This window comes from Adiantum capillus-veneris, chromosome 17, assembly GCF_014529385.1.
Source record: "Adiantum capillus-veneris isolate H3 chromosome 17, ASM1452938v2, whole genome shotgun sequence".
NCBI classification, from domain to species: Eukaryota; Viridiplantae; Streptophyta; class Polypodiopsida; order Polypodiales; family Pteridaceae; genus Adiantum; species Adiantum capillus-veneris.
This window is the reverse complement of record NC_140947.1, coordinates 13,045,786-13,117,874: the sequence shown is the minus strand read 5'-3', so window position 1 is coordinate 13,117,874 and position 72,089 is coordinate 13,045,786. Positions and strand designations below refer to the sequence as shown.

General features: G+C 42.7%; 1 protein-coding gene across 3 annotated transcripts; it reads left to right on the top strand.

Moving 5' to 3' along the window:
* Nucleotides 1-15,803: 15,803 nt before the first annotated feature.
* Nucleotides 15,804-27,505, top strand: LOC147436824 (putative chlorophyll(ide) b reductase NYC1, chloroplastic). Of its 3 annotated transcripts, XM_086486230.1 has the most exons (11): nt 15,808-15,998; nt 16,131-16,648; nt 16,878-16,956; nt 17,043-17,178; nt 25,502-25,576; nt 25,688-25,907; nt 26,071-26,139; nt 26,233-26,372; nt 26,495-26,617; nt 26,739-26,931; nt 27,066-27,505. In XM_086486230.1, exons 1-11 carry the CDS (start codon nt 15,911-15,913, stop codon nt 27,240-27,242), a joined length of 1,818 nt encoding a protein of 605 aa, XP_086342356.1. In that variant the 5' UTR covers nt 15,808-15,910; the 3' UTR covers nt 27,243-27,505. The 3 variants fall into 3 exon arrangements, with proteins under 3 accessions (XP_086342357.1, XP_086342356.1, XP_086342355.1); XM_086486229.1 differs by having other exon boundaries at nt 15,813-16,648; XM_086486231.1 differs by lacking the exons at nt 26,739-26,931; nt 27,066-27,505 and having other exon boundaries at nt 15,804-16,648; nt 26,233-26,392.
* Nucleotides 27,506-72,089: the final 44,584 nt, after the last annotated feature.

The following is a 72,089-nucleotide window of genomic DNA, read 5'->3' as shown; positions in this document are numbered from 1 at the left end:
GTATAGCTTCCAGCAGCAACAACGCGATCGACCTTACCATCCCATGGTTGAAATGAAGTCTTTGTCCTAGACCATTGTAGCGTGAAAGCGTACTGCTCAATGCACAAACCTCGCACCTAAAAAAAAAACCCATTGTGCACCTGATCCACCACCTGGCAGCCTCATGCTTGTAGTTGCCCACTACCATTGTCATCTATATAAAGCATTTCTCGCCCTCTCCTCCTTCGTGCAATGCTATGCCACTTGCCTCCCTCGCCATGCCCGCCATTGGATCTCCCGTCCTTGCCCGCCACCTAGAACTTCTTGCCTTGCCTTTTCCCTTCTAAACTCCATGGCATCCCGGGGAGATTCCACTTAGTGAAGACAAAAAAAAAAAAGTTTGCCCCAATACATGCTGTATATGCATATAGTTGCATTGTCTATTGATTCCAAGTTAGTGGCCCATTGGTATGGGGAGATCACACAATAGTATAGACCAAATAATCGATTCTTTTAGGGGTTTAACTTATCGTAGAAAAAGGAAGCGAAGTTCAAAATAATTTTTTCACCTATTTGGCTTTCTTGTTCTTTAAAACATTCATTTGTAGAGTCCTTTACACTATGTCTATTAATCATAGTTGATAACTACAGCTTTAAGACATATAAATTCCTTTGAAACAAATAGAGACAGAAAGGCAAGATCACGCCTAGAAATTGAAGGGTGCCCTTGTCCTTCCTAGGGAAGGGGAATTCCCTTAGTTGGCCTTCGGAAAAGAAGGGCCATCATACACTTTGCCCGTCATCATGCAAGGCAAAAATGCACCAACCCAACCCGTCACTTGAAACCCCTTAATTTTCTTGCTCCTATGAAATATTCACTTGCTTTTGGTGTATCTTTTATTGTTCCATACTTAAGAGGAGCTAGCATTAGGTATTCTTTAATTAAATTCTATGGTTAGTAAATTTTTAGTATATTGGTATATTATATTTTAGCTCTGTTTGCTCCTCTTCCCCCCAAAAGCATCACCATTAGTTTTCACGTCTCTCTCTCTCTCTCTCTCTCTCTCTCCCACTCACACACACACACACACACACACACACACACACACATCTTGAGAGCACTCACTTTAGCTGCCACAAGAAGAGTATGCAAGAGTGTGCAAGTTTGAGGGACATTTGTGAGGTGAGGCCCTCTGAGAAAAGGAAGAGGAGGGAGGCAATTCAACGAGGTAAGGCCCTCTAAGAGGAATGTGTCTTGGTCGATGCCTATTGCAACAAAGGCATGGATGACATGATCCAAGAGTTTGTGCAAGGGTAGAGGGGCTAAGATGTGGTTCGAGATTCTCTTGGCATATAGTGGCCCACGGGCATGCTCCTACTTGCATGCTATAACTGCAAGTAGGAGAGAGGGCAGTGCATGGCGCAAACAGAGAAAGAATTGTACATAGAAAGTGTTCATCTCTCATGTGAAGCCATGAAGAGGCCAGAAATGCATAGAGAGAGAGAGAGAGAGGTCGTGACTTGTTTCCTTGAACTTCAATGCTATCTCCTCATTTCCTTTAAAAGATTCATGCCCAAACTCAACCATAGTCACACATGCACTAGAGGCTAAGACATTAGAGGAGGAGCTTAGAGGTCGCTAGATTCTAGAATCATCATGCACGTTGCACACATCACAAGTCTGGTTGCATCAGACTTTGCATTGCAAAGCATCTACATCCGTATAAAAAGCATAACTAGTGAGATACCACTCTAAAATTTTGTCACATTTTGATTTTTTGAAGGTCTTCATTAAAAATAACATATTAAAAGTGTTATCTCTTCTTTGATTTAGGTGGTGGGATTCAAATCTTAATAAATTTGAATTTATATTTTACCACCTTAGAGCTTAGGCTTTATTTTTTTTTCTAATATATAAGCAATGCTCAATAGGAGCTATTTATATTAAAGAAGAAAAACACTACAAGTGTCTTGGCTTTTATATGGACCCGCAACCCACCAGTATAGACCATGAAAACCCCATGTGCATCACATGTCACAAGGAGCATAAACACCATAAAGACTAGGATCTTACAAACAATATATTTGGACACAGATCTTGAGCAGTGGATGCCACCACATTGAGGTCCTTGCCACCCAAACCCAACATGTCCAATGGATAGGAAGACAAACCGACACATGGCAGCAAATTATAATCTATCGGAGAAACTTCCTACCACCACAAAGCTCAAACTAAAACGAGTCAATCCTGAATGCAGCACATCCGAGCTACACCTTAGAACTTAGGCTCATGTTTTAACTAAGCAACCTTCTACTTTGAATTTTTTTGGGATATTCTATAGAATTTATCTTTGAAGGGCATTTTCAAAACTTGCCCTTCCTAGTGAAGGCTTATTTTCAAAGGACCCGTCTATTGGGAAGGGGCCTCTAAACAGCATGCTCTTCATCGGGAAGGCCTATCACAAAAGTGCCATGCATGTGCAGGGCTAGACCCCTAAGGAAGGGTGGGAAGGGTTGCAATTTCCAGCAGTGGGCAAGACCAAGGTAGAGGGACTTTCAAACGGGACAATGGAACTTTAAAAGCGTTTGGAAGTGAATCAATTAATTAGTTGTGGGAGGCAAAGAAAGGAAAAGGGAAGGGTGAAGGGAAAAGGAAAGGGGTGCGTCATTAGAGGTAGGTCATGCCAATTTTGAAAGCGGGAAAAGGGGGTGGGGAGGCACGTGGAGAGAGAGAGAGAGAGAGAGAGAGAGAGAGAGAAGAAGAAGAAGAAGAAGAAGAAGAAGAAGAGAGTTTTAACGTTGCAGGAAACTATCCCAAGAGACCTTAAAGATCTTGTCGTCGAGGAGTTGAAATCAAGACCTCTTATTCAAGGGGAAATGGCATAACCAATCTATTACGCTTGGGTGATAAATTTATGAGGATCGAAGAGATTTTTTTCATTGATGTCAGATCTGCTGCACGCGACCGAGCATAGGGTCTCTCTCTCTCTCTCTCTCTCTCTCTCTCTCTCTCTCTCTCTCCAGTTTGGTGCAGGAAAGGCAATAGTAGAAGAGGTGTCTTGAGCTTGTTGGGGTCTCCCTGAGCGTTGTCCTCTCGTTGTGCGACTAGCAGGTGGTTGCATGTGTCAGACATGCAAGTAGGGTGTGTGTGCTGCAGAGAACAGGATTGGGGATCATTTTTGAGTTTGATTAAAAAGAATCAAAGAAGATGCTACTTTGGGGATTGAAGAGGAAAGGGAGAGGATAAGACACGTTGTCAATAGTGTTAAGTATGGAGCCTGATTTACCCCTGTAATTTTCTGTGGTAAAAGCGCACACCCCCCACTATGAGGAGAAGCCATCGTGCGTGAAGGAAAATCACTCGCCAGAAACCAAAATTTTCACGGCCAAAAATTAGGGGCAACTTTAGGGAATATTCATGTTTGCCGGAATATTCCTTTTTTGCCGGAATATTATGGCCGGCCGGCGGCCGGAAAGTGATCGGAAAATAACATGTCGGTTGGCCGGTGGCTGGTAGTCAATGGTCGATGGCCGGTGGTCGGAAGTCAATGGTCGGTGGCCGGTGGCCGAATTCAAAAGCGGACTTGTCTTCTCAAGGGCGGCCACACATGGGCGGATTGAAGGGTCCGATTTGGACTTATCTACACAAGGGCGGCTACACATGGCTGCCTCTCATGAGAGAGGGCAGCCCTTTTGGCCTATAAAAGGAGGCCATTTCTACACACATTTCATAGTGTGCAGTTGATGCAACAAGGTGAGTGTGAGGTGGTGAGAGTGAAGCAAGGCGGGAGCTCCATTAAGGGTATAATCCCTTTGTAAACTACTTCTTGTTTTGAAGTACTAAAGCCATTGAGTGGCTGCTTTCCCGTGGACGTAGCCCACATTGGGTGAACCACGTATATCGTGTGTACTCTCTCTCTCTCTACTCTATAATCTCTTGTGTGTGAAATCTGTCTCTCTCCATTAAGTAATCTACTCAAATATCTATTTAGCTACGTCATATTTCCTAACAACTGGTATAAGAGCAAGGTTTGCTCGTAGCTAAGTTATCTCAAGGAAAGGATTCCTTGAATTGAGTGGGAGTTATGGCGGAGGAAGGGAAGCTCAAGATTGAGAAGTTCAACGGCAAAAACTACCAACATTGGAAGATGCAGATTGAAGACTATCTCTACCAGAAGGACCTCTATCTGCCACTAGGCGTTCTTGCAAAGAAGTCCGCAATGATGGCAGATGAAGCATGGATTGTCCTTGATCGAAAGGCACTGGGAACAATCTGGTTAAGCTTGGCGTCAACGGTGGCCTTCAATGTTTCGGAGATGTAGACCACAGAGGACTTGATGAAGTCACTTGACGACTTCTACGAGAAACCATCGGCATCCAATAAGGTATTTCTTATGAAGCGCTTGTTCAATCTAAAGATGGCAGAGAATGGTTCAGTTGCAAAACACCGAAATGACTTTAACACAAACATAAGTCAACTTCAATCGGTGAAAATCAATTTCGATGATGAAGTGCGAGCTCTCCTTATACTATCATCTCTACCGGATAGTTGGGACAGCCTTGTGATGGCTGTAAGTAATTCTATTTCTGGCACAAATACTCTTAAGTTTGATGATGTTGTGGGTGTTCTCCTAAGCGAGGAAATACGAAGGAGAAGCACAGGAGAATCATCAAGTGTTGCATTGTCAGTGAAAACAAGAGGAAGGCCTAAGAAGAGGTTCAAAAACCAAAAGGGTCGTGATCGCTCAAGACGGAGCAAGGTACGCACAAAGCCAGTTCTTGAATGGTGGAACTGAGGCAAGAAGGGCCACGTCAAGAAGGATTGATGGTCCAAGAAGAAGAAGGACACTGAGTCTCAAGAAAACAAGCCAACATCGGAGTCCAATGTGGCAGGTAAAGTAGAGCAAGATGCTCTAATTCTCTCATTAAACAATGTATCTAATTCATGGATAGTAGATTCCAGGGCTTCATTCCATGCGACACCACACAAGCAACATTTCCAAGATTACACCAAAGGTAATTTTGGGTATGTATATTTGGGAGATGATGAAGCTTGTGAGATTGTCGACAAAGGTACAGTTTCTGTCAAAACTGCTAACGGAAATGAATGGAAGCTTAAAGATGTTAGGCATGTTCCTTATCTTTGCAAAAATTTGATCTCTACAGGACAATTGGACGATGAAGGTCACAACATTGCATCCGGAAACAAACGATGGAAGATCTCAAAAGGATCTTTGGTGGTTGCCAAGGGAGAAAAGGTCGGTACACTTTACTTGTGTACTGTTAACACGCAACCTTCAGCTTGTGCAGCAACTACAGAAGTTGATAGTGCGGTGTGGCACTATCGGCTTGGACATATGAGTACCAAAGGAATGCAAATCCTTCAAACAAAGAAGCTTCTACCAGGTTTGAAAGAAGTGGACTTAGAGTTCTATGAAGATTGTGTTTATGGTAAACAAAGAGGGTAAAATTTCAAAAATCAGGAAATGAAAGAAAAAATTAAAAAACTTGACTTGGTTCATTCTGATGTTTGGGGTCTTGCAAGTACACCATCAGTTGGTGGCTCATTGTACTATGTAACATTCATAGACGATGCGACTAGAAAAACATGGATTTATGTCATGAAGAATAAATCCGATGTATTTTCCATAATTCAAAGGTGGAAAGCCTTTGTGGAGAATGAAACAGGTACCAAGGTTAAATGCCTCAGATCCGACAATGGAGGTGAATATTGCAGCCAAGCTTTTGAGAGCTTTTGTGCTAGCAATGGCATTCGGACGCAAAGGACAACTCCAAGAACACCTCAACAAAATGGTATTTCGGAAATGATGAATAGGACAATCATGGAGCGAGCACGAAGCATGCGGCTACTACATGCAGGCCAAACGCTTGAGCTTTGGGCGGAAGCTGTAAGTACGTCTGTGTACTTAATCAATCGGTCACCCTCAACGGCATTGGATGGGGGAGTTCCAGAAGAGGCATGGACATGTAAACTGGTGAATTATACATTTCTCAAAGTGTTTGGGTGTGAGGCTTTCATGCACATAGATAGAAGCCTAAGATCAAAGCTAGATGCAAAGTCCAAAAAGTGTTTCTTCATTGACTATGGAGAAGGTGACTTTGGGTATCGCCTATGGAATCCTGAAGATGGTAAAATCATTAGGAGTAGGGATGTAATTTTTAACGAACAAAATATGTACAAAGATTACTTGGAAAGAAAACAAACAAAAGAAACAGGTGATGAGTACATGGAGCTTGAGGACGGTAAAGACTTAAGGACTGCAAACGGTGACAATGTGCAACAACGTCAACCAAATGAGGAGCCTCAACCTATTCCCCGAAGATCTACAAGAGCAAGTAGACCTCCAGAAAGGTTTGTGCCTTCCTTCAACCATCTCTTGATCTCAGATTCTGGAGGGCCAGAATCATACGAAGAAGCTATGCAACATGAATTCAAAGAAGAAGCTATGCAACATGAATTCAAAGAAGAATGGACGAAGAGCATGCAACTAGAGATGGACTCACTACATCGCAACCAAACATGGGAGTTGGTTGAGTTGCCTAAAGGTAAGTGGGCACTTCAAAACAAATGGGTGTACAAGGTGAAAGAAGAAGGTGGGAAGAAAAGGTACAAGTTTAGGCTTGTGGTAAAAGGTTTTTCTCAAAAGAAAGGTATTGACTTCAATGAAATATTTTCTCCTGTTGTAAAAATGAACTCAATTAGGCTTGTCTTAAGCCTTGTGGTTGCTCATGATCTAAATATCAAGCAAATGGATGTAAATACGGCATTCCCTCACGGTGACTTAGAGGAGGAAATCTACATGCTTCAACCAAAGGGGTATGAAGTAAAAGGTAAGGAGAAAATGGTTTGCAGATTAAAGAAGAGCTTGTATGGTTTAAAGCAAGCATCAAGACAATGGTACTTGAAGTTTGATCGATGGATGTTGGATCATGGATTCACAAGATGCAACTTGGATCACTGCGTCTACACAAAGAATTTGGGAGATGGGAAATTCATCATCCTAATGTTGTATGTTGATGACATGTTGATTGCAAGTGCTAACATGCAGGACATCAAAGAACTAAAAGAGGAGCTGTCTAAATCTTTTTCGATGAAAGATTTAGTGCTGCAAGAGGATACTTGGTATGAAAATATCAAGGGACAGGACGAAGAAGACAATAAAGCTATCTCAAGAAGATTACATCAAGAAGGTACTAGAAAGGTTTGCAATGCAAAAAGCGAAACCAGTTTCTACACCTTTGGTTGGTCACTTTAAACTAACAAAGGATATGTATCCAAAGACACAAGAGGAGATAGCCTATATGTCTAAAGTTCCATATGCTGCAGCGGTAGGTTCTCTAATGTATGTGTTACCATATACATGTGGTACTGATGTGTGTGAACACACTAGGACCGCCGGGGCATTTTTTCCCTCTTTAGGAGGTTTTTCCCCCCGAGCATTGTATATACGCCCATCATATTAGGGCTATCCATCTTTCCATTGCACACTAAGTAACACACTCTCTATAGTGTGCCTTGAGCTTCCTTCGTCTTCTCCAAGCTGTGTGTGTTTCTCTGCAACCCTAATTCCAACAATTGGTATCAGAGCAGGTCACGTCCTCCCGGGCTTAGTCGCCAGCTGCTCCAGCACACGCCTGCTCACCTTCTCCGATTTCAGTGAGCTTTGGCGAGCGTTTGCAGGTCGACAAAAATTTTGGGATAGCTGAAAGAGCTTGGTCTGCTCTGAATTTTGATTTGGGCTCATTTCGGCCTCCGTTTCCACTACAGGCAGTACTGCACAGGCTATTTTGTCATTTTGTGCAAAATTTCTGTCAGTGCCGTTTTCTGCATAATAGGTGCCTTATAGTCTTCTACGGTTTGTGCTATATAGCACAGGTTGTTCCCGCTCCATTTCTCCTATTTTCGGGCAGTTTTCACATCAGGTGCAGTATTTACCATGGCTGACAACAACAACACAGATGTGTTCAAGATGTTTGCTACTGAGGATAGGTTGGATGGGGACAACTACCCTATGTGGGCTTATATGATGCAACATGTTCTTGTGTCAAAAGGTGTGTGGAACATTGTGCAGGGCATTGATGTACGTCCTGGTTTTGAGGATGTAGGCGATGTTGAGGATGTTGCAGGTCTTGCTGCAAGGATTGCAGCTGTTAGAGTTGTTTTGCCTACGGAAAAAACAAGCTCGTTGGGATGTTAAGGATGCGCAGGCTCATGCATTGATTGCATTGTCTGTGAAGCGCACCATTGTTCCTCACATCCGTTCAGCAAAATCAGCAAAACAGGCTTGGGATATTTTAGCAGGTCTTTATGCAAGCCGCAATGAGGCTAAAATTGCTTTGCTGCGTAAAGAGCTGGAGTCGAAGATTATGCATGAGGAAGATGATATGGACACTTCCCTTGCTAGTGTCAAGGATATCAATGAGCAGCTTATTTCTGCAGGTGTAGTCATTTCAGACAGTTCCCTTGTGCAGACTGTTTTTGATGCCTTACCAGATTCCTACCAGACTTTTGCTAGTACTTGGAGACTGATGACCTAAGGAAATCCTGAAGTTGTCAAGTTTGATGCATTATGCACATTGTTGTTGCAAGAGTCACTTTCCAGAAAAAACAGGACTAGGCAGCGTGCAGTTGAACAGGCTTTTATTGCTTCTCAAAGAAAGGGTGGTAACAGTAATGCAGCCACTTCTTATGGTTCTGCTGCAAGTGGCAAAAATTATGTTCCTAATGCTTCTACTGGCAGCAACTCGTCTGCAAATTCTGGTGATAAGGGCAAAAAGAAGATGCGTTGCCATTATTGTAAAGCCAATGATCACTTGATCAAGTCGTGTCCTAAGTTGAAGGCCAAAGAGGCTAAGAAGAAAGAGGGTGGTTCCACTGCAAATGCCGGTTCCACTACAAATGCAGCCATTGTTGAGTCTTCTGTGAAAGGAGACTGTGTTGCTGATGTTGATGCAGAATGGGCTTTTAGCGCAGAGTGCACTTACAATCCTGCTGTCCATGATGCATGCTTGTCAGATGTTGCTGCAGATTCACATGTGTGGTATTTCGACAGTGGTGCTACAAAGCACATTACCTCACATCGTGAATTGTTTACCTCTCTTGAGTCTGTCCCTCATGGGAATTCAGTCACTTGTGCCAACAAAGCCTCTTATCCAGTTCAGGGAGTTGGAAAGATTGTGCTCACTGCTGCTAATGGCAGTTCCTTCACACTTGTTGATGCACTTTATTTACCTAGGATCAAGAAGAATCTCTTGTCTGTATCCGCACTTGCTTGACTTAGACTTGTAGTCAAATTTGTGGATGACAGATGTACAGTTCATGATCTCAGTTTTGGTGATGAAATTGTTGCATCTAGCCTTTTGTGCCGTGGGCTGTATAAGCTCACTTTGTATGACAAGTGTGGACAAAATTTTGCAAATGCTGTTGCAGATTCAAGGGCTATTTCAGATGCAAAACTTTGGCATGAACGTTTTGGTCATTTGAATTTTGCCAGTTTGCTGTGTTTGCAGAAATCTGATATGGTTGCTTCTTTGCCGCCTCTTGAAGCACCTGTCAAACATGTTTCTGAAGGCTGTATTTTGGGTAAGATGCAGCGTTCTAAGTTTCCAAAGGATGGTTCAGTTCGGGCCACATGCAGGTTGTAACTTGTGCATAGTGATGTTTGTGGGCCCATGCAAACTCCGTCCTTGGGCAATTACTTGTACTTCGTGACTTTCATTGATGATTACTCTAGGCATGCATGGGTATTTCCGCTTAAAGCGAAGTCCGAAGTCTTTATGTGCTTCAAACAATTTTTGGCTCTGGCTGAAAATGTCTCGAAATGTACTATGGGCACCCTCCGTTCCGATCGAGGGGGGGAGTATATGTCTCATGAATTTAATGCATTTCTGGCTAGTCGTGGGATAAAACACCAATGTACAGTGCCTTATACACCTCAGCAAAATGGTGTTGCTGAGAGGAAAAACAGGTCACTGACGGAAATGGCACGATGTATGGTCAAAAGTCAAGCTTTACCGCATTCTTTTTGGCTTGAGGTCATTATGTGTGTCACTTATGTACTTAACAGGTGTCCTACGAAAGCTTTGCAGTCTATTACTCCATATGAAGCATGGCATGATAGAAAGCCTTCTATTGAGCACATGCGTGTTTTTGGCTGTTTGGCATATGCTTTGGTGCCACAAGTGCAGCGCAGAAAATTGGATGATAAGGCTGTCAAATGTATTTTTGTTGGTTATAGTGCTGAAAGCAAAGGTTACAGGTTGTATCATCCGCAAACAAAACGTATTCTGGTTTCTTGGGATGTAGTGTTTGTGGAAGATTTTGTTCAGCCCTTGCTGTCATGTACTAGAGACAGTAATGTAAGCTCACAGGACATTTATGACACTTTGTTGCCTCTTTTTAGTGATGGAAATACGAATGTAAGTTGCAATGAGGCAAATGTACAGCCTATGGGGGTTTCTGAAAATGTTTTAGATCAGCCTATTACTAATGCAGATGTACATGATGTACTTGATGAGGAAAGGGCTGAAAATGAGTAGGCTAGAGGTATGCCAAAATGGCTGGTGCACACTTTGCGTGACAGTAAATTGGATGCACCTTTGTCTAGTCGTACTCGTTCAGGCTCTCGCCATGCATCTTATGCATCAGATTGTTATGCTTTGGCTGTGTCTAGTTTACATGATGTTGAGGAGCCTGTGTCTTTTGATGAAGCACAGAATTCATAAAATTGGATGGCTGCCATGCAATCAGAATATGATGCACTTATAGAAAATGACACATGGACTTTATGTGATTTGCCTCCTGGCAAAAAGGCCATTGGTACAAAGTGGGTTTACAAGTTGAAACGCAAGCCGGATGGTGAGATTGATCGCCATAAGGCTCGACTTGTTGCAAAGGGGTATGCACAACAAAAAAGCATAGATTATGAAGAGACTTTTGCTCCCACTTGTCGTATGACTACTATGCATTTTCTATGTGCATTGGCAGCTCATTTTGGTTGGGATGTACATCAATCAGACATTGTTATTGCTTTCTTGAATGGTGACATATTTGAGGAAGTTTATGTAACGCAGCCTCGTGGTTTTGTCATAAAAGGACAAGAGGACAAAGTGTGCAAATGTAACAAAGCTTTGTATGGGTTGAAGCAATCTCCTCGTTCTTGGTATGAGAAAGCTGACACTGATTTGGTCAAACAAGGCTTTCGTAACAGTCCAACAGAAAGCACATTGTATGTAAAGCGTGAGGGTGATGTATTTCTCATCGTGGTTCTTTATGTTGATGATTTGCTGATCACTGGACCAAATGAGAGACATATTGCTGAATTTAAGGCTGATTTGAATGCTACTTTCAAGATGAAAGATTTGGGGCTGTTGCATCATTACTTGGGTATACAGTTTAAGCAGTGTGATGGTGGTATTGCCTTGTGTCAGAAAAGTTACATAGAGACATTGCTATGTAAGTTTGGACTTGAGGATTGCAAACCTATTGCCACTCCCATGGAAACAGGTTTGAAGTTGAGTCTACATGATGCTAGCGATCCTGCTGATGTCACTTTTTACCAAAATGTTGTTGGCTGCCTCATTTATGTATGCAACACGAGGCCGTATATTCAGTTTGCAGTCTCACAAGTCAGAAGATTTATGCATAGCCCAGGGTCTAAGCATTGGCAGGCTGTCAAAAGGATTTTCCGCTACCTTAGTGGCACTTTACATCTTGGCTTGTTTTATCCCAAGGGGGGATCATTGCCGCCAGACTTACATGCTTTTTCAGACTCAGATTGGGCTGGCTGTTTTGACACGCGAGTGTCCACAAGTGGTTTTTGTTTCATGCTTGGCAGTTCATGTATATCGTGGTTGAGCAAGAAGCAACCTATTGTGGCCACTTCGAGTTGTGAGGCTGAGTACATGGCAGTCTTCACAGCTACGGTTGAGTGTGTATGGCTCAGACGCCTTATGGCTGATTTGGGTGTTGGACAGGACACTGCCAACACTATCTACACTGACAGTCAGAGTGCATTGGCAGTTGCGAGGAACCTAGTTTTTCATGCTCGCACAAAGCACATTGAGGTGCATTACCACTATGTCAGGGAGAGGCTCTCAACAGGAGAGATCAGCTTGGCTTATGTGCCAACACAGGACAACCTTGAAGATCTTTTCACAAAGGCATTGTCTCGTGAGAAGCTTGAAGCTTTCTGCAAAGCTTTGGGCTTACTCCCCTTTGTGGACTGATCCTGTCCTCAGGGCATGGCACTTCCCTTTACTCATGTGCCAGCTCTCGTTCACCGCATCACTCCAGGGGGGATTTGTTACCATATACATGTGGTAGTGATGTGTGTGAACACACTAGGACCGCCGGGGCATTTTTTCCCTCTTTAGGAGGTTTTTTCCCCTGAGCATTGTATATACGCCCATCACTCTAGGGCTATCTATCTTTCCATTGCACACTAAGTAACACACTCTCTATAGTGTGCCTTGAGCTTCCTTCGTCTTCTCCAAGCTGTGTGTGTTTCTCTGCAACCCTAATTCCAACAGTATGCTACGGTTTGGACAAGGCCAGACATTGCACATGCAGTGGGAGTTGTGAGTAGGTTCATGGACAACCCAGGTAAAGAGCATTGGCAAGCTGCGAAGTGGATACTTAGGTATCTAAAAGGGACAACAACAAATGCTTTGTATTTTGGAGGAACTGATATTTTTCTAGAAGGGTATGCTGATGCAGATATGGCAGGTGACAAAGATACTCGAAGAAGCACTACTGGCTATGTGTTCATGGTTGGAGGCACATCAATAAGCTGGGCTTCAAAGCTGCAGAAAGTGGTTTCATTTTCTACCACGGAAGCAGAGTATGTAGCAATGACGGAGGCAAGCAAAGAAATTATGTGGCTTCACAGATTCTTAGAAGAGCTTGGATTCAAACAAGACAATTGTGTCTTGTACAGTGATAGCCAAAGAGCTATCCATCTTGCAAAGAACTCAGCCTTTCATTCAAGGACAAAGCACATTGAGGTGAGATATCACTTCATACGCACTCTTTTGGAAGAGGGACGACTAAACCTAGGAAAGGTGCATACAAGTGAAAATCCTGCAGACATGTTTACAAAGGTGGTCAATAAGGAGAAGTTGAGCTTTTGCTCATCTTCAATCGGCATTCAAGGATAAGAAGCCAGGATGGAAAGCAGTCACAGGTTTGGTTTGGAGATCAGTCTCCAAGTGGGAGATTGTTAAGTATGGAGCTTGATTTACCCCTGTAATTTTTTGTGGTAAAAGTGCACATTTGTAAGGCTCCCACTATGAGGAGAAGCCATCGTGCGTGAAGGAAAATCACTCGCCAGAAACCAAAATTTTCACGGCCAAAAATTAGGGGCAACTTTAGGGAATATTCTTTTTGCCGGAATATTCATTTTTGCCGGAATATTATGGTCGGTCGGCGGCCGGAAAGTGGTCGGAAAACAACCGGTTGGTTGGCCGGTGGCCGGTAGTCAATGGTCGATGGCCGGTGGTCGGAAGTCAATGGCCGGTGGCCGAATTCAAAAGCGGACTTGTCTTCTCAAGGGCGGCCACACATGGGCGGATTGAAGGGTCCGATTTGGACTTATCTACACAAGGGCGGCTACACATGGCTTCCTCTCATGAGAGAGGGCAACCCTTTTGGCCTATAAAAGGAGGCCATTTCTACACACATTTCATAGTGTGAAGTTGATGCAACAAGGTGAGTGTGAGGTGGTGAGAGTGAAGCAAGGCGGGAGCTCCATTAAGGGTATAATCCCTTTGTAAACTACTTCTTGTTTTGAAGTACTAAAGCCATTTAGTGGCTGCTTTCCCGTGGACGTAACCCACATTGGGTGAACCACGTATATCGTGTGTACTCTCTGTCTCTCTCTCTACTCTATAATCTCTTGTGTGTGAAATCTATCTCTCTCCATTAAGTAATCTACTCAAATATCTATTTAGCTACGTCATATTTCCTAACAAATAGGGTAGGAAGGGCATCGCAATGAGCTGCAGGTCAATGCTGAGAGTAGTACTCACGATTTTATTGGGATGTTGCTCTATAAGAGCACAGATCTACTTGCGCTCCTAAATTAAAGGAAAAAAAGAAGCATTGAAATGGACCCCGTATGTCTAGTATGGGATGCATTAGGGGAAGGTGGATTGAGGGGGAGCTTTGATTGTGTCAACATGTTGTGGGGCGATCGAGCAGGGAAGGTGGAGGGCGAAATATATGGAGTCTTTGAGGGCATAGCTGGTAAGCGATCTGTAAGGGCAAAGCTGAGAGAGATATCTGCGAGTGTGAAATCAATGGGGTATGTGTGTGTTTTCAGAGACGGTTCTCTGTCTCCCTCTCTCGGCGATGATGGAGCAGTTGGAGCTCCAAGAGTTCTCCTTGTCTCTTTCTGTGTTTCTCGTGCAGATGTGCAGGGGTAGGAGACGCATTGGGGGGGTTCTCTTTGTCTCTCTCTGTGTCTCTCTCCTGTGGTAGTGGTTGAGGTTGAGGGCAATGTGGGCAGTGACCAAGGAGGGAGACAAATGCGAGAAAGAAGGGGAGGGATAGCTGCTTGCCTGGGGCAGGGGCTGCGTGGGAACAGCTAAGGTGGGGCACTTTTGCTTTTGCGAATGCTAGGAAAGGAATCTTACAGTTTAATTAATTAATGAAGCGCAAAGTAGAGCCAGTAGTAGGACCTAGGGGCTTGGCTCTGCGGTAACAAGCCTTTAAATTGGCAATGCCCGATTTTATTGTGGGTGGCTAATAAGCACACCCAATGGCATCAGGGCTTGGGAAACATTTTTTGTGGATCCGGATTTGGAACCTTTTCACACGCATATGAGCAGGTCAATTATAAATTTGAGAGGGATAAGCACACTAAAAATCTCATATATAACTAGAATTTTAATAATTTTAACGGGCTTGAGAACCTTCTTGCCCAAACTTGAGTTGACCATTTTTCATTTTGAACAGGCTTTGGATAAAGCGAACCTATCTTTTCCCGAGCCTTGACACCCATGACTACTCATCACATGGATGTGCTGTTTGCGTGGTTGGCTTTCCTTTCAAATGATGAACAATGTTAGAGTTGAATATAGTATCCTAGTTTTTGGTTAACATGGCAACCTTAGCATGGATTCAATGACGATGACCATATAGAGAGACTCATTACCATCTACTCCACATGCATGTAGCCTGCATTTTGCTCTTGAATGGCATCTCTCTTAGAATTACTGGCTTCCGTGCCTCTATAGCATGTGCTATTTGGATTCGCTATTTTCAACTTATTGCTATGTGTTGCTATCTATACATCGTTAGTGCCTACCTCAGACAACTAAGTTTGTACATGGTTAACCAAATTAGTCAGATCACTGTTTTTGGGGTGATAAATTGGGGCTCCCCACTTCAAGTCATAGAGGCTTTTGCACGGAGGGCTAGGCAAAGTTTTACGATGCTCAACAAAATGGTTTTTTTCCTGAAACTTGAGAGCCAACTCTGCTGTTTTTGGCAAAATTAGCTTCGTGAAGGCAGAGTTTGTGCAGTAGGACAAGAAGGGTTGATGTAACGAAAACTTTGTCCACACCCTCGTGTGAACCGTACCATAGTACGAATCTTGTTGCTGACTGTGGGGCCTATGGCTGAGGAATTACATTTATAAATTGGGGCAATGCTAGTATATTTTCCTCAAGCTCCCCAAACGATTGGATAACCGTGACGTGGAGGACAATGATGTGGAGGGCGTGTGGGTGTAACGTGGCGTGTTTAGTTGTCCTGCTTCAAACGGGGAGCAGATATTTCTTCCCTTTCTCACAACAAAAGAGCACTCGACACTTTTGGCGAAATTCTATTGGCATGAATCTCAGCAAGCCCTTTTCTGCTTGCAACGAATAACCATTTTTTGTAAGGGCAAGAATCAGCGCTCGGGCAATGGAGCGCGCCTGCCTCTCTTCCTCAGCGCAAGGACTCCATCGCAAGATCACCGTAAAGTCTACAGACTTCCGAGCTCGCTTTAGTGGTACTTCTTGCATTTTCTCTTTGCAATGGCAAATATCTTCAAGGACTGCGGAATGCTTTTTTCATCGAACCAAGCTTCGTCTTGACGTTTTCCCTGTGTCATTCTACACTCCTCGGCTTGAACTGATCTCAGGTATGCATCGGTTAAGTATTCCCCAAATTGCTCATAGGGGAGCAAAGAATACATTTCAGGTTTTCGCCAGCCTCGACAATGACAATTTGGCTGAGGGGAGCTGCAGCTTTTCAGGCAGATTGAGTGGAGGAGATCCCTCCACTTCTGAGCCTTTAACTGTCGTAAACGACCAGTCTGTGCTGGATGGAGAGAGAGGACCACTTACTCTTGAAGAGTTTTTGTATGAGATTGATGAGAAAGAGATGTCAGGAGCTGAAGATGATACAAGCAGTCCATCCAGCCTTGGTAATGGTACCTGGTTCCAAGCACACTTTGTCAAGGTTGTTCGTCCCATTGTACAGTTTTTGAGCGGGACTTACCTCAACAAGTCTCTAAGTGTCAAGGATGAGAAGTATGAATGGCAAGATGACGATATTTCATGGAGCCTCATGAGACTGTTAAATGGCTCACTTCCACCTGAATACCACAGGAGGAAGATTGGCAAGAGATTGCGACAGATTGAGGCTGATTTTTTCTTAGTAAGTTAGTTTCCCTATGTGGCTATCTTTCATGTTTTTTTTGCAGGTTTATGTATCATAGGTTTATGAATTCTTAGGTTGCACTGGAATTAGGGGTCACACATGTACAAGTCAACAGGTTGCACACTATTTAGTTTTCAGTTTGGAATAGAAACGTATGTTTTATCCGCCATTGTAAGTGCACATTTGATAACATGAGCCATTGTACTGTTTTGATCGCAATTTTCAGCTCACAAGCCATGTAGGGAGATTTATACTTATCATGATGGCCACTGGTGCCATTTTGGCTACAGGCTTTCAGCTTGCAGGTACGCTTCAATGTCTCCAATAATTTTAAAAAGTAGTAATTGGTCCAATATTTTCTTTTGAAAGTCACAACCAATTTTGAGTGTAGGTGGGAATTCGGAGCTAGAGACCCTCATCTGGTACAGTTGGTTAGCTGGTATTATATCTGGGTCAATGATTGGTGCTGAGAAGGTGATGGAAAAACGAGTGCGATCAGGACCACGGAATGTAGTCATCACTGGCAGGTAATCAGATCTCAAAAGCACTTGTCTTTTGCTCACTGGCAGGTTAGCAGATCTCAAAAGAAGTTGTCTTTTGTTTGCTGGCGTTTAGACGCTATTTTCTCTCTCAGCTTTCAAATAATTTTGACATTTTGGATGCCTGTAAATAAATTGATTTTTTGACATGTGCATTCTCGTCTCTGAATTTAGTTGAAATGTTTTCTGTGTGCATGAGATGTGACCTGTGGTTGGTGGCTTCAATGTGTTGACCAAGATTATAGATGTAATCTGCAGGTCAAAGCTGATCAGAAGCCATTCAAAGTAACACTAGGACACTACTCTAATTTTTTAGTAGTGCTAGTATTTAGGGGATTGATGCTTCAATGACTTCAACAAAATTGTTGATCTTCAGCATTGAACATTGTCCATTGAGGAGCCCCACACAGATCTGAAATTCTTAATTCACCAAATCTGAACTTCAGGTTCTATTTATACACTGTAATGGGTCCTCTCTCATGGAATCGAAGACAAAAATAACATCCTATTTTTGATTGATAAAAAACCTTCCATATTTGGGGTTGCAAGGCTAACAATAGCCATTGCTTTCCTACCATGCAAGCCTGCACAAAAAGGGGTGGTGTATACCAATTTGCTGACAGGGCAGATTCCGATGGTTCCTTACCAATGTGTTTTGTTGGGTTTCAAGCCCTGGATATCCTGTCTAACATCTGTGACACACACACACACACACACACACACACACACACACACACACACACACACACACACACACACACACACATGCATCCCATCCCGACACACATCCCATGCCTCTCTGATGTACACACCCAAATGCCCCCCCCCCCCCCTCCTTCAGAAACCCTCCACCCCTCACAAGTGAAACACACTGATATGTGCATACTCACGTGCACACACACGCACAACAGGAAATAAAATATGAACAGGAGAATGTAGACATGAAGAGAAGAAAGCACACACAAGAGAAAAATCAGCACAGGAAGAACCCAGAACAGCATGCAGAAAGAGAAAACGGAGAACAGAAAGAAAGGGGGAGGGGTGGGGTTTCGAACTGCAGAGTATAAGCCGAAGGAGGAAACGAAGGCAGCCATCAGGATGGCAGCACTCTGGGCACAACGCATAGGTGCTATTGAAGGGCAACAGTGTGGAAGGACAGTGCGAAGGGTTTTCTACCGCAGGGAGGCTCATAACATAGATACAGATACCTTTGTGCATACTGTATTTTATGGTTCAGAGTCGAGGGCCAGTGTTGTACCATTTTTGTTTTCGTATTTAGCATATGGTATTGAAATCTATGTCCATCTTTGTTGATCAAGTGTCTACGATTGCTGATTCAGAGTGCACCGCTTACACCTCTTCTGCCGAGCCAGAAGCTGGTTACATATATCTAGTGGAAACTGTTTTACATGTACTGTTGCAATGAAATGCCATTCAGGATTCTGTCATTCTTTTTTTTTTTTTTCCGAGAAAAAGATCTTTCTATTAGTTAATGAAAACTGCCCATAGGGCTACATCCACCTCTGCAGGAGAGGGCTACAACAAGCATGATGGGGAGACTCTCCCAATGAAAAAACAGCATATATACAATGGGGCTAAATCAAGAGATGGGAGGAGGGAAAAGCCACACAGGTGGACAGTAGTGCCATCTAAGCACCCCCTGGACCATGGTGTAAAAAGGCCCAGGGCGCCAGAGTCGAAGGAAAGCCTCTCGGCGCTCCCGCATGCGGTCGGAGCTGCCCTGTAGTCCCTCAAGCTGTCCTGTGAGAGTATGGATCAGCTCTAGCCAAAAGTCACGAACAGTCTCTGCTGGTGGCACAGGGCAAGCCTCAAAGATGCGGAAACAGCGGGCCCGCCAGATGAACCAGAGAGCTAAGCCGCTGATGAGCTCCCAACACTCCTCCCTCTCACTGCTCCACTCCTGTGGAGCAAGATCTGTAACAGGCTGGAGTGTAGGTCGCCCCCCCTGAATCACTATCATCCTGCTGGTGGAAGATAGCTCAAACTGAAGTGCCGGGCCCATGAGGGTGGACCAAGCTGCTGCCCCCCAAGTGTACTGTCGAGCCGTGGAGAGGGCAAGCATCAGCCGAAGAACTCGTAGCCACACCTGCTGGGCCGAGGGACAGTCCCAAAGACAGTGACGCTGACTCTCCACCAACTGGTCACAGGCTGTACATGCGGCCGAGAGACCACTATGCACAAGCCAGCTCCCAAGTGCTGTGGCTCTGTGTGCAACCAACCATTGGAACAAAGTGACGCGCCTCGGCTGTCTGGAGTCCCACAGCCTCTGCCAAAAAGCTGCCAAGAACTCAACTGTGAGGCCCTCCTCTTGCTAATGACGTGCTGCAGCAGGGCGGGCCTCTCTCTGCGCTGCAAGTATATGACGTCCTAGCCGAACAGTGTACTGAAAGAAAGGGACTCCTGGGCGGTCTGCAGAAGAGAAGGGGTCCCTCCATAGCCACTCACCAGGATCCCACTGCACTCGTGCCAATGGACAGCACTCCCAAGCCCATAGCCTCCAGTGCCCTGTCTCAAGAGCTGCTGGGTCAGGGTCTATGACGCAAGTCCTCCCACAGATGCCCACAACACGGATCCTCTGGAAGCAGCACTCTGCTACCTGCGGGGCCTCTACTGCAACTCGCTGTAATCGTCTCCCACCCTGAAGCTCGAAGAACAGGGCTGGGACAGTCTTTGAACAGGCCCTGACTGAGATGAGAACCTCCAGTCGTGTGAAGGCTCCCATCCATTGGGGTGCTACTGGCTCGAGAGGTGTGAGCCACTCAGCGGGAAGTGACTCGGAGATGTCCTGACACATGCTCTGAACCCCTCTCATGCCCTGTAGCTGGACAGCATGTACCTCCTTTGACAGAGCTGTGAACTCTAGCCAGTCACCTAGAGAGCGCGCTGGACCTGCTGCCATGGGACCCCAAGAAACATGAGGCCTACTCCCAACCAAGTGGCCTCTCTGGGTGCTAACCATGGGGTTCCAGACGAGGGGCTGCCGTAGGCGCTCCTCCGTGCATGTCGGCTGTCTCTGCTCTAGGCCACGTCGTAAGAGCTCCCAAGAACGAAGCAAACTCACAGCGAATCGGTCCTCCAGTCTCCTGCTCAAACCAACTCGGCGCAACTTTGTGAAGATCCATCTGGTCGAAAGTTGCCAAGGTCCTCCTGACCGAGGCACCCTGGCACGAAGCCTCTGCAGCAAGAACTCCTTCCAGGGCTCCTCGCCTGGAAGAAGTCCTCTGACGATGAACTTCCCAAGAAGGGCTCTGCTCTGCTGTGCTGGATCAATGATCCCAAGCCCTCCCTGAGAGCAAGGGAGTGTGATGACCGACCAAGCCACCTTGGCTCGGGCAATCTGAGTGTCGCGTCCTGACCAAAGGAAGTTCCTGATCAGCCTCTCTACCTGGCTGATACAAGAACTCGAGAAGATCCAGCAAGAAGTGATGTACCACATAGTTGCCAACAACACCTGGTTAGCAACTACTACTCTACCAGCCAGCGAAAGTCGTGCTGAGCTCCAATGTAACAGCTTTCTCCCGATGGACAGGAGAAGCGGAGCAATCTGCTGCTCGGGGGACAAATCCAAACCAACCTGACAACCCAAGTATCGAACTGCAGTCCCTGGAGGAATCCACCCGAAACCCTCTCCTGGCATCCACTGTGGCACAGGAGCACTGCCAACCGAGAAAGCCACTGTCTTTCTCCAGTTGATCAGTGCGCCCGATGCACAGCAGAAGGTCTCCAGAGCCTGCCCACACCTGTGTAGATTGGCCTCCTGGCCCTCTAAGTACAAGGCTGAATCGTCGGCAAACTCAGCATCCAGAAGCTCATCTCCCCGTATAGGGAGTTCTAAGCCCCTCAAACCAACCTGCTGTGACACCAAAAATCTGCCCATCGCCTCCGCATAGAACAGAAAGAGAAAGGGGGCAAGAGGACAACCCTGTCTGACCGATCGTGTGAGCATGAAGCGCTCACCTCTACCTCCTGCCAAAAGCACTTGACTGTGAGCCTGTCTGTACAAAGCTGACACCCCTCTGATCTAAGCATCTGAAAAGCCCATCCTGCGAAGCGTGCCCTCTAGAAAGTCCCAGTCAACTCTGTCGTATGCCTTCTCAAAATCGAGAAGAAGAATCACAAGGTCCTCCCCACGGAGACGTGCCAGGGCAGAAGCCTCCCAGAAAGTGAAGATGTTGTCAAGGATACTACGTTCCTTGACAAAACCTGTCTGAGTCCCATGAATAAGGCTCTCCAAAAGTGGCTGAATCCTCAAACTTAGAGCCTTGGCAAGAATTTTGTAGGCTGAGTTGAGGATGGTGATAGGGCGCCACTGTTGAATCTCATCCAAGGAGCCACCCTCCTTTGGAATGAGGTAAATCAGGCCCTCACTCATGCTATTCGGCATCACTCCTGTGTGCAGAATGTACTGAAAGGCACTACAAAGATCTGGGCCAAGCAAGTCCCAGTACTCCAAGAAGAAGCTGGGAGTCAGCCCATTCTCACCGGGACAGCTACCACGAGGAAGGGCCCTAAGAGCCGTGTGCAGCTCCTCAAGCTGAAGAGGTATCTCTAGCCTCTGGCGCATCTCCTCAGTCACAAGACAAGGCATCTGCGCCCAAACCTGCTCCCTGCATGCATCCTGTCTCTTACTGAGGCTCAGCCGACAGAAGCTCACGGTAAAAGTCAGTAGCAACTGCACGCATATTCACAGGCTCACAAACAACTGACCCATCGGGTCTCCTCAGCTGTTTGACCTTGGCATGCGAGTGTCGAGGTCCCACTGTCTCAAAAAAAGCACCTGTCACCTACCTGAGTCCACTGAGATGCCTGTCGGTGAAAGGCAAACTCATGGCGCCTCCCCTCTGTGCAAGCAAGCTCCTGTCGAGCCTTCTGTAGCTGCTCCTCCAACCATGGACTGTCTGGATGCTGCTCCTGCATCCTCTGTAGTGAAGCAATGCCTCGTCTGAGACGCTGCTCCTCCTCTCTCGTTGCAGCCCGTTGAGCCAAAGTCTCCTGGAGAAAGAAGTAGCTAAGCTGAGCTACGCCTGAGGCCACTCTGTCTGCCGGTAGAGCCTGGCTGTCCATGCCCTCTGTCCAAAGAGCCTTGACCCTCTCTCTGAGTGCCGAGTCCAACAAGACCCGCTCTGGGATGCGAAGCATCGTGCTCCCACTCCTCTGCCTGTCTGCCACTGTGAGGATCACTGGTGCATGGTCCGAGAAGGATGTCCCTGCCAGGATGCCCACTGATCCCCCCATGTCACTGAAGTGGTCACTAGTGTAGAAGCGATCTATCTGCGATAGATTCACTCCTCCCACTCTGCGGTCCGATCTAGAGAAGGCAAGACTCTCTGAAGGCCTCACAAAGCCTGAATGCTGCCATGTATCCGAGACCCTCAAAGTCATACACAACCTCTCCCAAGCTGCTAACTCGACTCCATGCACAGTAGCATGGCTGCCTCCGATCCTGTCAGAGGGGTCCTCCAACATGTTGAAGTCCCCTCCTACACACCAATGGTCAACCTGTGGCAGAGACTCAACAATCTGTGACCAAAACTCTGCACGAGCACTCGCCACATTGGACGCATAAATGTTCAGGAAGCCCACAAGGTCACCCTGAACCTGCAGAGTGATCCACTGAGCCCTGCTTGGCACAATAATCCCTCTGCCCACAATGGCCTGCTGTAGTGAGTCCGCAATAGTCCTACATACCCCACCCTGGATGCCTCCAGGTCCAAAAGCAGCTGACCAAAAGGTATCATAGCGTCCACGCAAAATCTGACCACATCGCCGAATGCGGCTCTCAGACAAATGGTGCTCCTGAAGCATAAGGAGATCAATCTCTCCTCCCACAAGGCAACGCTGTAGCTCCTGACGCAATCGGCCCCGCTGTCATTGAAACTGGGGCCCACCTAATCCCTGCACATTCCACGAGACGATCCTCATGGGGAGCGAGAGAGAACAGATGCTGCCGCAGCAGCAAGACTGGCTATCTTCGAGGCAGGCTTGGATGGGGAGTAATCCGCGTCCGAGCGTCCTCTAGATAGGCGAGCCTGTAGTGAGTGTCTGGCCCAAGCCCAAGCAGAGCGAGCCATGCGTAAAGCAACCTCCTTTGTCCAGGAGTCCTCATGTATGTATACATAGCAAGGCAAACACTGCGTATCAGCAAAAAAGTATACCACAATGTGCCTACATCCTGTTGAGTCTGGGGGTGTCACCGCAAACTTGGCCAGTGGCCACAAAGTCTGCAGCAAATCCGTAACTCCAAGTTCTTCCATGTGGTGAGAGAACTCGAGGACCTGTGTATGCAACCATCCCTCCACTGAGTCGAGGGACCACAGTGTCTCGGTCCTACCACAGAGGGGAAAGGAGAAACCAACTGCCGAGTCCAAGGCCTCTGTCCCCCTAGCGGCGAGGAACAGAGCGTGGACCCTGAAGCAGGCTGCCTTGTGGTCTGTTGCGGAATCGTTGAGAAAGCTAGTGAATCCGTAATCAAAGAAATCCCAGCGGCGTCGGAGGTCAATGCTCGTCAGACCACGAGGGATAGCTGCAAGGGAAGATGTCTGAATCTGCAGAGGGGGCCGCAAGAAGGGCTGACCCTCTCTCGCTAGGCGACTCGTGGCAAAAGCACTGCCAAGAGATCTCCTAGCCGCCGGCGAGGGACTAGTCTCTTGGGTCGACTGAGGTACTGGAGCAGGAGGAGGGGGAGCAGGAGCGGGGGGGGCGGAGGAGAAGAGAAGCGGGGTGGGGCGACAGAGACAGAGGGGCGAGGTGGGGAGTGGGCGGGAGCAGAGGGCGGAGGAGGGAATGAGGAGGAAGAGGGGAGATCTGGAGGTGGGAAGGCTGGCGAGGGTGAAGCGGAGGTGGAGGTTGGCGTAGGGGACGACTCCTGCTCAAGAGGACCAAAGCGGTTCCTCGTGGAAACCCACTGCTGCTGAGTAGGCACCTGAGGGCCACTCTGCGTGCCAGGCTGTCGTTGTGGTCCCTGGCGTCGACGGCCACGGGCGTGTTGCCACCCCTCCTCCGCTGGAGCCCCAGGCTGGGAGGGTGGCTCAGAATCTGTGCGCTGTGTCGCTGGCTGAGGCTGCGGCCCAGCCTTGGCAGGCTGGGGCTGAGGCTGAGGTGCAGGTCGTGGCCTCCTCCGTGGACTGGCCTTCGCTAGGTGGCCCATCTGTCTGCAAATGAAGCACTGGTTCGGGAGACCCGAGTACTCCACACTCTGTTGAAACCAACCCCCACTCACCCGAGGCAAGAGGATGACCTTCGGGAGCGTGTGGGTATCTCTAACCAAAACTCGAACTGAAGGGATGCCAGCCGCCTTGGCAGCTACTGATGCTGCCGTACGAGGTGTCTCAGAACAGTCCCGATGGCGGAGCCAATCCTGGAGAGAAGTGGAAGGTACTCCCTCCGTAAACCTGGAAAGCAGACTGAGATGGGGATGTTTGCCTCCTCTACTAGCACATCCGAAGTCGGGTCAAAACCATGTCGCCACTGTCGAAAGTGGGCGCGTGATGCTCGGATAGCTAGTGGACTCATAGCTATGACCTTGGAGGCCATCTCAGAAGTCTTGAACTCGATCTTGAAGTACCCCCGTCCGAGGATCTGAACATCCAAAATCTTGCCCACCTCTGCGAGAAGGCGGGCCTAGAGAAGGTCTCGCAGCTCTCCTCTGCTAGGACGGGTGCCGAGAACCTTGCAGATGACAGAAGTCGCCTGCAAGCGCTCTACCTCTGCGGCAAGGCTCGCTTGCTTTGTCGGCGAAAGAGCAAGTCGAATGGTGGGCTCAGCGGGGTCGGGCGAGGGGGCTTCAGGCGAGTCCCTTTGTGGCGGAGCTGGAGCCTCCATCTGTGTCTACTGCTGAGTCGAAGAGGCGGACGGAGAAGAACAATCTGCAACCGAGGACGCCGAACACTTGTCCGAAGAACAAATGTTGCAGAGCCAGGCGCAAAGAAACCTTCGGGGATAATGCGGACAAAGGGGGGGGGGGGGGCAGCTAGGGCGGGCTAGGGGGCAGCTAGGGGGGGAGGGCGGCGGGCAGCAGGTGGCGGGCAGGGCTGGGAGGGGGAGACAGCGCAAGGCGGGAGGGGGTGGGGGATGCAGCGTGAGGGGGGCTGATGGCAGCGCGAGGGCGAGAGAGAGAAGGGGGGTGAGGGGAGGCGATGGCGCAAGAGGGGGGGGAGCGTGCAGCAGCAGCGAGCCCTTTTCCAACAGGTGTCTAATTTCTGTCATTCTTTTTTAAACCATGGTTCTTAATCTCAACATACTAGTTTTCATTCTTCACTGATTTGTATCCATCTCATGTCTCTCTTTGCAGCACACGCGGATTAGGAAAAGCTTTGGCTAGGGAGTTTTTAATATCAGGGGACCGAGTGGTGATTGCTTCTCGCAGGTTCGATTGCTTTATCTTTTATGTATGTTCAGTAGTTTGTTAGAAACCAGCAATTTGTGGTGAAACTCACATTTTTAAACCTGATTGTCTCTGTTGTTTCACTATTTGTAGTCCTGAGTCAGTTGCCGAAACCGTCGAGGAGCTACAAAAAGAGATCGAATCTAAGTTGTACCTTCCTTCGGAAAGGATGGGGGACACAGACTCACCATCGATCAGGGCTTCCCATCATGGATCTCGAGTTATTGGAATGGCATGCGATGTGTCGAAGGTTGCTGATGTAAGGGCTTTGGCTGATTTTGCAGCAGCTAAACTTGGATCTATAGATATTTGGGTGAGTCGGTACATCAGTACTCTTATACCTTCCATGTTTCACATACTTTCTTGCTTTCAAATCTTTTGTCTCGCTTTAAGTAAGAGCTAATTTATTCATATCAGTGCTAGGATATAAGGTTTATTGTCTGCTTTCGTCTTTCATAAAGCCTTTGTATTGGCAGGTTAATAATGCGGGTGTAAGTAAAGGTTTTAGACCACTTGTACAATTTTCAGATGATGATATTAGGCAGGTGAGAAGATTCAGTCATGCCATAGAAGCATGCCAATATGTTATTCCAGTGGCCTTTTCCTGACTATCTATTTAATGGCACCTCTCCTTTCAGATTGTTCAAGCCAATTTAATTGGGTCGTTGCTTTGTACTCGAGAGGCTATTCGTGTGATGAAGTTGCAACCCAAAGGTGGACACGTTTTTAATATGGACGGAGCTGGATCTGGTGGATCGAGCACTCCTCTTACTGCTGTGTAAGGCAGCAGATTCTGATGTATGATTGTGCAGTCTATCAAAGGGCATCATCTCTCCACACTGATTGTGCACATTTCATATTCTTATGGTACTGCTGTAACATCTTGGGCCATTTGTGTAGGTATGGTGCAACAAAATGTGGTCTACGGCAGCTTCACACTTCCATATTGAAAGAGTGCAAGCGCTCACGAGTTGGAGTCCACACAGCCTCTCCTGGCATGGTTCTCACCGACTTGCTTTTAAGGTGACAGCTCAGGAGTCTTGAAGCCTTGTAAATTGAACACATTTTCCCTCTTTCAAGGATGTCCCATGTCACCTCCTTGAGTATAATTATTTTATTTTTGTATTTGGATGGCTGGTTGCAGTGGGGCATCACTTCAAAACAAGAAAATGTTCAACATCATATGCGAGTTGCCAGAGACAGTGGCCAGAAATTTGGTGCCTCGAATGCGAGAAATTAGGGGCACTGGAAAAGCAATCAACTTTCTTACACCACCTCGGATTTTGCTAGCATTAATCACAGCATGGCTACGGCGTGGTCGATGGTTTGATGAGGAGGTTAGTGATGTCTAGTCCATACTCCTGCATGCGTATATTACATAATGATCTGCTATGCTTCTTATTGAAATGGTTTTGTTCCTTGCATAGAAGAGGTTAATTTGCAACAATAGCTGACCCTATTGTATGTGCAGGGAAGGGCTGTTTATGCTGCAGAAGCAGACAGGTTGCGCAATTGGGCAGAGGGACGAACAAGATTTCCAGCCATGGACCAGTTTCCTGAAAGCACATATATTTCTGTGTTTTCAATCACAGTTGTTTGTGCATTTATAATGCTATCTACAGCAGGGAGTGGAATGCCAGGAACTTGAAGGTTTTATTGAGGAGCTATGGTCGAGAAATTCGACCACTATAATCATTGCATGCCATTTATGTCCCACATTGTATACAGAGTTATCCCTTGCATTGGCACAAGCAGGGATGCTAAATCATTCCTTCGTAAAGGCCACATTCTTTTAGAAAAGTAGCTTCCCAGGACGTATCTGGCAACATAAATTGTACAGACTAAATATATACCATGTAAGGATGCTTGTATGTAAAGCTAATGCAGAAGGTGTACATGTATCAACTTCAATCACCCAGCGTACCTTTGTGGTAATTTTAATTCTGCATATACAACCATGAATTGAAAGTGTTGTTATGATTGTAGGAATATGGAAAAGCAAGAGAGCAAGCCAATCACTGAGAGATGTAACTGATACCCACTGTGGTCACAAAATTGTTGCAGCTTGTGTTCAAGTGCCTTGCCAAATTCTTGTTTTGCTTCAATCGAGTTCCTTACAAGGTGATGCTGAAGCCCAAAGATGGACATGCTATGCACGCATTTTGAAGGTGGATGTACACCTGATCAAGAATGACCTTGATAGTGTAGTAGAAATGATTAGCACCCTTTCTAGTACAATCACTTCTTGAAAAAAGGTCTTTGATTAGTTCTAGAACCATCTAAACCTTGGAGGATTTTGGTAACCCCGCCTCCTAGTAGAGCGATACTGATGTCACCACGCTATTTTTTCCAAGAGAAATGGGGAAGAGGTTAGGCTAGGAGTCAAAAAGTTTGAAATCAAGATTTACAAAAAGTGGTGCTGGACATTAGTGTCGTCATAGATGGCATGTAGATTTTGTAGATGTATATGGGAAGCTTAGTGAAAATATCGCGAGTCTCAAGGCTGTTAACAATGTATTTGTATTCTGTGCACATGTGAGAGAAAAAAAGATAACGTGTAATGAGTTAGTACAATCCTTCCGCAAGATACACAATCCTAGAGGAGCATGCCTTTCATTTCTTTTTTCAATTATCACCTTAATGTTGTGCTCTCCATATGGATAAAAATGTCTGTCTGTGAAGAGTCTACATTTCACAATGCATTTGTATTTGTTATAGAGTCTTCTTCTCTCGTCCGGGCGTCGTGCTCCCCGGCTTGCATGATAAATCACCGACTCCAAGTGTATTGTAAACTTCCACATGGTTTCACTATTCCTCACGCAAACAACCTCCAGCTTACTTGAAAATTCATATGCTTTTCCTGACCCTGATACCCACTAATCAGGCCCAAAAAATCATCGTGCTCCCTTACTTGCTTCGTGCTACTTACCTATTCCTTTTCTTCACATAAGCTTCAGGGGTTACCTCGAAATCTCCTTACAAATAATAATTGAATGTTTGAATTAAATAATGTATTCAAATGTTAATGGACGAATAAGCTTCCAGTGGCTTTTACAATATTGACGTAAAGAAAAACCTACTTCTTTACTCGTATAAAGGATAAGAGGATGACACTTGGCTTTGAATTTGTAGTGGAGTTACGGAGCTAGCAAGATGTGCCACTATTGTCCTCAAGTGAGATGATCCTTTAGTAGAATATATGAATGATTGCATATTACTGACAGTAAGGCTTTGGCCTCGGCATATTACTGACAATAAGGCTTTGGCCTCTCAACCTACCGGTTGTGGGTTCAAATCCCCCATTGGGTCACATTGTAGAGGGACACCTTGTGCTCACCAGATGTTCACGTTGCTAGGGCTCTTTCCCTTGCATCCTCCTCCCGGTGGGTCACCCGAGGAGGAGGTTCCTAGCTCGTTGCTACGAGCTTTTCATCGTTCCCAGCACGTGGTGCATCAGTTAGGTGGCCATGGTGATGCCTATGTGTGGCACTTGCCCGATGGTACGCAGCCCTTGCCCGACCATGTAACATGGCTAATATTTGGAAGGGATAAGCACCTCCCTCTGTGGGCCTTCTGGTGTGTCAAAAAAATAAATAGAATGATGGCCTTGACATATTACTGATGAACAAATTCTTCTAGTTTGAATTGCATAGGATTTGGGTGATAACTATTATGGGGTTGTTACTTATAACTACTGTTTTGATTGCATCAAATACTTATTGGTAATGCCAAAATTGAGGCTACAAATATTTGTAGGTGATTTATATCTTGAAATCTTTTGGCTTAGCTAATTGCGTTTATCATGGCACAATTAGAAAATAATAGATCCAATCTCCTAGAACCGTAGAGTTTTTTTTTTGTGTCATGTTTATCATGTTAGACAAGAAAACACACACATAACACATGGAATATCCAAGGATTCTTTCTCAGTAAGAAGACTTTAAGCGTGAGAAAACTACTTCTTAGGTCTAGTACTTCAAGCCTCACGATCTTATTGCCTAATTAGGTTGATTGGTGATCAAAACATTGGGCCTTGGAAATGGTTCCTACATGTTCAAAGGGGGAGGGGGTTGCTTCTTAAAACAATATGTAAGATAGCACGTGAGTTCAAGAAAAGGGCTAATTGTTTCTTTTAGAGTTACTGAATATATACATACCGAAGGGGATTTTTATCTTAAATAGTGAAAATTGATGCATAAGGGATATATTTATATATAAAAAAATGCTACATACGAGGGTTTTTAAAAACAAAATATCTATAGGTAGGGAGGATACCCCTCCTTAGGCAAGTAGTACACATAGTCATAGTATCAACAATACTGACTAATTTTCGGGTTGTAAGAGCTACTCATCAAGTTTCCTTGAGCAAGAAGTCTTGCGCGTTGGTTTTCCTCTCAAGAAATGTCTAATATAAAAAGACAGCTAGGATGAGAATTATCTGTCATGAAGTAAAAAGTTTCCTACCATGGAAATTGCTAGACTGTAGATGGATCACAAATCCCATGGGGCTAGACACTCACTTACCTAGAAAATGTCATCAACAAGTCATTGTACTCTCTATGTGTTATTTTTAGACTCTTCTACTTTACTAAAAGCTTGAATATCCCAATGAACCCAATATCCAAAGCTAGCATGTTGGTGCAAAAATATATCAAAAATTTCAATACATCTAAGAGTTTGATGCCATATTTTAAAAGCCCTAGGTACAAAGGTCAATTAGAATGAGATTAGAGGGGACTTTTTGGATAAGTCATGTATACGTGAAGCTACAAACATAGAGCCATTTTATAATCGCTATAAATCTCTATCTGGCAATTCAAATCAATTTTCGACAAGTGCATTGTGTTTTTCTCCTCTTGCTCTATTGAGTGTAGTCATTGTTAGTTTGATCAAAGGTTGTATCTATGCTATGTGAGATCAAAGATGCCGATTTAATGACATTTTCAAGGAATAATGCTTTTAAAAAAAAAAGGGAGATTGTTCCTAAGTCTAAGGAGATGCTATTAGACCATTTTTGTTTGTGTTTTGATGACTTGCAAAGAACGATGGGTCGTGATTCATGTACCTCTAAGAAATGAGCATTTATGGCCCATATAAGTTATATTAGTCCCTGCCTTTCGTTTCCCAAAGTTTCAAAGCATTTGGAGTCTCCTTTAGATAGGCTCTAGATGCCTTTTTTGATTCGCTTAGCCTTCACTGGTTAAAACCTTGGTAAACAATGTGCCCTACCATGCTTGCTTAGCCATGGTAAAATCATAGCCCAATATCCCATTCTTATAAAGCCTTCTAAAGAAATTGTATCACTTTCTGTGAGGAGGCCCATTATGTTCGTTTTGAGTTATTCAATATTTACTATGAATGCTGCAATTTGTAGTAGCATACAAGATTGATTTATTGAATAACTAAATCAAAGTGCTCACAATTTCATTAGTATGTACCAAGACCCTTTTCCATGATTGAGCATCAATGCACAAAACAATGTGATGGAAGAGAGTTTCAACACTGTGTAGACATGCAAAATTATACACATGTATAATTTTTTTTTGTACGTCTTACTTCCCAATCTCTTTTCTCATTCATGTCTATTAGACCGACCTCCCTCAATGTACCATTCTCCGCGGTAAACCAAAAAATATCACCTCCTTTAAATATTGTAGACTTTTTTCTTAAGTTCAGGGATTGGTGACTTTTTCCTTACCCTTTCATAGCTTCTAACTTGGAGTTTAATACTATTGTACCCGTCTTCAAGTCAAGGAATCTTATGGAGCCTTGGAACTATCGTACTGTAATGATTGGACATACATTGGCTCAGTTGTACGCATTCATTCTTGAGCAGCAATTGAGTAGATAAGTATAGAGAGAGGGTATACAAGCAGCGTGACGTGTAGGGTTCAGAAGGGGTTTCTCTACACTTGATCACATTTTGACACTCAGAGCCATTATCAAGGATGACAGATCACATGGCAAACAAATCTATCGTAGCTTTGTGGATTCTCGCAAAGCATTTGACAGAGTGACCATAGCTAGATTGATGTGCAGATTATAGGAGATAGGGGTAACCATAGAGTTGATTTGGGGGATCATGACATTATACAAGTTAGTAGTGGAACACATACACACTCCACAGGGGATATCTGCTTTGGTTCACTCCACTATCAGGGTGAAACAGGGCTGCTCGCTATCTCCTATGCTATTTGGTATGTATGTGGATGAGGTTTTTAACTACATTGAGAGGATGGTGATAGAGGAGCACAATTGGTAGGGACATGGATCACATTATTCTTATATGGTGATGACATTGTGTTGATCTCTAATTCTTTGGAGTGGATGCAACATCACTTGGATGATTTACATGCATTTCCCCATGATAGTGGATTGTATGTTAATCTTGAAAAACCAAGATTATGGTGTTTGACACCACACTGCAGTGGGTTAGGAGGTCAACACCCACATTTACCTATGGCCATGAGATAGTGGAGGAGATAGATGCATACAACTACCTTGGTGAAGGAGTACGAGCGGAAGTGCGACGCGAGAGAGAGTGCGAGAAGAAGAGCACGACGATATGGTGAACTCGCTCTACTGTAATGTGTAGAGCATAGTGAGTTCTTATTAGGTTTTTACAAAAGAATATGTGTACATACCTGGCGGCCTGTCCACTTACCTGGGCGACCACATTGGGCTTTATACCCCAACAACCTCCCACTTAAAGTCCAATGTGGTACTTTAAGTGTGAGAGAAGCTACTATACAAGCTAATATACAAGCTAATATACAAGCTAATATCGACTTACTACTCCCACTGCAAATGCAATGTCTGGGCGAGTAGCAATCATTGCATACATCAAACTACCCACTACAGACGCATATGGAATCTTATCCATTTCAGCCTGTTCTTCTTCAGACACAGGACAATCTTGTTTGCTAAGTTTCACATATGGTGGCAATGGAACACTCAGTGCCTTTCCCTTCTCCATATTGAAACGTTGCAAAACCTTGTCAATATACTCTGTTTGAGATAACCAAATCAACTTCTTTGATCTGTCTCTCTCAATGCGCATACCAAGTATACGACTTGCCTCACCCATGTCTTTCATGTCAAACGATTCTGCCATCTTTGACTTCAAAGCTGAAATTTCTTCCAAGTGCTTGCCAGCAATCAACATGTCATCCACATACAAAATAAGGATCGGCCAACTACCATCCTTAGCCTTCTTTGTATATAGACAGTGATCGAACTCACTACGTTTGTAGCCTTGAGAAAGCATAAACTTGTGGAATTTATGGTACCATGCCCTCGGTGATTGTTTTAAGCCATAAAGACTCTTTAACAACTGGCATACCCAATCTTCCTTGCCTTTCTCAACAAACCCTTCTGGCTGCTGCATGTAAATTTCCACATCTAAATCACCATGCAAGAACGCTGTCTTGACATCCATTTGGTGCAACACCAAATCTAATATGGCAACAATTGCAAGAAAGCATCTCAATGTAGTCATCTTGACCACCGGAGGGAAGACTTCATCAAAGTCAATGCCTTGTTCTTGCTTAAAGCCCTTGGCAACAAGCCTTGCTTTGTACTTTGGCTGACTATCATGAGCGGTGATCTTATACCTGTAAACCCATTTACAAGGTAGAGCCTGTTTGCCTTGTGGTAATTTAACTAGCTTCCATGTCTTGTTTTTATGCAGAGCTGTCATCTCTGACTGCATGGCCAATTGGCAATTCTCGGAGTCCTTCATTTGCACTGCTTCCTTGTAACATGAAGGCTCATTGCAATCAGTCAACATGACATAGTTCATAGATGGAACAAACCTATCAGGAGGTCGCGTGACACGTCCAGATCTACGCACAATAGGTGGCTCAGGCTCAGCCACAACCTGTGGTTCCACTCTATCCTGTCCTTGCTCCTCTTGAGCCCTGACATTTTGTCTTGCACATGCAGGTCCATCTTCTTGGAAGACAACTCTTCTAATCTCCTCAACCCTCTCTGGTTTAGAATGATATTTGGATTCATTAAAGTGAACATCATTGCTGCGGACAACCTTTCTGGATTCGGGATCCCAAAGTCTGTACCCCATCTCACCAGAATTACCATAGCCTAGAAAGATGCACTTTCTACTCTTTGGCTCAGGTTTGTTCCTAAATTCCTTTGGAACGTGAGTATATGCCTCACAGCCAAAGACTCTGAGATGCTTGTATGAGGGCATTTTGCCTGACCATACCATCTCTGGCACTGAATCCTTCTGCAAGACCTTGCTAGGAGATCTATTTACAAGATGAACAACTGTTGATATAGCTTCAGCCCAAAACCCATTTGGCAGCTGTGCATTAGACAACATACTTCTGACCTTCTCTTGTATGGTCCTATTCATCCTCTCAACAACACCATTTTGAGGAGGATTGTAAGGAGCAGTAAGTTCACGTTTTATACCTTTTGACTCACAAAAGTCCTAAAAGGCGTTTGAAACATACTCTTCACCATTGTCAGTGCGTAAGCATTTAAGCTTCTTGCCACTCTGATTCTCCACAAGTGTCACAAACGTTTTGAAAACACTAAACGCTTCATCCTTGTGCTTGAGAAAGTAAACCCATACTTTCCTCGAGTAATCATCTATAAATGTCATAAAGTAAGAAGCTCCCCCTAGAGATAGGTTAGGCATAGGTCCACACAAATCACTATGAACAAGTGCCAACTGTGTATCTCTTCTACTGCTTCTATGCTTATGTGGCTGCTGTGTTTGCTTACCATACAGACAATGTTCACAGAATTCAAAATCATTAAATGAAAAGCCAGGCAAATAACCAGAACGAGACAAGATTTCCATTCCCTTCTTGGACATATGTCCTAACCGGCTATGCCACAAAGAAACGTTCAGCTGCTCGGTTACATTGATTACATTTTTAGAGACATTTGATACATAAATCATGTAAAGTCCTCCAGACTTTACTCCATGTGCTACTGTCATAGAACCCTTGGATATCTTCCACATGTTCTGTCCAAACGTGGTGACGTAGCCAGCATCATCAAGTAAACCTGTGCTGATCAAGCTCTTTGTAATTGCGGGAACATGTCTCACATTCTTCAGCGTGAAAGAAGAGCCATTCTGAAACTTCAATTGTACATCTCCAACACTTAAGATCTCACATGTCTGCCCATTGCCTAGCCGAACATGATCTTTAGTGGTCACATAAGAGGTAAACCACTCCTTGTTTGGAGACACATGAAGTGATGCCCCTGAGTCTATAATCCAGTCACTCAGTGCATTTCCATCAGATGCTTTAAGAAGAGCTGAGTCCATTGTATTCTTCAAGAAGTAGATGTCTCCTGACACTAGACTGTCATCCTCTGCAACAGTGTTTTTCACATTTATTTCTTGAATCTTCACTGAGGACTTGTTCTTCTCACCATGGTCTTCAGCTTTCTCTTTGCCTTTTTTTGCTTTTTCCATTCTCTGCAGTCTCTTTTCATGTGACCCTTCTTGCCACAATGGTAGCATTCTATGTCACTCTTGCCTTTAGCACTGCGGGACTTGCTACGAGAATGATTCCTCTTTCCACCTTTGTACTTTTCTTTGGTCCTTCCCCTGACAACTAAGGCTGTTCCTTTGCCTTTGTCCATTGTCTTTCTATTGGTTTCTTCAGTAAGCAGACTTCCTTCTACACCTGCTATGTTCAAACCATCTGGAGGTGCAGAATTACTCAAAGCTGTGCGAAAAGTGTCCCAACTTTTCGGCAATGTGATCAACAAGAACATAGCTCTAACAGGTTCATCAAACTTGACACCTTGAGCTGACAACTGACTATAGATTGTGTTGAATTCATTCAGATGATTGGACATAGGTGTCCCTTCTTTCATCTTCAAGTCAACAAGCTTCTTAAGCCAGTATACCTGTGAAGCTGCACTCTGCTTCTCATAAAGATCACTCAGCTTTAACCATGCTTGATAAGCCGACATCTCGTCTGCTACATTGAAGTAAACGCTTTCTGCCAAAGTCAGCATAATGGTAGAAAGTGCCAATTCATCCATTTTGCTCCATTCATCTTCGTCCATATCTTCTGGTTTTATCCCCTTGAGCTTTATAGGTTTTATCTGCTTCTTTTGTACCAACACGTGCCAAATCTGCTTCTTCCACAATGGGAAATTGGTTCCATCCAGCTTCTTGATATTGTAAAGAGCAGTGTCCTGTGATCCAGCCAAAGCTACGCTTCACAATAGTTTACTTTCCTGGGAAAAATTCGGCAGAGTTTCCCCTGTAAACTGACCTCTGAACCAATATCAACCTGTCAAATGAACCAAGAAAGCTTCAGATTGTGCAGAAATTTTGGCAGAGTCTCCTTCGTAAAATGGCTCTGGTGTACTAAAAATAGACCAAAAAACAGCTCAAAAAACACTGTCTCTCTGACACTGTAAGCTGCGGGTAAACCTGTCCTGCACCTGTACTGTCTCTCACTATCCTGCCACTGTCCTATAAGCATAGACTGCGACAATGCCTCAACGGCAGTAAAGAAAAGATGCAATCCCAACTGTCTAACTCACAGTCAATACATCCTAGCTGCCTATCTAAGGGTGCTCGAGAGATTGTTCCAAGACCTGTATCACCGAAAGGATCTCAACATTCGAGAATCCCCCAGTTCAATAAAACCTCACTCGACCCTCAACAAAGGCTGCAGTAAATCTGACAGTACATAGACTTCCCACAAAGTCATACATCCACAAATTTCCCACTGTATGCTGTAACCGCTGCGGCGGTTGTTTGCCGCGTGACTCACAGCCAGCAAACCCTCAATAGACATACATCATCTCTGACAATACATCCCATGTGGAAGTACCTGCAATGTCAGGATGAAATCTAGAATATCAAGCAGCAAACACAAGCTACCTAATGAACCAGTGGATGTCGCCTACAGTCTGTGTGTAGATGCGCCCGTGTCGTATGTGACACGCCTCCAAGAACTGTGAGCCGTCCTTTGATGTGTAGGCAGCCACAAATCAACACTCTGGGAGTGTCGATATCCTCAGCACCTGCAGTCGTAAGCCGAAAACCCCAAATTTCCAGAGTCGGATCTACACCTGCTGAGACCACGTAGTCGAAAATGGCCTGCGTAGACCTTTGTCAAAGCAGAACGGTGGCCGAGATGACCTCAGAATGAAATTCTGAGAACACCAAGCCCTTCCGGTTTCCACAGGATTTGGGGCCGTGTCTTCGCCTATCGAATTTCACTCCAATCTGAGCTGGTGACTCTAGCCTCCTGCAGTGCTGCCCCGAGCCTCGATCTGAGCTCTGATACCAGTTGAAGGAGTACGAGCGGAAGTGCGACGCGAGAGAGAGTGCGAGAAGAAGAGCACGACGATATGGTGAACTCGCTCTACTGTAATGTGTAGAGCATAGTGAGTTCTTATTAGGTCTTTACAAAAGAATATGTGTACATACCTGGCGGCCTGCCCACTTACTTGGGCGACCACATTGGGCTTTATACCCCAACACTTGGGGTAGTCTTTAGTGGGCCAGTGTTTGAGGAGAGCACCAAAGACTAGACTAACCAAAGCTTATGTAGCATTGGGGGATTGGAGAGGATGTGTTCACAGATTCAATTTTAGAAACCTCCAACAAGGCTCTAGTTTTTTGAAAGTGGTGGCTTTAGCTATGCTGTACGGAGTTCAAATATGGGGACCCTCAATGGGCCATTGGTAGCACTGACGGATGGAGAGGCCTTTGGTTTCTATGATCTCTTGGATGATTAGAGCCAAGGATTCAATAGCACATGAGATTATAAGAGCTGAGTTGGCCACACCTCCCCTGATGATTGAGGCGCTTACTAGATTAGTCTCCTTTATCAGTTTCCTTCATACAAACTTCTGGTATGGACAAATGACATCATGGCGTCATTCACATGGTTTCAACATGGATAGATTGTCCCCCTTCAATTACTCTTTGGATGTACCCTCTTTGACTCTCATAGGGATGGGAGATCACTAGACTCATCTGTCACGATAGCTCAGCTAGATACTATGAGACCATGAATACAATCAACATAGGAGTTGAGTACAAAGATGGCTTCCTCTAGAATCTTCTCCAACTCACGGAGTATGGAGAATTAGAGGGGATTTTTTGAACGAGATGAGAGGAACTTTTTTTTGGATAAGTCATGTACATGTGAAGCTGCAAACATAAAGCCATTTTGTAATCACTTTAACTCTCTATTTGGTAATCCAAATCTATTTCCAACAAATGCATTGTGTTTCTCTCCGCTTGATCTATCTATTGAGTGTAGTCATTTTCAGTTTGATCAAAGGTTGTGTCTATGCTGTGTGAGTTTAGATATGTCAATTTAATGGAATTTTCAAGTGATAATGCTAACTTTTTGATAAGAGATTGTTCCTAAGCCGTAGCAGACACTATAAGAACACTTTTGTTTGTGTTTTGATGACCTGCAAAATGATGGGTCATGATTCACATACCTCTCAAAAATGAGAATTTATAGTCCAAATAAATTATATTAGTCCCTACCTATAGTTTCCAGGAGTTTCAAAGCATTTTGATAGGCCTTTTTTGATTCACATAGCCTTCATTGGTTAAAACCTTCGTAAACAATGTGCCCTACCATGCTTGTCTAGCCATGGTAAAATCGTAACCCAATATCTCATTCTTATAGAACCTTTTAAAGAAATTGTATCACTTGTCGTGAGGAGGCCCATTGTGCTCATTTATTCAATAATTACTATTAATGTTGCAATCTTTAGTAGCTTACAAGGTTGATTTATCCAAGAGCTACTTCAAAGTGTTCAGAGATTCATTAGTATATGTCTACCAAGACCCTTTTCCATGATTGAGCATCAACGCAAGACACAATGTGATGCAAGAGAGTTTCAACTCTGTGTAGACATGCAAAATTGTACACACGTAAAAAACAATGTACCTCTTATCTTTCCGAGCTCTTTTCTCATTCATGTCTATCAAATTGACCTCTCTCAATGAAGCACTCCGGCATAAACTAGAAATTTTTTTCAAAATAACTAACTTACATTTAGATATTTTTCCTTACATTCATGGATTTTTGACCTTTTCATTACCCTTCCATAGCTTCTATGAGGTTTGATGAGCTACAACATGCTCGTCTCCACACAACCTTGCCTTACATAGACCGTTGGTCCCTACCTTAGGAGCCCCCTAAAATGTGCATGTATAGATTGGGCCGTGCCCACCCTAGCCCTACCTTAGGCTTGACATTACTCCCCCCTTGGAAAAGCGTTTTCATCATTAAAAACCACAAGTAATTATATCTTTGTAAGAATGCTAATGTTTTTGACAATGGCATCTCTCACATATTCAACTATCCATTTGATCAAAACACGGTTCAATAAGAGGTACAATGAAATCAAGAAAAACAGCTTGATTTTCAACATTGTTGTCCCTTTATGAATACCTTGTATAACCGTCATCTATCCACATAGTGTGTAGACTCTATTTATAAATCACTAGAGTATTATAAACAAGTTTCCAGAGCTAAGAGGTGTCATAAAGACTACTTCTTCTCACTTTCCATAAAAGTAACACGCTGACATAACTCATCAGTAAAGATTTAGCCCTTAATTTGTTATCATTTCTCATTAGTAAACAACCTCACCATAACTCATGATCGAGGTTGAGAACCTGACCAAAATATGAAGGGACTAAATCTAGTCGCAACGTGCTTTGTCACATGGTAGGAAAACTCCAGTTAGAGATATAATCCATCTAGTTTGATTTCTTCGTGTGCTAACGTATATGCTTAGCCTATCATTTAGCACAAAATTAACACTTATAATATGCATATATGTCTTTGGATGATTGGTAGTACTGAGGTGTCTTTCCCAATCATTTACAAACATTCTTTCCAAAATGACTGGTGAACTTGGGGCACAAATACTTGTATACATCCCAATAAGTAAAAGAGGAAGTTCTGTGTGGAGGTAATTGTAAACACTCAGTGACATGAGTGAGATGGACCCTTATAACTTCTACTCCACACTGGCTAAACCAAACTCCATGAGTTCCTAAACCATGTTGCTCCTCTTGTGACAACATATGCCAAAAAAGCCAAGTATGCAAATGAATAACCTTGTTGTCCCTGTGAGATCACTTGCCTTTGCTTGAATTTGGCTCATAGCCAAGTATGTGGATGTACCCTGCATGCCCTTTGTGGCTTGGTTCATACTGATCTCAAAAAGAAAATTAGGTAGAAATGTTGCCAAGTTTCCCCAAGTCTATATGCTAATAGCATATTCCAAACGTGAGAATCTTCTACTCAATATGTCCTAAAGTGAAGCCTTGATTAACATAAGTTCATCAAAAAGATGAGACGAAATGGAGCTTGAGTGCTCATAGTAACAAGTGCTTCTGTTGACACACATATGTCAAAGCGAAAGAAAATTGAGCTTGTCGAGCTTTCATAAAGAACCATCCTTGTTGAATCGTATGTTGTATGGAGAATCCTGAGATTGTCCAATATTGAGATAGATAGATGAGGAAAACTAGCCTATCAAGCTTCATCTAAATGCCAAACTTTGCTTGATCGAAGCATTCTTTACCTATCAAGTTGGCATTGTAAAAATTTTGCAAGATTGAATAACTTCAAAATTTAAAACTTAAATTAAACGTACTTATCGATTTTCTAGAATCATCATTTGGGATCGAAAGTCGAAACACCCTTGTCACAACATTGGAATCAGCTCATAGCTATGTATTTTTCCTGCCCTCCGCAAGCTGTATATGCTTTGAATTGACCATGCACCCAATAAATCTATACAGATAGGGAGCCGTGCTCCTAGAAGCCTTGCTCCTAGAAGCCATGCTTTTTTACTCTGCTTAATAGCACAAAGAGGACATATCAAAGAGATACTGGCCGACTTAATACACAAGGAATGTTCTTGGGTATCCTCATATGGAGCCTTCTTCCCTAGTTAAAACCCGACTGATGTATCATGGTGCATACGATGGTATTATCATACTAGATAAAATCAAAAGAAAATTAACCCCGTCGATTGTCGACCTTGTCAAGTAGGATATCGGGCTGGAAGCATAAAAATATCTACAGTAACTGCATAGACAAAGCGTACTTGCGTTGCCCAAGACTGCTTGCATTTATCCTTGAAAACCCATCTGGTCTATCTTGCCAACAATGGGTTGATCGTGATCGTGTTTGACTGCATTGAGTTTAGTAAACGTGCATATGAACCATGTGCTTGCACTCATGATCAAAACTAGCAACTGCCTTGCCTTTGCAACAAAATTTTTAATTTCAAAACTCCCTTCGTAAAATCTTGTAAACTAAAGTGATATATAGATCAATAAACCCACGTAAATGAAATGGTGTACCTGATGAACATGTTTTTATGGGAGTACTAAGCAAAATGCTTTACATATTGATGGAATCTTATTTCTTGACCAAAGCCTCTACATGACTTCTTACACATAAAGTTCAAAGGACCTTGTACATATCCTTGCTCCTTATCCTAAACATGATCAACTGCCTTGTAGTTCCTATCAGGATTTAAGAAATATGACAAAGTCTAGGAAGAGCTTCCCCACCCACGCATGCCTTGCATGCATTCAAAAATAATCTTGTGCAATTTTCGGAATGTCTTATGAAGAAGTGACAACTTGTAGTGCATCTAAAACCAAGTTCAAAAATCAACTTAAATTCTTTGCCGACTTTAGTCTTTCAATAACAACGTCTTTGTCGGCTCTGCATGTCAAGCCGTTGACGATTCTTGACGAGCTGGTCCAAAAAGCATGGTGTAGAAACATGAATTTTCCCTTAGCTTGGTGCCATCGCATAAAGCTAGAGCCCTTCAAATTTGGGGGAGGTGGATCGAGCATAGATTCCACCTCAAGAGATCATTTCCATAGGACGCTCTCAATTGGCACCATGAAAGGGATGTTTCCTATGGCTACCTTCTGTTGCCTTTGGAGATTCATGAGAGAGAGAGAGAGAGAGAGAGAGAGAGAGAGAGAGAGAGAGTCCATGCACTATGTCCTTCCCCTCCTCCTTGGTTGTCCCCACACAACCTTGAACTAACTAGACCCTTGGTACCTATTTTAAGGACCCCTAATCTGTGCATGTGTAGATTGGGCCGTGACCACCCAACCCTACCTTAGGCCTGATAGCTTCTCATTTGGAATTTGTTACTATTGTACCCACCTTCAAGTCAGGTAACCCTATGGAATGTGTTACTATTGTACCCACCTTCAAGTCAGGGAACCCTATGGAACCTGAGAACTATTGTACTATCATGATTGGCATACAATGGATCGGTTGTACAAATCCATTCTTGAGTAGCATTGAGTAGATGGGTAGAGAGAGAGGGTATACAAGTTGTAGGGCATGCAAGGTTTAGGAGGGATTTCTCTATAGTTTATCACAGAGCCATTATCAAGGAGGCCATATCACATGGCAAATGGATGTATTGTAGCTTTATGGATTCTTGCAAAGCATTTGATAGAGTGCCAGCATTAGATTGATGCGCATATTACAGAAGATGGGGGTACCCATAGAGTTGATTTGGGGGATCTTGGATCTATACAAGCCAATAGTGGGGCATATACACACTCTAGAGGGGATATTTGCTTTGATTCACTCCACTACTGGGGTGAAAGTGTTAGGAAATAAGACGTAGCTAAATAGATAATTGAGTAGATTACTTAATGGAGAGAGACAGATTTATATACACGAGATTATAGAGTAGAGAGAGAGAGAGAGAGAGTACACACGATATACGTGGTTCACCCAATGTGGGCTACGTCCATGGGAAAGCAGCCACTCAATGGCTTTAGTACTTCAAAACAAGAAGTAGTTTACAAAGGGATTATACCCTTAATGGAGCTCCTGCCTTGCTTCACTCTCACCACCTCACACTCACCTTGTTGCATCAACTTCACACTATGAAATGTGTGTACAAATGGCCTTCTTTTATAGGCCAAAAGGGCTGCCCTCTCTTATGAGAGACAGCCATGTGTAGCCGCCCTTGTGCGAATAAGTCCAAATCGGACCCTCCAATCCACCCATGTGTGGCCGCCCTTGACAAGACAAGTCCGCTTTTGAATTCGGCCACCGGCCACCGGCCACTGAATTCCGACCACCGGCCACCGCCATTGACTTCCGACCACCGGCCATCAGCCATTGACTACCGGCCACCGGCCAACCGACCGGTTGTTTTCTGACCACTTTTCGGCCGCCGTCCGGCCATAATATTCTCTCGAAAAAGAATATTCCGGTGAAAAAAAAAGTCTCGGGGGCCTCCATCCCTGAGGCCTTTAAAGTTACCCCTGATTCTTGTCCGTGAAAATTTTGGTTTCTGGTGAGTGATTTTCCTTCACGCACGATGGCTTCTCCTCATAATGGGGGCTTTACAAATGTGCGCTTTTACCACAGAAAATTACAAGGGTAAATCAGGCTCCATACTTAACAATCTCCCACTTGGAGACTGATCTCCAAACCAAACCTGTGACTGCTTTCCATTCTGGCTTCTTATCCTTGAATGCCGATTGAAGATGAGCAAAAGCTCAACTTCTCCTTGTTGACCACCTTTGTAAACATGTCTGCAGGATTTTCACTTGTATGCACCTTTCCTAGCTTTAGTTGTCCCTCTTCCAAAAGAGTGCGTATGAAGTGATATCTCACCTCAATGTGCTTTGTCCTTGAATGAAAGGCCGAGTTCTTCGCAAGATGGATAGCGCTTTGGCTATCACTGTACAAGACACAATTGTCTTGTTTGAATCCAAGCTCTTCTAAGAATCTGTGAAGCCACATAATTTCTTTGCTTGCCTCCGTCATTGCTACATACTCTGCTTCCGTGGTAGAAAGTGAAACCACTTTCTGCAGCTTTGAAGCCCAGCTTACTGCTGTGCCTCCAACCGTGAACACATAGCCAGTAGTGCTCCTTCGAGTATCTTTGTCACCTGCCATATCTGCATCAGCATACCCTTCTAGAAAAATATCAGTTCCTCCAAAATACAAAGCATTTGTTGTTGTCCCTTTTAGATACCTAAGTATCCACTTCACAGCTTGCCAATGCTCTTTACCTGGGTTGTCCATGAACCTACTCACAACTCCCACTGCATGTGCAATGTCTGGCCTTGTCCAGACCATAGCATACATTAGAGAACCTACCGCTGCAGCATATGGAACTTTAGACATATAGGCTATCTCCTCTTGTGTCTTTGGACACATATCCTTCGTTAGTTTAAAATGACCAGCCAAAGGTGTAGAAACTGGTTTTGCATTTTGCATTGCAAACCTTTCTAGTACCTTCTTGATGTAATCTTCTTAAGATAGCTTTATTGTCTTCTTCGTCCTGTCCCTTGATATTTTCATACCAAGTATCCTCTTTGCAGCACCTAAATCTTTCATTGAAAAAGATTTGGACAACTCCTCTTTTAGGTCTTTGATGTTCTGCATGTTAGCACTTGCAATCAACATGTCATCAACATACAACATTAGGATGATGAATTTTCCATCTCCCAAATTCTCCGTGTAGACGCAGTGATCCGAGTTGCATCTTGTGAATCCATGATCCAACATCCATCGATCAAACTTCAAGTACCATTGTCTTGATGCTTGCTTTAAACCATACAAGCTCTTCTTTAATATGCAAACCATTTTCTCCTTACCTTTTACTTCATACCCCTTTGGTTGAAGCATGTAGATTTCCTCCTCTAAGTCACCGTGAGGGAATGCCGTATTTACATCCATTTGCTCGAGATTTAGATCATGAGCAGCCACAAGGCTTAAGACAAGCCTAATTGAGTTCATTTTTATAACAGGAGAAAATATTTCATTGAAGTCAATACCTTTCTTTTGAGAAAAACCTTTTACCACAAGCCTAGACTTGTACCTTTTCTTCCCACCTTCTTCTTCCTTTAGCTTGTACACCCATTTGTTTTGAAGTGCCCACTTACCTTTAGGCAACTCAACCAACTCCCATGTTTAGTTGCGATGTAGTGAGTCCATCTCTAGTTATCTTCGTCCATTCTTCTTTGGACATGTCATATGCAAAAAAGAAAATGAGAACTTGTCACACACTTGTTGAGAGATTGCAGATATAGTTGCCACAATTTTGAAGGTATATTGAAAAAAGAAATGAGAAAGCTCTTGGAAGTTGAAGAAGGTACATCATTATAAGAGGAAAATTCCAGAACCACTAGCATTTCTGCGGATTAACAAAGGAAAATAAAAAGAGAAAATATTATGTGGTGTGCGATAATAACAATGACAAAGGATGCGATAGTAGTTTAACAACAATATACACGGTAATAGGAGCGATAATATTACCTTTATCATGCATATTACCTCTCATATTACCTGATATATTACCACACATATTACCTCACATTTTACCGCGTATATTACTGCCATACGACTGTACAAAAATAAAGATGCTCATCTGGCCATCCTTGTTGACCTACATAAATTCATATGATCTGCCGTTGCCATGCTTTTACAAATTGCCTCATACAAGATAATTTTCTCCTCAAAACATGCTTGCATGGTAGCATGTTTAAGTTCAAACAAGTTTGAACACATGTGGCTGCTCCTTGCCTCCAAGCTGCCTAGGGAAAAGAACACTTTGAATGAAAGGATACCTGCACGTGCTCTTGAGATCCAAAAAATCCTCCAACCATTTTTCGCTTATATGCTTTGGCCTCTTGGTAGAATTGAAGGTCCTCCCTATTTGTCGCTGCATAGTAAATGTTTTTGGATCTCCCCTTTGGTGGATTGCATATGGGATCTACTTCTCTACCTTGTTGGGATACTTTCTATGTGCGTGCTAGTGTCCATTTGGCATTCTCAATGATAATGCGTTCTTCTCATTATGACATCTATGATAGGTAGATATAGATAGACAAATTAATAGATTGAATTATCATCCACGAAGGTCAAATATGACCTATGGGACCAAAACAAAACATTACAAAGTTCCTTCTGAATGAAGGGGGTTGTTGAATACATCTCAGTTAAGGAGTAAGGGTCTAGCTTGGTGTGATAAAGGGAAGATACGATGAAATGAAAAAAAACTAAGAAGGAGTAGGTGGGGGGGGGGGAGCCAGTTTGGGAGTTCAAAACTCTTGGATAATGGCTTTACCTTCTTGTTAAACTAACCATTTTTCTATTGTGTACACTTCTCACATCTTTTAAAGTTCTTCCTTCTTCTATTTAAGTTAGGTGGGTGTTAGATCTTTTGCAAACCAAAATTTGGTGTCCTTGAGAAGCCTCAATTACTAATAGTGTTTGATTTGATCCGCCTTCTTCTTAAAAGTGAGGATTGCATGGTTGGTGCTATGTTCGTGTGTAAGATAGGTGACTGTGGCTGACCCCATTGTACCATGTGGACTATTGTTTGGATGTGAAGAAAGGACTCATGGAACTTGAGGTCCCCTAACCTTTTCAATTGCTTGAAAGTCCGCCAATGCAGCCATTGAAGGAGATATCATGTTGGCATTGTTGTTCATGTAGCATAGACACTACAAGATCTTCAACCTTACCAAAGATGATATCCTGCACTTGGGTTTTGACCTCCTTTGTGAGGGTGCTATCTATTTCCACCTTTGTGTTATTGATATTGAGGTCCCCTTTCCCTTTTGAGTAACTTGGAAGTCTGTCAATGCAAACATTGAGGGTGATATCCTCTTGGCATTGTCATTCACATAGCAGGGACACTACACAATCTTCCATGTTACGAAAGACGATATCCTACACTTGGGTTTTGACCTCCTTTGTGAAGGTGGTATCTACTTCCACCTTTGTGTTATTGAGCTTGATTTCCATATGTTCCATCTCTTCCTTTTTGTGGTTCTCCACTGTGGTGAGTTGAGCCTTGATGGAGACGAGTCTATGCTTCAACTCCTCATTCTCCTTGCAAAGCTTCTTGACTTCATTTTGAAGGTGTATTATGCTATTTGTCTTTGGTGGTGTTTCCATGACCCCAAACAATGTAGAGTTTCCTTGAGATGAGGCTCAAGTGGCCATGATAGGCGGAGGCTTCCTATGGAGAGACTCAGAGAAACATTGCTAGAGAGTCACGGGCAGCTTGAATAGAGTCTAAGCTGATGCTCAAGACGAGTCTGAGAGTTGAGGACAGCTCAGGCAGAGTCGAGGTCTACCCAGTCGGACAAAGTTGAGGTTGTGGTTAGCTCGAACAAACTCAAAATTGTGGGAATGATTAGATGTGTGGGCAAGGTGGTGTTGGCTTGGAGGGCAAGGCTGTGTTAATGCTCTCCCACAAGGTAGCCCCTAGCCCCTTGCTCAGGGGGAGACTGAGGACAACACAAGAAAGCGAGGGCTAGGGTTGCAATGTTGTAGAAAGTGAGAGGGCGCAGAGAGAGAGGTAGATACTATATTATTAGCCATCTATCTACCTCTCTTTTTACACTAATCTCTACCTAATCTACACATCTAGATAAAGAGGGTGTAGAGAGAGGAGGTAGATAGAGAGGGTGTATGTACACCTAATCACTGCTATGATCTCTCTATTTCTACTCTTTATGCCTCCTCCCTCTCTACCTAATCTCTATACCCTCTCTATCTACTCTATCTACAAACCTAATCTCATCCTAAATCCTAATATTATATGTCTACTCTCTACCTAATCTTTATCTCTATCCTCTAAACATAGAGAGAGGTAAATAGAGGTAAATCTCTACACTCTCTCTACTTCCTATATCTATCTCTACACTCTACGTATCATCCCTCTCTCTATCTACACCCTCTCTACTCCTATCTATATCCTAACCTCTCTCTACGCTTCCTCTACACCCTAACCTCTATCCACATCTCTATCTATCTAATCTCTATCTCTACTCTCTTTATCTATATCCCAGTTTCTCTCTACTCTCTTTCTACACCTAATCTTTCTATTTTTACTCTCTATTATGTATCCTCCCTCTCTACCTGATCTCTACATAGTCTCTATCTACTCTATCTGCACCTCTCTCTAAACCCTAATCTCTTCCTAAATCCTAACCTTATCTATCTACCTGTTAGGAAATAGGACGTAGCTAAGTAGATAATAGATGAGCTTACTTAATGGAGAGAGACAATTTTTCACACACGAGAGATTATAGAGAGAGAGAGAGAGAGCACACGATATATGTGGTTCACCCAAAGTGGGCTACATCCATGAGAAAGCAGCCACTCAATGGTTTTAGTACTTCAAACAAGAAGTAGGTTACAAATGGATTATACCCTTAATAGAGCTCTTGCCTTGCTTCACTCTCACCACCTCACACCCAACTTAACAATGCACCACAATACTCCACAATGCATTTTTGTGTGTAGAAGAGGCCTTCTTTTATAGGCTAGAAGGGTTGCCCTCTCTCATGAGAGGCAACCGTGTGAAGTTGCCCTTGTGTAGACAGGTCCAAGTTGGATTCTCCAATGTGCCCATGTGTGGTTGCTTTGAGAAGACAAGTTCGCCTTGAATTCGGCCACCAGCCATTGAATTCAACCACCAGCCATCAGCCATTGACTACCGTCCATCGGCAACTGGCCAACCTACCGACCGTTTTCCGACCACTTTTCGTTCGCCGTCCGTCGTCCGCCGTTCGGCCATAATATTTTGAGAAAATGAATATTTTGGCTCGAGACTAATCGTGAAAATTTTGGTTTTTTGGTGAGTGATTTTTCTTCACGCATGATGGCTTCTCCTCATGAAGGGGACCTTACATGTGTGTGTTTTTAAATTGAAAATTACATGGGGTAAATCAGGCTCCATATGTAACATTACCCTCTACTTATTCTCTATCTACACTCTCTATGTATCCTCCCTCTCTATCTATTCTATCCACACCTCTCTCTACACCCTAGTATCTTTCTAAATCCTAATCTTACCTTTCTACTCTCTACCTTATCTCTATATCTACCCTCTAAACATAGAGAGAGTGCTAAATAGAGATAAATCTCTACACTCTCTCTAGTCCTACACCGGACACTCTATCTACTCTATCCACACCTCTCTCTAAATCCTAACCTTACCTATCTAATCTCTATATCTATCCCCTAATCTTCACTCTCTCTATTGCTACTCTCTACATATTCTAACTCTCTACCTGATCTACCTAATCTCTACCTCCACTCTATCTACTCTATGCACACCTCTCTGAAGTCGTGGAGTGGAGCGTGGATCGACTCTCTCTCTCTCTCTCTCTCACACACACACACACACACACACACACACACACACACACACACACACACACACACACACACACACACACACACACACACACACACACACACAGAGATCTTACACAGTACGCAGAGAATTCGTTTGAAGGGTTATCTCCCAAAAACCTTATTATCCACAAAAGTATAAGTGAGTATATACAAAGAGTTAGTGATAAGTGAGTTAGGCGGGCGGGCGGCCATTGGGATTAAAGCCCAAGTGGCCTCTTATACGGATATCCCAAGTGGCCTCTTATACGGATATGGCCGGCCGCCCGCCTAACTCACTTATCACTAACTCTTTGTATATACTCACTTATTGTTTTGTGGATAATAAGGTTTTTGGGAGATAACCCTTCAAACGAATTCTCTGCGTACTGTGTAAGATCTCTGTGTATCTCTGTGTGTGTGTGTGTGTGTGAGTTGATCCACGCTCCGCTCTGCGACTTCAATTGGTATCAGAGCCAAGGTCAGTGCGTATTTGTGTAATCACGCGCGCGCACACTTTTCAAGAAGATTCTGGATCCGGAGCTTGGAAATTCACACTCGATGTTCCGGGAGCATTTCCATCAGGTGTCCTGGGGTTTTACCCCCCTTTCGAAGCCGTTTATGCCCTCAGAATTTCATTCTAGCACTACAACAAAAGATAGATTTCAGCCGCAAAGAAATCCGTCTTGTGTAGATTGGCAAGCAGGAGGTGGTCAGCATCAATATTGGCATCGACATACATCACTCATTCATCTTTAAAGCATCATCTGTAGACCAGGTACACATATATATCATCAGATATATATATTGCAGTCTACATTGCTACTTCTTGTGCTTGCCAGGTTCCAGGGGAGGTGTGGCCATACGACGGCTTGACACCACTGGCATGTATTGCACATTAATGTACTGTGATTGTGGGTCTGCTAGTTGTGAGTCACGATAACAGACAGACCGCCGCAACGGTTATAGGACAATGATTGGTCTTGTAGGATGCATGCTAGTTCTGGGCAGTTTGCTGAGCCATCTGTGAGGGTCATGTGTTTCCACTTCGTATAGTCTCTCTTCATGTGACCCTTCTTGCCATAATGGTAGCATTCTATGTCATCCTTTGACTTCGTGTCACGAGACTTACTTTGGTTTTGTGCCTTCTTACCCTTCTTCTCTTTAGGCTGTTGTCTCCCTTGAACGACCAAAGCACTATTGCCTTTGGTTTTGTCAATGTTCTTCCTGTTCACTTCCTCTGTGAACAAGCTGCCTTCTACATTGGCACTTGTAAGACCTTCTGGCGCGACAGAATTACTTAACACTATACGAAAAGTGTCCCAACTGTCTGGCAAAGTGATTAAGAGAAACATAGCCTTCACTGAATCTGGAAAGACTATCTCCTATGCTGTTAACTCACTGAAAATTGTGTGAAATTCATTGAGATGATTTGACATAGCTGTCCCTTCCTTCATCTTCAAATCCACCAATTTCTTGAGCCAGTAAATCTGAGAAGCAGCACTTTGTTTCTCGTACATACCACATAGCTTTTTCCATACGCCATACGCTGTAGTCTCTTTTGCTACGCTGAAGTAAACATTTTCTGCCAGTGTCAGCATGATTGTGGAACCAGCTAACTCGTCAAGCTCTTCCCACTCATCTTCAGCCATACCTTCTGGTCTCTCCCCTTTGAGCTTCAGTGGCTTCACTTGTTTTTTCTGCACCAAAACCTGCCAAATCTGCTTCTTCCACAATGGAAAGTTTGTGCCATCCAGCTTCTTTATATTGTAAAGAGTCTCACTTTGAGAAGATGCCATATCTGCCAAACTGTTTACTTCTGGGAAAAATCCGGCAAAGTTTCCCCTGTAAACTAGCCTCTGTACACAGTAAACAAGCTGTAAACAACAAGCTGAACACCTCTCCTCAGGAACTGTCAGTATTTTGAAAAATTTTGACAGAGTTTCCCCTGTAAACTGAGCTCTGGAAACCAAAAGATAGCTCAAAAACAACCAAAAATAGATGATTAGTGACAAATCTGAAAATCTCTGTAATATGCTATCCTGTAAGCATGCACTGTCTCCTGTCTGGGCGATGACAGAACCTGTATCTGTCTCAAGACTGAACCTTGAACAATGCCTCAACGGCCTGATGCATAAGATGCAATCCAGTGTCTACACAAAGTCATACATCCTATGGGATAAAAGTCGTCGAAGAGGATGCGTGTAGAGGAGAACTCCAGCAACCTAATCCACCTCACACTGGGTAACCCAGCCCCCAATGCTTGGCTTCAAAAAACCTCACACACGATCCTCACAGATGGCTCAGCAAACTACCCAGAACTAGCATACATCCTACAATAGACCAATCATTGTCCTATGACCGCTGCGGCGGTCTGTCTGCTAGCGTGACTCACAACTAGCAGACCCACAATCAAAGTACATCAATGTGCAATACATGCCAGTGGTGTCAAGCTGTCGTATGGCCACACCTCCCCTGGAACCTGGCAAGCACAAGAAGTAGCAATGCAGACTGCAATAAATATATCTCATGATATATATGTGTACCTGGTCTACAGATGATGCTTTGAAGACGAATGAGTGATGTATGTCGATGCCGATATTGATGCCAACCACCTCCTGCTTGCCAATCTACACAAGAGGGATTTCTTTGCGGCTAAAATCTATCTTCTGCTGTAGTGCTCAAAATGAAATTCTGAGGGCATAAACGGCTTCGAAAGGGGGGTAAAATCACAGGACACCTACTGGAAATGCTCCCGGAACGCCGAGTGTGAATTTCCAAGCTCCGGATCCAGAATCTGCCTGAAAAGTGCGCGCACGGGCAATTACCCAAATACGCACTGACCTTGGCTCTGATACCAATTGAAGTCGCGGAGCGGAGCGTGGATCGACTTTCACACACACACACACACAGATACAGAGAGATCTTACACAGTACGCAGATAATTCGTTTGAAGGGTTATCTCCCAAAAACCTTATTATCCACAAAAGTATAAGTGAGTATATACAAAGAGTTAGTGATAAGTGAGTTAGGCGGGCGGGCGGCCATATCCGTATAAGAGGCCACTTGGGCTTTAATCCCAACACTCTCTACACTCTAATCTCTTTGTAAATCCTAACCTTATCGATCTACAATCTACCTAATCTCTATCTCTACCATCTCTCTACTCTCTCTATCCCCTAATATCGACTCTCTTTCTATATCCTAACCTTATCTATCTACTATCTACCTAATCTCTATCTCTACCATCTCTCTCTTCTCTCTATCCCCTAATCTTGGCTCCTCTCCACATAATCTCTATCTCTATACCCTCTATCTATTCTCTCTCCCTCTCCACACACTCTCTCTACACCCTCTATCCTTGTTTCTCTCTCTAATCTAGCAATCTCCTCTACTCCCTCTCTCTATCTCCACTCTCTCTATACCTTCTATCATCTCTCTCTCTCTCTCTCTCTCTCTCACACACACACACACACACACACACACACACACACACACACACACACACACACACACACATCCAATCTACACTATTTTAACACTTCTCCTCCCTCTAATCTCTCTTCTCCCATCTTTTTTCTTCCCTCCCTCTTGATACATTTTCCAAAAATCACCAAGTGAATTCAAGCCAGTGATTCACCAAAGGTTTCCCAAGCCAACAATCCCTATCTAATAATACCAAGGAAATAGCAACACGCTATAACTAGCCATACATGTGTGTGTGTGTGTGCGTATGTGTGTATAGAGAGAGATATTTTAAAGCACATTTAATTTATTACAGTACCAGTATGAATACCAGTACCCAAGTAGCACCAGTACCAGTACATAAATAGTACCAATAGTAGTCCAATATAATATAGTACCAGTATCAGTACACAATTAGCACCAATATCAATACATTACAAGTACCAGTACGAGTACCATACATGTGTGTGGGTTAGGTACCTTTAGGGTAGTAGTACCAGTAGTAGTAGTAGTACCAGTACCAGTACCAGTACTAGTACCAGTACCAATAATACCAGTATCAGTAGTAGTAGCAGTACCAGTACTATGTGTGCGTGCGTATGTGTGTGTGCGTGTGTGTGTGAGTGTGTGTGTGTGTGTGTGTGTGTGAGAGAGAGAGAGAGAGAGAGAGAGAGAGAGAGAGTCCTTAAACACATATATGGTTAGCGGGCTCTTGGGAGCCCGACAGATTTGTGCTAATTAAAAATAAAAAATAGCGTTGCTTAAGCGACGTATTTTACAGTACATTGCTTAAACGATGCAATTAAACGGTTATTGTTTATGTTGCATAAGCAATGGCGGGTGTTGCATAAGCGACACATTATTCCAACGCGTATATGATGCTTTGACATCGCTATAAGCGTTTCTTAAGTGACAGTTCTGTAGCAACATTGGTTGCAATGTGGTTTTGGTCGCTTAAGTGATGCAAAAAAGTGTCCCTAGTGCCAAAGAGTGCTAGTAGTGCCAATAGTTTAGTGGCACATCTTTAGATATCATCACAATCTCAATCATGGTAAAACCAAGGGTATGTCATGGTAATCCATACACGAGTGGATCTCTATCACAACCCCACAATTAAAAAGAAACTATTCACGAGAGTAAGTTTCAACTATTGGGTGCTATGTTCCCTTACTTAATGCCTACATACATGCATATAACACTCACATAGATGAGCATATACATGTATACATGTCTATAATCACATATGTACACATATACAAGCCTTAGGTTGCGTATATATACTTATAACTAAATGTGTAGACTTGGACCGTACTATTAGACCTAAGTAGGGTCTAGTAGTACCAATAGTCTAGTGGCGCCTCGTTCGATATCGTTGCAATATCAATCATGGTAAAATTAAGGGTACATAGTGATAATCTGTACATGAATGGATCTCTACCACAACACTATGATTAAAAAGGGACTATACCTAACACAAAGCATTCAAACATCGAGTGCTATGCTCATTTACTTAGTGTCTACATACATGCATATATACACACACAATCACATAGATGCATATATACATGCATACATATCTACACATTCACATATAGACCCGAGGAGTCCACTAAGTCAAAATTGCATATAACACATGCAAACAAGAGGTATTTAAATAATCTCTTACCTGTATATTTTGAAGTATTATATGTTCCCCTTATGTATGAGCTTTTGAAGAAAACTAGCCCTTATGTATGAAAACTTTTACTTTCTCAATTAAAAAACCCTTTATAAGTACATTTTTTTGTAAATGTACCTAGTTATAAATCTCTTATTTTGTTTGCACGTGCTATCTTATATTTCCTATTGGATGCCCCGAGCATATAGATTACCTACACACACACACACACACACACACACACACACACACACACACACACACACACACACACACACACACATATATATATATATATACGCCAAAGGTAATACTATACACCTTTATCTACGCCCTCTCTTTTTCTCTCTCTGATCTCACTTTTCTTCTCTCTACTCTCTCTTTGTCTCTCTCTAGACCTAATCTTTACCTAATCTACACAGCCTCTATCTCTCTTCTAAGGTAGATAGAGAGGGCATAGAGAGGGAGGTAGATGGAGAGGCATAGAGAGATGTGATAAAGAGAAGTAGAATAGATAGAGATTAGGCACATAAATAGAAAGGTAGATATATCTTTATCCATCTATCTAGTTGGGCACAAAGAGAGGTAGAAGATGTATGGATTAGGTGTATACACACTCACTCTCTTATTACACATACACACACACATATGTATATACATGCATACATATATACACACACATATACATACATACATGCATACATATATATACACACACTCATATAGATGAGCATATACATGCATAACTATTTACACACTCACATTTGTACACATATACAAGGTTTCATATATACACTTGACATAGAATTGGACCATACTATTAGACCTAATTAAGAGCTAGTAGTGCCAATAGTTTAGTGGCACCTCTTTTGATATCACCCTCTAGGGGTTCACATTTTAGACATGTATGTTATCACGTGAGTTCAAATAAATGGGTTTTCTTTATGCCAAAATTTTAAAATTTAACAAGATTATATTAATTAAAGGGTTTTTACATTGATTCTAGAGATAAACCCGTAAGTTTTTGAAAAAGAAGAGGTCATTTTATTACCTTAAGCATGTAAGTAAAGGGGTTTTTTTAATACCCTTTGAATGCACGTTATATGAATAGTTTCTTAAAGGTGCCCCCCCCCCCCCCCCCCCAAGATTTCATCACAATCTCAATCGTGGTAAAACCAAGGGAACAATGCTATAATCCATACATGAGTGGATCCCTGTCAAAATGCCACAATTAAAAAAGGACTATACCCAAGAGGAATCCTTCAACCATCAGGTGCTATGATTCCTTACTTAGTGCTTACATACATGCATATATACACATACTCACATAGATATGTATATACATGCATACATATATGTACACACTCACATATGGATTACCTACGCATAAATATATACAACAAAAAGTAATACTATACTCACATAGATACATATATACATGCCTACATATCTGTACACACTCACATATGGATTACCTACATACAAGTATATACAACAAAAGTAATACTATACACCTCTATCTACACCCTCTCTTTCTCTCTCTCTCTCTCTCTCTCTCTCTCTCTCTCTCTCTCTCTCTCCCACTTTTGTACCTCTATCTAATCCTCATAGCACCTCTCTTTCTAACTACTCCACCTATCTACCTAATTTCTACACTATCTCTACACATATTCTATCTATCCACGTCAACCTATCTACCTAATCTCTACAATCTCTCTACCTATTCTCTGTATCTACCTCATCTCTACGCTCTCTACACATACTCTATCTATCCACGTCAACCTATCTACCTAATCTCTACGCTCTCTCTATCTACTCTCTGTATCCACTTCATATCTACACTCTCTCTACTTATCTATCTAATCTCTACTCTCTCTAACCATCTCTCTCCACTCTCTCTATAATATCTCTCTCTCTCTAAAACTTCTATCTCTATCCTATGCCTACTCTCTCTAACAATCTCTCTCTACTCTCTTTCTATAACCTTTATCCCTACCCTCTCTCTACTCTCTCTAGACATGTATCTCTTCAATCTCTCTACTCTAACTCTACACACACACACTCTCTCTCTCTATACCCTCTTTCTATCCTTTTCTCTCTCTAATCTAACCTACACTTTTCCTCTCTCTAATTAACACTTTTCCATGCTCTACCTTTTTGACCCTCTAAAGTCTGTACTATATTTTATATAATCTTTCTTTAAACTCTGTCTTTCGTTTTTCTTTTCTATTTTATAATGTTTAAACTCTGTCTAATTTTTTCCACTCAATTTTTTTTCAAACTTAACATAAAGAATTTGCAAGAAAATTTTTAGTCTAGCTTAACACTAATTGGACATCTTTCAAGCATTTTCACTTTGTCATTGAACACTAATTGAATATTAAACATAAATCTACAATAATACCTCTTTTTCTATGTCTCTTTTCCTCTCTCTCTCTCTCTCTCTCTCTCTCTCACACACACACACACACACACACACACACACACACACACACACACACACACACACACACACACACACACACACACACACACACACACACACACACACACACACACACACTCACTCTCACTCTCTTTCTCTTTTATCTACATTAATCATGCACCAATAATTCAAAGACCACAAGCAAGCAAGCTTCACCTACAATCATGCAAGAGGTATAAAATCTTTACTTCTCGCTTTTCTAACACATGTGTGTGTGTGTGTGTGTGTGTGTGTGTGTGTGTGTGTGTGTGTGTTTAGAACAATAAATAAAGTGGAGGGGGTGTATATGAAGAAGAAATTCTCTTTGCCTCCTTTTGGTTGAGCCTCCTTAAGGTAGAGATTCCTTGCAATTGAGCTCCAATGATCCTTGGTTCAGGGTTCTCCTCCAAAGAGAGAGAGAGAGAGAGAGAGAGAGAGAGAGAGAGAGAAAGGAGTGAGCTCTAACAGGGAGAGAGAGAGAATATTGTTTCTATAGGTGCAATGGCACGATGAAGAAAAGAGCAAGATATGTTGCTCTGTTTCTTTTTTAAGAGTGCCATATATTATTGTGTATGTTATCACAAATATTATTGTGTTTGCTACCACCCATGTTACCGCTAACATTACCATATTTTAAAATAAAAATGAATTTGAGGTACTAGGACTATACACTATTCAACCACCTCCTTATTACACTGTCACTTTAGTACTATTTTTAAGCCTTCTAAATTTTAATTTTTTGTTGCTTTTGATACTTAATTTACTTTTGATTTCTTTAATCTTTTCTATCACTATTCAAAATTAATCTCTAGTCTAATCTATTAAGTATTCAAGTTTTGGGCGATAGGCAAAGTTTTTAAAATTTTTGAATAAGTATAACTCTCTTTTGCATGTGTAGGGTCATTGGGATAGACGTGGCCCTTCGAATGGCCCAAAGCTTGAGCGATGGCTCAAGAACAATCTCTGTTGCCCTTGTGTCAAGTGCCAAAGTGCAATTCCTCACTTGCGATGCTTTGTCTTGGAGCATGTGGAGAACGAGGACTTGGGATCACCATTCCCTCCTCAATAAACAATGCCCCCCCATTGGTCTGTTATTGGTGGAGGTGGAAGGGAGCCCAAGAATAAAAAACAATGGCAAGACTTGGTGAGAAAAGGCATGGGGCCTAGTGATTATGACACTAGCTCTACTTTGATAGATTCAGTACATGCCTCTTAGGGTCACTTTGAGTTTGAGCATAAGAAAATTCACATTGTTGATGAGTTGTTGGTACATGAAGCTAACATGTACGAAGAGGATGGTAGACCATGCACTAAACCGACACAAGTAGCAAAGGGCAAGTTTCTATTGAGTGTTAAAGCACCTCTTTACGATGGTGCACAATACTACTTGGTAGTCACAGAATCTTCACGGAAGTCTTGAATATTTAAGAAAATTTTGGTTGGAGCAACGCTAGTGTAGATGCACTTCCTATTTTCACTTTTTGTTTATTTCCATTTCCTATTGGTTTCTCCATGGATCTGTATTGATTATCTGTTTGATTGTAGATTGATGAACAAAATTCTTCCTGGAGATCACCATATGCCTTCAGATCGTCGACGAGCAAGATCGTATGTCACGACACTTGGCATGGAGTATGAGGGCATCCATGCATGCATCAACAATTGCATACTTACCCGCAATTAGCATGCACATGCCACCACTTCTCTTGTGTGCAAGAAATCATGCTACAAGACCGGCATGGCCATGGCTCACTTATCCCATAAGGTAGTAAGTCATTTTCCACTTATTCCTTGGATCCAGCACATGTTGACTAGCACATGTTGAAAATTAGTTCTATGGTGGAACTTCTTACACGGCATGTAATGTAAATTAATAAATATATGTTAATTGTAGCTGAAAAGTGGCAAAATCTTGCTCAATGTATAACCTATGCAAAATGATATCACATTTATGTACCTTTTATTCTTCAAGTGCTCTTTATGAGCTATGATCATTATTATGTCCGGTTGAGCAGTCTACATCTATTTTGAGTATTCAAGAAATTTATAAATAGATATATTTAAGAGAAAAAAGCTCACTACAAGAGCCCGCTTGAATTCGGACGTCAAATTATTGGCGTCAATGGCGGACGTCGATATATGTGTAGGTAAATCTGGAGGGAGATCAACTTTAAAAAAAATTAATTTTTGAAATTTTGAATTTTTGACGCCTGTACTGGCATCTATTCCGATGCCTGTATCAAGGTACATTTCTCCACCTGTACCGAACTTTCTTCCGACGTCTTTATCGGCACCTATACGGGCGGACCTTGCAGGTGGACCTTGCAAAAACCGAACCCGCTGGTCTTTCTCTACGTATTTCCCTCATTCTCTGCCTCTTCTCTTGGCCTCCTCCTCCTCACCTGCTACAGATCTGTTGCCCAACGAGTTGCCGGAGATGAGATTCTTGCTTGTGGACTACTCCCCAGCATCAAGGTGAGATTCTTTTCAAGTTTGCTTATAGGTTTGTGTGTCTAACATATTGTGTGTGTGTGTGTGTGTGTGTGCATGTTTTGCTAGATTTGAAGACATTTTTAAGGCCCTTTCTTGCTCAAATAGGCCCCATGTGAGTGCTCAAAAGTTTTATGCATTTTTATTAATTTTAAAATTATATTGTATATTGACAAAATAAAATTTCATTCATTAGGCTTTCAATGCTCTAAATTTTTATGCAATTTTGTTTTGAAATTATGCTTTGGGGTAATTTTGTTTTGAAATTATGCCATGGGAAAATTTTATTTTAAAATTATGCTTTGGAAAAATTTTGTTTCAAAAAAATTTTGTTTTGAAATTATTCTGGAGAAATTTTGTTTTGAAATTACGCTACCATCTCATCATCATCATGCGATTGATGAGACTAAGGTTATAGGATTTGGTTAGGTTTAGGTTTAGATTATAGGTTAAGTTAAGGTATAGGTTATAGGTTAGGTTATACGTTAAGCTATGTTAGGTTATAGGTTAGGTTAGAGCTAGTGGAAAATAGTGAAAAAAATGCAAACAAACTTCAAAAATGACTCGTGTACTTAAAAAAATGCGAACGCACTTCGATTAGGTTCAGGTTTTAGGTTAAGTTATAGGTTAGGTTAATAGCTTATAGATTAGTCTATCTATGCTGGAGGGACGGCCAGGGACATAATCAACTTATGGAACCGTCTCAGCCTCTTGATTGGTCAAGTTATAATGTTCGGAGACTTCAATATGGTTGAAGCTGCTGAGGACAGGTATCAACAAAAAGGACAAGCAATGGGAGCATCCGAAAGGAAAGATTGGAATCTCCTCAAAGCCAACCTCGAGCTATGGGATTCAGGAATGCATGGGGAGTTCACATGGCAGAATTACTCCAAAGGGGAAAACGCTAGGAAAGCCATGCTTGACAGATACTACATCAATGTCCATTTGGCAAAGAGCTTTAATCGGATCAAAGTCAAACCCATGCAAACCTCTTGTGCTTCGGATCATTACCCATTAGTCATCACTATGGATGACAAGTGCAACAAAATCCGCAACCATTGGTTTCACACCGACTCCTCCCTCTTTCAACTTGCAGAAGTCCAAAGAAGTGTCAAGCCCATATGGGTTCAGGAGTTCTCCAAGGAAAATACCCCAGCCCATACCTGGGCGAAGGCCATCTCTAACACCCAATGCACCCTCATTGAGTATAGGAAGCAGGTTACAAAGATCCGTAGGAAAAGAAAAGACAGCATTTACAACGCCCTCATCAACCTAGAGTCCTGGGACAAAGCTAACTCCGAAACGCAGGATAAAATCACTACCTTAAGGCAACAACTGCGTATTGAAGAGGACCTCACTATAAAACACACAACAAATTTCTTCAGAGAGTGGTGGGCGGGGAAGATTGATAAACCTTCTAAGGAAATGTTCAAGCTCCTCAGAAAGAAAAACCAAAGAGAATCCATCCCCTTCCTTCAAGGCCCCAATGGAAAAGCTATGTCGGAGGCAGAAAACTTGAAAATCACCAGATCTCACTTCTCTGATCTTTTCAGTCTTGCCGAAATCCCTGACGTCTCTAGCCTCGCCGCTCAAGTGGTAATCCAGAACTGTAGGATTAAAGTTATCCCACCCCTAGTGGCCTCTCAGTTGGACTTTGACCTCATGACTTGGGAAATCAAACGGGCCATTAAAGCACTCAGAACCAAGAAAACGGTTCAAGATTGAGAAGATTGAGGTCAAGATTGAGGGTCAACTGGGAATCCAAACATAGTCTCATCATCAGAGCTCAAGAATCATTATGGTGGTCTTTCCCCCCCTATCCCCCCTCTCTTCCTAGACCAAAAACGGACTGCAAGGCGTATCCACAATTGTAATGTACCCAACATTTATCCATATAAGTCATTTCAGTTATTTTGCAAAGTAATTGAGATTCTCAATTTTGTGAGTCATCATGAGTCTATCAGAGAAATCGGATTGAAAATCGGGTTCAAAATCTATTTTTTTTAATCTTTCTTTAAGTGGAACAATAGGTTTATATGGGAACCTAATCTATGTGTGAAGAAAAAGCTTAGAAATAGTATTTTTAGGAAAGAAAGAGAGGTGAGTCAAAATTAGGATACTTCTTTCTTTCTCTCTCTCAAGATAGAATGGTAATTGTAAGTATAGAGTTTTTTAAAAATCGCGCCTAAGATTCGCGGACGTAAAAAAAGGATTTTTTTTTTTATATAAAAAGAGCCACGACGACGCGTGAGCTTTTCCTTCTTCTATTCTTAGCACCGCCCTAGGGCCTATATAATGTCTCTTCTTCTCTCACTTTAAACACACACATCTACAGAAGCGGAAGCTCTCTTGCAACGACGCGTTGGAGGAAGCCTCTCTTCCTTAACCTCTCACCTTCAAGCCATCTCCATCTCCAATCGTCGACGTGCCTTCTTCCGGTTTGTGAACACACTCTCTCTCTCTCTCTCTCTCTCTCTCTCTCTCTTCCCAACAACGCGCTTTTCTCTTCTCTATTCCGAAGCTATGGCATCGAAGAGTGTAACGCGAAGTTCTAAGGATGCCCATGCCGTTGCACCACCAAGGAAGGTGGGAAGGAAGGTGTCTACTCCGAACGTATCTCATGCGAAAGCATCAACCGAAGAAGAAGTCGAAATCATCCAACCTCCAGCACAGGAGTTAGTGGCACGTGCTTCAAATTCGATAAGACAAATTTATAATTCTGCATTGCCACTCATGTTTGACTTGGGAAGCTAAGCATAGGGAACCCCTTAAACGTGATTCTATCACAAGAAACAAACATATGTTTTTATAGATTAGTGAAAGAACTGTTTGATAAATTATCACTGTCTGTTGAATTGCTATTGCTTAATAAATTGTTATTGTTTAATAAGTGGATTCTGATTGGTATGAAGAATTGGTTGACCATGTTTGAAGAATCATTTAAAGAGAAGAATTGTTGAAAGAATATCTTTTGTTCCTTGCGGGTAGCGAGATAATTCCGTGGTTAGCGGAGATTAAGCTCAGGTTATCGGCTCTCTTTTGTTCCTCGCGGTTAGCGAGATGCCTGGCGGTTAGTGGGATGTCTCGTGGGTAGCGGGATGCCTGGCGGTTAGCAAGATGTCTCGTGGGTAGCGGTATCCTTACAGTTAGCGAGATGGAAAGGTTGCATAATTCGTGGTTAGCGAATAAATCCTTTGCAAAGGCTCTGTTGGTTAGACATAGAAAGTCCGCGAGTAGTGGCAACTCAAGAAAATTTGGAAAAGTTATATTTTGTTCAATAATAGGGCTGTCTTCATTAGGCCTTGTTTGAATTGTTTTGGTATTGTTTGAAGGGCTGTATAAAAGAACTTGTGTTTGGAATTAATTAAGGAACATTGTTTATATATGTAAAATAGTGTGGTAAAAGTGTGAGTGTGGGGTGGAAAGTGAGGGTTGGCTCAGGTTACCAGTCAAGGATGGGTGGTCTCGATTAGTCGAGAAACTCTCCACTCCCTTTTATTAAGAGAAGTGAAATTAGAGACTCAATGTGCTAAGAGTCGAAATGGCTCAAATCTACGTGACACAATATTACTATTTAGTTTAGACTAAGTCTCATATCATATTTATGGTTTACGGATGGCGGCCGTGCCTCTTAAACATGGAAAAAAGACGTTGTTTATGGACTCTAAATATGTCAATGGGATTTCATCTTTATGTTAGGAAACAACTTCATTAGAATCCTAGGGTTATCGACCTGGCTTGTGGAGTATGACCTTTATAACCACATAAACGATGGATAGAGGACTTCCTCTCTTCTGTTGCTCGTATCTCTACTTTGTGGAAACATAGTAGGATGTCGTCAATGGAAAATGAGTATAAAGGAAAGCCATCTATCAAAGTCGCCCTAATCTTCTCGGGGTTGGGAACCTCACAATTGGTATCAGAGCATAGGTTAAAGAGATTAAATTGACTACTTCAAGCTTCCTCACGTGTATGGTTTTCTATACCCATTATCGGACTCGCATATATATTACGTTATGTCGATTGACGTGTACCATAGTTCTGATTGAAACCTCTATTATGTTTGCTCATGGAGAGATCTTTTGTAGACCCCTATATGACATTTTGATGACTTTATGACTAGAAGATTGAGTTGTTTTTCTACAGAGAAATTGTTTGACTGGTTAAGTCATGTAAGTGAGTTTTTTGTGTGGATTGAATGAGCCATGACTGGTTAAGTCATATGATTGAGTTTTGACGGATTGGATAAGTCATGACTGCTTAAATCATATGACTAAGTTTTGATGGAGTGGTTAAGTTAAAGTTAGATCATGTGATTGAGTTTTAATGAATCGGATAAGTAAGGATTGATTAAGTCATACGATTAAGATTTTAGTGGACTGGATAAGTCTAAGTTTGGAAAGTACCCTATTGATTTGAGTTATTATAAACATTGATGTACACTCAGGGGAATTCTCAAATCCCTTCTACGTTGGAAAACCCTAGTAATTAGAGCAGAGTTTCCTCACTTTTCCTCGAGATGAGGACATCTCGAATCCCTAAGTTGGGGAGATTGTAATGTACCCAACATTTATCCATATAAGTGATTTCAGTTATTTTGTCAAGTAATTGAGATTTTCAATTTTGTAAGTCATCATGAGTTTATCAGAGCAATCCGATTGAAAATCGGGTTCAGAATCTATTTATTTATGATCTTTCTTTATGTGGAACAATAGGTTTGTGTGGGAACCTAATCTATGTGTGAAGAAAAAGCTTACATATAGTATTTTTAGGAAAGAAAGAGAGGTGAGTCAAAATTAAGATACTTCTTTCTTTGTCTCTCTCAAAATAAAATAGTAAACTGTAACTATAGAGTTTTTTAAAAATCGCGCATAAGATTCGCAAACGTATATATATATATATATATATATATATATATATATATATATATATAATAAAAGAGCCACGATGACACGCGAGCTTTTCCTTCTTCCATTCTTGAAACATCTCAGTATTCTTAGCACCGCCCTAGGGCCTATATAAAGGACCCTTCTCCTCTCACTTTGAACACACACATCTACAGAAGCGAAAGCTCTCTTGCAACGACGCGTCAGAGGAAGCCTCTCTCCCTTAACCTCTCATCTTCAAGCCATCTCCATCTCCAATCGTCGACATGCCTTCTTCTGGTTTGTGAACACACACTCTCTCTCTCTCTCTCTCTCTCTCTCTCTCTCTCCAACAACGCGCTTTTCTCTTCTCCATTCCGAAGCTATGGTTCGAAGCGTGTAACGGAAAGTTCTAAGGACGCTCATGTCATTGCACCACCAAGGAATGTGGGAAGGAAGGTGTCTACTCCGAATGTATCTCATGCGAAAGCATCAACCGAAGAAGAAGTCGAAGCCGTACCAACCTCCAGTACAGGAGTTAGACGCACGCGCTCCAAATCCAGTAAGACAAATTTATAATTCTGTATTGCCATTCATGTTTGACTTGGGAAGCTAAGCATAGGGAACCCCTTAAACTGTCCAAAAAACGTGATTCAATCACAAGAAACAAGCATATGTTTTTATAGATTAGTGAAAGAACTGTTTGATAAATTATCACTGTTTGTTGAATTGCTATTGCTTAATAAATTGTTATTGTTTGATAAGTGGATTCTGATTGATATGAAGAATTGGTTGAACATGTTTGAAGAATCATTTAAAGAGAAGAATTGTTGAAAGAATATCTTTTGTTCCTCGCGGGTAGCGAGATGATTCTGTAGTTAGCGGAGATTAAGCTGAGGTTATCAGCTCTCTTTTGTTCCTCACGGTTAGCGGGATGTCTCGCGGGTAGCAGGATGCCTGGCGGTTAGCAAGATGCCTCGCGGGTAGCGAGATGCGTGGCGGTTAGCAAGATGCCTCGCGGGTAGCGGGATACCTCGCGGTTAGCGAGATGGAAAGGTTGTGCAATTGACGATTAACGAATAAATCCTTTGCAAAGGCTCTGTTGATTAAACAGAGAAAGTCCGCGAGTAGCGGCAACTCAAGAGAAATTAAAAAAGTTATATTTTGTTGAATAATAGGGGTTTTCTTCATTATACATTATTTGAATTGTTTTGATATTGCTTGAAGGGCTGTATAAAAGAACATGTAGCAGGATCTGTTGCACAATGAGGTGGAAAGGCAAACCACTCTGCTCACCGCCATTCAACTCTGATCCCGCCTTCCTCCAAAAAGCAGCATTGCTTTCATCCTTCTGCCCTAAACTGATTGTGGGTGCCCTATACGGCCCAGCACGGTGCCGCTGCCTCTTTGCCTCTGATCCCACCTTTCTCCACGTCCTATGATCCTTCGCACATCCTCCATTGCGCTTTGACCCCCCCGCCCCCTTGCGCTGCCTCATCTCTCAAAACTTGTTCCAGATCAACAGACCCTAACATCACCTCCCCTTTAAGTGCCACGCGGTGCCAACATCATTGAGTAAATGGACTGTCCCAAAAGCAAAGGCTTTAGTGCCAAAAGGACAAAGGCCCGTACGCCGTGGATATCAAGCCATGCAAAGTTATTACTCTGCAACGCTTTTCACTCTCGCACTCTCGCTTTTTTCATACGTTGCCTCGTTTTGAGGTCCCTCTACGCACGCCAGAAAGGGGGGGGGGGTATAAATCATGGTGCTTCAAGATGCTCTGGTAAATGGAATCATTCGTGATGATGGTAGTCCTAGTTCTATCAACACTTTGCTTTCGTCTGCGGTCTCACCAAAAGGGGGATTTACCGGCCCCTCTCGTAATATGGCAGCAAGTGGGCATGATCCAGAGTTCAAAGTAGGAGTGCAAGGACCTCTGCCGTATATGCATGAGTTCAAACTCGCCCCATCTCCAACCCTACACCTAGCATGCAACAACATCTTCAACAAGACGTATTCAAGTCCCTAACACCCCGCTCTTTAGTTTAAGGTTTTAATGTAGGAGTCCACCCTTTTAACTTGTAGAGACAGGTTCAATGATAAAAAGTCTCAAAATAAGTTCCAGAAAGGATAGTTGCTGCCAAAGCCATCATATGTAAAGGCTCCACGTCAATACGTAAACAATGAGGTGTTTGAGAAACTTGGTTCACCAATATTGAAGCAAAATTTATAGGAAAGGGGGACAGAGAGGTACAATATAACGAGCATGACAATCTCTTTGTTGATCTTGAAGCATTCCAAAGGTATGCAACTCACGTCTTTGATATGAGTCGAGAGGAGTGCAATGGGGTTCTCAAGTTTTCTTTGAAGCTTGACAAGTGCGAGGTCCTAAAGAATAGGAAGTTGGAGAGAGTCACAATCAACCTCATGAATAGAGCCTTGGATCCATCAATAACCAAAGAGGACCCACGATACTTCAATGTGCAGTCCGAAAACAACATTCTGACACTACCATCATTTGAGGTATACTTAGTTCTAGCTATAATAACAAAAACAATGCATGTATGGTTGTTGTAACGTTTCCATTTTTAATGATAGGTTTTTAGTCAAACCAGAATTCCTTTTATCATCAATGAACAAAGAAACGGAAGTGTCCTTTTAGTGGAAGGTTTTGGTGACTATACAATCAAATGGCATATGGCAGGTGACTAAAAGACTCTTAAGTGCATGTATAACATGACACATAGTGTAGCTGTGGCAAATCCATGCTTATGTTGCATGGCCAATGCCCAATAACTTGAGAGTGTGCAATGAACTAGATCTCCCAATAGACATCTTCAAGATAAATTGTTTAGGCCAGTGATATTCCTCTGAGTAGAGTCCACGTCTGTACTCATGCAGTCTGTATAATAGTTGATGTAACAGAATAGTATCTTCCACCTTCTCACGAGTCCCTTAAGATGAATGAGTTCTTCAATATGCATTGGTATCATCTTATTTTAGAAGATTACTATTCAAATTATATAACACTTAGGCATTATGCTCCTCAGATACCTGCGGAATAGCAAGTAGCTCATTTTTGCCCAGGTGTAAATGCTCTTATGGAAACTTTCATTAAAGTACAAGGCCAGATAACCTAGGGGGATCAATGGGAATCCAAGAAAGGGTGCAAGGATGAACCTTGAATTGGGATCAAAGGCCAAAAACCAACCACATTGACCATAACCTATAATTTTAGCACAAGTAGCTAAAACTCCAAATTTTGATATCGGATGCTTTAAATGCAATGAGCTAGTAAATTTTAAAAACACTTGTCTGAGGAAGGATTTAGCTACAAATGCTATTAGCTGCATAGCTAACCTATGAGCCCTTGTATAAGCCTAAAATATAAATTTCGGTTCTTTTGAGTCATCTAAACGTTTATAGCTACATGCTTTTGTAACTTATTGATTCTCAAGCCAAGCATGTAAGAGATTATGTAATTACAAGCCAAGTTGAGAGGGGCTAAATGCTTATGTTTTGTATCAACAAATCCCTAGGCTGTGAAGGAGTTAGTAGGTTATTCCTTTTTTATTTGAATCCTTATGACTAAGGTATAGAAGTCAATTTTTGTAAAAGAGTTGTAAGGTTCTTGGATAATGTCTGTATGAAGCATTTACTGAGAACTCTGTACTCTTATCTCTTTTTCTCACATGTCTCGCATGGATTGTCCGTTTAGCGGGCCATCTGCTTCTTTGGATCCATAGGTGCAAACTCTGCGCAACAACGTAAGTTCTCACAATGTTTATGTGAAAATTTTGTTTTTAGCTCTCTTGATAATGTGTTCATAAATCAATATTTAAGCATAAAAATTTGCATTTTAACTTAGGAGAGATATTAGGGCATCATTGCTAAGCTTTTAGGTGCATTCTAGATTAAAAAATAGTAAGGTCAAATTTGCACTATAGATAATAAGAGCGATTTTGGCAAGTTTTCAACAGGGGGATTTGAGGCAATAGACATATATTTTTAGTCACTTTCTATCTATCTTTTAAGTTCAATGTAGTTTGGAGCTCAGGAACGTAATGAAAGATAATGATTTACTTTGTCCGTACAACAAATAGCTTTTGTTGTTTTATCAACAAGTGAGTGTTGCATTCAAGTGGGAAGGGATTGAGTGTCTTTTTGAGAGATTTACAACCTCTTGTGGCATCCATGCACTAGTCATGTCATCTACGTTCCATGGCTTGATAGTTTTGTTTGTAGTTGTGTTATGTCTACAATATGATAGAGTGAGGCTAGCAAACATAGCCCCAAACATTTGGCTCTTTTTTTCGGGGACGAGCTGACCTAAACTTAAGAAAACCTCAACGCTGAGATATTATTTTTCAACACTTCATTTGCATTCACCTAAAGTAAAACACTATCTTTTAAAAACTACAGAGTTGAATAATATCATCTTCACCTGTGTAGAGGTGTCTTGGAAGTAGTCATGGACCATTTAGGCACAAATTAGGTTTTTCTCAAGTGGTTGTCAATTGACAAGTCATGCTATGTTAAATTCTACAAGTTGACACTCTTTTCATAAGAAAAACAAGAAAAAACCCACTAATTTGGGACACTTTCCACTATCTTCTTGCCGATTTGACTAGGAGTGATTTGATTTGATTAAATAATTCATTCCATTTAAAAAATGTAGGTACAACAAGCGTAGTTCTAGATTTTTGGGGGGAAGCCAGAGCGTAACGATAGGGTTGTTCCTTATGGTAGGGTGGGTTAATGAGGCTAGCATTCATGTTAACATAATTAGTACACTAATTCACTCAATGCAAGAGAGAGATAATGTAGACACAAAAGGTAACTTGATTAGAAATCAACTAACAACATTATAAATGAGTGGCTACTTAAATAGCAGCACCATATGGCTAAATACACCTCTCAAGGGTCACACACATATCTTTTTCAAGCGTGAAGGGGCAACTCCCAAAGGGAAAGAGTGGCTCCATGGAATGTGGAAATAAATTTTGGACTCTTGTGCAATTCACCACGCCATGTGTGCTAGGCCATGTGCCCTCACATGCTCACACGGTGACAAGATTGTTGACTACACAAGAGGTCATGCCCATAGTATTTTGAGAGGTCTAAGCCAAAGGTCATTATCCCAATAACCCTCCTCTTGGGATTTTGGATTCTATTGAAGTAAGTTAGACTGAGACTCGATGCCACACATGCTAGTAGTGGCATAAAGTGGGGTAGTCACACAGGTTGTACTCACACAAACTAAAATAGGTCTCAATTGATATGGTGACATAGACTAGGGTAGTCACACAGATTGTAGTCACATAGACTAAAATAGGTCTCAATTGATATAGTGTCACACAGACTAAAGAATCCTCCCCTCAAAACAACAAGGTGAAAGACCACTCATATGTATAGGTACATCATTATACTCACAAAAGTGGTCAGGGGAGATAGAGACATGAAGACAAATCTCCTCCTCTTGATCTTCATCTTTGTCTTTTTCATCTGCAAGGTTGACTTTTTCTTTCTCTCTTCTACTACTATTGCTATTGTGGCATTTTGTCAATGGATGGCATTTGATGCCGCATTTGCTACAAAATTTGTTCTTGTAGCAATCTTTAGAAAAACTACCTGATTTGCACATTTATAACATTTTTTATTATTGGTCATAGTTGATGAAGATACAGTCCTAGATGAAGATGGGATATACGACCCTCCATTGGTTGAAGGCTTCTTTGATTTCTTTTTCTCTTCTTTAATCAATGCATTGATCACATGTTGCAAAGTCGATGTAGGCTCCTAGCATTGTGACAATGTGTCCAAGTTTTTGAGGACAACACTTAAGAGAACAACAAACTTATCTCCTTTGGGGATTTTACACTCGATGTATAAATTTCATACTATGGGACGAAGTCGACTTGACTAGTGCATGGAGGATACAAGAGGTTGTCAATCTCTCAAAAAACACACTCAATCCTTGTCTTACCCAAATCTACACTGAATTGCATGTCAGACAACAAAATCCATCTACGACACCATTGACAAATCTCCTCGATTCACCAAGCAAATGGAATTTAAACGAGATGAAACTTATAGGATGGGTTAATATCATCTTAAGACACATGCCTGAACCCTTCGATCCCCCTTTTGGCCACTTGCCAAAATCGTGCTTATTATCTACAAGGCAAATTTGCCCTAACCATTTTCGACCCGAAATACATCCTAGAGCTTAGCAATGATGCCACTACACCTTTCCAATGCATAAAATGCCCTTTTTTAATGTAAATATTGAGTTATGAGAATATAAAGGAGTAGGAGCAACAACAAAAACACAAATTTACCACGAGAAAATCACAACGTCAGAAGATCGAGGTTTCACCTGTGAACGCAATGAAGTAGACGATACTTCAAACGGATGTTCACGAGGGAGTTATGAGCTTGAGAAGAAAGCATGAGAGTACATAGTGCTTTGTAAGTCAATCATAATCCTTATGAGAGTACATAATGCTTTGTATGTCAATCATAATGCCAAAGGTTTAGGGTTCAAAGATGAGAAAAGAGTTTAACTCATAGTAGCCTAGGACTTTCTTGACACAATTTGGAAGCACAGTGTCTTGCTGTGGCACGTACATAGTGGGAACGAATGCTGGGATATTTATTTTATGATTTTTTATACATAATGTAAATATGGATGTAATGAAATTGGCCTATTTAACTTGAGAGTAGCGAAAATTAATGAGAGTACTTTTGAGGAATAACTTTATGAGCATAAAGCGTGAACATAATTGAAGATAGCAACATAATCATATCAATTAGTTAACTTGGCATGAACAATACTTTTGCAAGAGAGAGAATTTAGAGAACATGACAACAGTTGAAGACCGGATTTATGTGGAGCCGGTCCCCCCTCCAATAGGCATTTGTATTATGATTTCTCCCATTAAGAGAGACTTGTTACAATACAGTCTTTGTGTTCCTTGTGACCTAGGTGATGCAATGAAGATGGAAAGCTTCATGCATCACAAACATAACATAAACTTGAAGAAAGCTTTAACTATCCCAAGTCTCAGTCCCAAGATCTCAAACACCTTCGAAGGTGGAGAGAGCTAGCAGGGAATGAGGGTAGGAAAGAGGAAGAAGAAACATTTCATAGGAGAAAGAATTAGTTCCTCGCTTATCATAACTCTTGTTGCTAGCATACATAATAGCATAGTAATGAAGAGGAAGGAGATGGAAATCTTAAGCATTGAAGCATGGCTCTTGGTTGGATTTGCACTCCATGGCCAAGAGTGTTGGTGTAGGCTCTCAACCTCTACTTGCTTGGAGAGGGAAAGGGAGTTCTTGCACTTTGCATAGCACACAATGAGAGTGTTTGTGAGTGTGTGTGGGTGAGTATACCCCCTAAGCAACCCCCTAGCTTGCTTGGGTCGACCCCCCCTTGTAGCTCATGCTTGAAGCTCATTGGACCCCTCCAGGCCTAGCCAATCATAAGCAGGAGGCATTACAAGCAGTAGGGGTAGCCTTGAGACAAGTGTCCCCCTTTCCCCTTTGAGAGAGAGGGCTAGATAAATGCTAAATCAATTAATTAAATCTTCTAAATTACTATTGGACCCCTTGGGTGGCCAACCAATAGGCTTCAGGCATCTCATGAAGGTGACATAGGTAGGGGCCTGACATGTGTCCCTGCTGCCTCTTCAAGCTTGGGCCTTCCTTGTGTGTGTGAGTGTGTGTTCTCTCTCTATCCCCTAGGAAAAGGGCTCGCCCCCCCTCTTGTAGGGATACTTTTGACTTTTGGTGCTCAAGCACCTTAGTCATCAAGCATGACAATGCACTTGAACTAGGGGTGTTCCCACAAGCATCTCAAGCAAGCATGTCAAAGCACCTCGAGCACCTTAATCAAGTAGCAAGTCAAGCACCTCAAGCATGTAGCAGGTCAAGCACCTCAAGCACCTTAATCAAGCACCTCAAGCATGACAAGCACCTCAAGCACGACAAGCACCTCAAGCACGACAAGCACCTCGATCTTGGGCCGGGTTCCCGCCTCAAGCTCAGCCCTAGCTTACCTAAGGTCAAAGGACTTTTACACACATTATTGGAGGTCTTCAATGAAGCTAACCCTAAGGTCTTATGCTCCATTGGTTAGCCTTGCTCTTTGATAGACCATCTCTCATTTGGGCCCCTTTACCATTGGCCCCGTGCTGAGATAGATCTATAAGCACATATCTATATCTTAACACTTGTTCCCGTTTATTCTCCAACATTAAGTGATCAATTTAATATGAGAAAATCATTTGGGTTGGTTAGATATTAGATTTTATGACATTACCTCTCTCTTGAAATCATAGTCGTCCTCGAATATGAGAT

Excerpts from the sequence above, each read along its gene's own strand:
- LOC147436824 (XM_086486229.1), top strand. The coding sequence starts at position 15,911 with ATGGAGCGCGCCTGCCTCTCTTCCTCAGCGCAAGGACTCCATCGCAAG. Across the intron at positions 17,179-25,501 it reads AATGTAGTCATCACTGGCAG|CACACGCGGATTAGGAAAAG; the intron begins GTAATCAGATCT and ends CTCTCTTTGCAG. Across the intron at positions 26,618-26,738 it reads CTCACCGACTTGCTTTTAAG|TGGGGCATCACTTCAAAACA; the intron begins GTGACAGCTCAG and ends GGCTGGTTGCAG.